We start from the raw sequence: 55806 nt of genomic DNA on the forward strand, positions 1-55806 counted from the left end.
CCTTAGCTTTCCTTCATTTCTTTAAAAAGTTATTCCTAAGCATAGTAAAATGACTTCTGTCATGGCTTCCTTTCGTTTTGATTGCAGTTTTGAAGACTAGATCACGTTCTTTCATTCGTCTGAAAATATCCTCATTTATCCAAGGGACAGTGTGTTTGTTATTTCTATGCTTGATTTTGCAGTTGAAGTTGTTAATAGTCCTCTCTAACGTTTTTGAGAACATTTTACTGTCTTCTTCATGGTCTATTCCAGGCAAAATATCTTCCCATTTAATCTGTTCAACAGCATTTGTAAAGGTCTCGTATGTTTTTGGGGATTCCACAAGATTCATATTTCCTGACGGAAGGGCTAAAACGCTTATTGGTTAGTTTCCTGGCGACTAAAGTTAAAACCCAGGACGTGAAAGGCTGCTGTGGGGGCGGACTCATGCTGTGGGGGCGGACTCATGCTGTGGGGGCGGACTCATGCTGTGGGGGCGGACTCATGAAGCCAGGTCTCGGATAAACACAAAAAGTCTAAATTGGAGTCCATTAAAAGATGATGGACTTGCTCACTTTTAGATTTGATGCTTCTTATGTTCAGATGTCCCCCTAAAAGGCCCGATGCCTTAGCTTTGGGATCCCAGACTGTTCTTGAGTTATTGACGGTCTGAAAGAAATTCCGGTTCCGGTTCTTTCTGATTGCCGGGTTTACCTGCTTCCTGTTTACATTTGGAGTGTTAATGTTTCCAAATGCACGTGGATTATTACAGCCAGAGAAAGTGTTGTATTGAGTGTCATGCGGTGGTACAGCAGCGTCCCCCTCGCCCCTCATGGTGGTCCATCGTTGTCGGTCAACCCCGAACAGCGCCGCTCCGCTCAGCCCACAGCCAGCCGCCTCGACCTCCGCTGCTCTCCCGACACCCGGGGTAAGCCAAACGTCACTCCGTAGGAAAGTTGTATTGAGTGTGCCGTCCGCGGTGATGTTGGCTTCAGCGTGGTTTGGACCAGGACACGGATGATCAGTGCGTTGCTTTGTTGAAGTCAAGTTGGTGGCTTTGTATTTCTTTCCAGTCGTTTGTACTGAGACGGGAGAATGAGAGACACTGCTAGAGTGTGCTTGTACTGAGACGGGAGAATGAGAGACACTGCTAGAGTGTGCTTGTACTGAGACGGGAGAATGAGAGACACTGCTAGAGTGTGCTTGTACTGAGACGGGAGAATGAGAGACACTGCTAGAGTGTGCTTGTACTGAGACGGGAGAATGAGAGACACTGCTAGAGTGTGCTTGTACTGAGACGGGAGAATGAGAGACACTGCTAGAGTGTGCTTGTACTGAGACGGGAGAATGAGAGACACTGCTAGAGTGTGCTTGTACTGAGACGGGAGAATGAGAGACACTGCTAGAGTGTGCTTGTACTGAGACGGGAGAATGAGAGACACTGCTAGAGTGTGCTTGTACTGAGACGGGAGAATGAGAGACACTGCTAGAGTGTGCTTGTTACTGAGACGGGAGAATGAGAGACACTGCTAGAGTGTGCTTGTACTGAGACGGGAGAATCAGAGACACTGCTAGAGTGTGCTTGTACTGAGACGGGAGAATCAGAGGACACTGCTAGAGTGTGCTGGTACTGAGACGGGAGAATGAGAGACACTTGCTAGAGTGTGCTTGTACTGAGACGGGAGAATGAGAGACACTGCTAGAGTGTGCTTGTACTGAGACGGGGAGAGAGGAGAGAATGAGAGACACTGCTAGAGTGTGGCTTGTACTGAGACGGGAGAATGAGAGACACTGCTAGAGTGTGCTGTACTGAGACGGGAGAATGAGAGACACGCTAGAGTGTGCTTGTACTGAGACGGGAGAATGAGAGACACTGCTAGAGTGTGCTTGTACTGAGACGGGAGAATGAGAGACACTGCTAGAGGTGTGCTTGTTACTGAGACGGGAGAATGAGAGACACTGCTAGAGGGTGCTTGTACTGAGACGGGAGAATGAGAGACACTGCTAGAGTGTGCTTGTACTGAGACGGGAGAATGAGAGACACTGCTAGAGTGTGCTTGTACTGAGACGGGAGAATGAGAGACACTGCTAGAGTGTGCTTGTACTGAGACGGGAGAATGAGAGACACTGCTAGTGTGCTTGTATTGAGACGGGAGAGTGAGAGACACTGATAGTGTGCTTGTACTGAGACGGGAGAATGAGAGACACTGCTAGAGTGTGCTTGTACTGAGACGGGAGAATGAGAGACACTGCTAGAGTGTGCTTGTACTGAGACGGGAGAATGAGAGACACTGCTAGAGTGTGCTTGTACTGAGACGGGAGAATGAGAGACACTGCTAGAGTGTGCTTGTACTGAGACGGGAGAATGAGAGACACTGCTAGAGTGTGCTTGTACTGAGACGGGAGAATGAGAGACACTGCTAGTGTGCTTGTACTGAGACGGGAGAATGAGAGACACTGCTAGAGTGTGCTTGTACTGAGACGGGAGAATGAGAGACACTGCTAGAGTGTGCTTGTACTGAGACGGGAGAATGAGAGACACTGCTAGAGTGTGCTTGTACTGAGACGGGAGAATGAGAGACACTGCTAGTGTGCTTGTACTGAGACGGGAGAATGAGAGACACTGCTAGAGTGTGCTTGTACTGAGACGGGAGAATGAGAGACACTGCTAGAGTGTGCTTCCCATGTCCAACGTTTCCATGATTTTGGTTAGTTTGCTGGTGCAGCAGATCAGCATTGTTTGCATATGTTTTGTAGCAGGTTGATGTCAACAGGTCTTAAGAAATTCGAAAGTAATACATATATTAAGAGAGCCGTGAATACACCTGCCTCACCTGCCGACGCCATTTTCCAGGGGAGTCTGCACACTCACAATACTCCATTCTGATGGGGCATTTCAGAGGTTGTTAAAGGGGACACATGGTGATGTAGAGAAGACATCACTTAGTGAGTCTCCAGACACACCGAGGACACATGGTGATGTAGAGAAGACATCACTTAGTGAGTCTCCAGACACACCGAGGACACATGGTGATGTAGAGAAGACATCACTTTGAGAGTCTCCTGACACACCGGGGACACATGGTGATGTAGAGAAGACATCACTTAGTGAGTCTCCAGACACACCGAGGACACATGGTGATGTAGAGAAGACATCACTTAGTGAGTCTCCAGACACACCGAGGACACATGGTGATGTAGAGAAGACATCACTTAGTGAGTCTCCAGACACACCGAGGACACATGGTGATGTAGAGAAGACATCACTTTGTGAGTCTCCTGACACACCGGGGACACATGGTGATGTAGAGAAGACATCACTTAGTGAGTCTCCAGACACACCGAGGACACATGGTGATGTAGAGAAGACATCACTTAGTGAGTCTCCAGACACACCGAGGACACATGGTGATGTAGAGAAGACATCACTTAGTGAGTCTCCAGACACACCGAGGACACATGGTGACACACGGTGATGTGGAGAAGACATCACAAAGAGAATTTTGCATAATATGAGACCTTTAATACTCGACAACACACCGCTACTAAGCATTTACAGAAAACCTTGTTCAGTGCTGCCGTTGTTTTTAACTTACGTTTTTGTTGTCTCAGTTCAGCAGAAGGTACGCAGTGGGTCTTTTTTTCTTAGTGGAAGCAATACGATCATTTAGAAGCCAGTAAAATAATAAGTCAAGTCGTTGGTTTGTTTAGTATATGGCCGTGCAGCGAGGAGTCACTATCGCCCTAAAGACATGAGTGATTCTGGAAGTCAGAGACGATGACCCGATGTTCCTGATGTTCTAGATGTTCCAGATGTTCTAGATGTTCCTGATGTTCTAGATGTTCCCGATGTTCCCGATGTTCCCGATGTTCCAGATGTTCTAGATGTTCCCGATGTTCCCGATGTTCCCGATGTTCTAGATGTTCCCGATGTTCTAGATGTTCCCGATGTTCTAGATGTTCCTGATGTTCCTGATGTTCTAGATGTTCCCGATGTTCTAGATGTTCCTGATGTTCCCGATGTTCTAGATGTTCCTGATGTTCCCGATGTTCCCGATGTTCTAGATGTTCCCGATGTTCTTGATGTTCCTGATGTTCTAGATGTTCCAGATGTTCTAGATGTTCCTGATGTTCTAGATGTTCCCGATGTTCTAGATGTTCCCGATGTTCCCGATGTTCTAGATGTTCCCGATGTTCCCGATGTTCTAGATGTTCCCGATGTTCCCGATGTTCTTGATGTTCCTGATGTTCTAGATGTTCCCGATGTTCTAGATGTTCCCGATGTTCCCGATGTTCTAGATGTTCCCGATGTTCTAGATGTTCCTGATGTTCCAGATGTTCCTGATGTTCTAGATGTATAGACCTTAGCTGACTGAGTGTGTTCGTTTCTCAGAGGAAGCTGACGATGACGACGACCCAGAGTACAACGTCCTGGAGGACCTGGACGAACCGGACCTGGAGGACTACAGGACGGACCGGGCCGTGCAGATCACCAGTAGGTGTTGTGGACCGGGTTTGGGTTTAGGTCCGGGTCTGGACTACATGTTATCCCTGCCTCACCCTCAGAGTTAACCCATCTTCTCCTCTTACAGAAAAGGAGGTGAATGAGCTGCTGGAGGAACTCTTTGATACGGTGAGTTCAGGGACATCAGACCCGTCTGGTTCTGAGTTCAGGGAGAACGGACCCGTCTGGTTCTGAGTTCAGGGAGAACTGACCGTCTGGTTCTCAGTTCAGGGACATCAGACCCGTCTGGTTCTGAGTTCAGGGAGAACTGACCGTCTGTTTCTGAGTTCAGGGAGAACTGACCGTCTGGTTCTGAGTTCAGGGAGAATTGACCGTCTGGTTCTGAGTTCAGGGAGAACTGACCGTCTGGTTCTGAGTTCAGTTCAGGGAGAACTGACCGTCTGGTTCTGAGTTCAGGAAGAACTGACCGTCTGGTTTTGCGTTCAGGGAGAACTGACCGTCTGGTTTTGCGTTCAGGCAGAATGGACCCGTCTGGTTCTGAGTTCAGGGAGAACTGACCGTCTGGTTCTGAGTTCAGTTCAGGGAGAACTGACCGTCTGGTTCTGAGTTCAGGAAGAACTGACCGTCTGGTTTTGCGTTCAGGGAGAATGGACCCGTCTGGTTCTGAGTTCAGGGAGAACTGACCGTCTGGTTCTGAGTTAGGGGGGAACTGACCGTCTGGTTCTGAGTTAGGGGGGAAGTGATCGTCTGGTTCTGAGTTAGGGGGGAACTGACCGTCTGGTTCTGAGTTAGGGGGGAACTGACCATCTGGTTCTGAGTTCAGGGAGAAAGGACCCGTCTGGTTCTGAGTTCAGGGAGAACGGACCCGTCTGGTTCTGAGTTCAGGGAGAACGGACCCGTCTGGTTCTGAGTTCAGGGAGAACGGACCCGTCTGGTTCTGAGTTCAGGGAGAACGGACCCGTCTGGTTCTCAGTTCAGGGAGAACGGACCCGTCTGGTTCTCAGTTCAGGGAGAACGGACCCGTCTGGTTCTGAGTTAGGGGGGGAACTGACCGTCTGGTTCTGAGTTAGGGGGGAACTGACCGTCTGGTTCTGAGTTCAGGGAGAACGGACCCGTCTGGTTCTCAGTTCAGGGAGAACGGACCCGTCTGGTTCTCAGTTCAGGGAGAACGGACCCGTCTGGTTCTGAGTTCAGGGAGAACGGACCCGTCTGGTTCTCAGTTCAGGGAGAACGGACCCGTCTGGTTCTCAGTTCAGGGAGAACGGACCCGTCTGGTTCTCAGTTCAGGGAGAACGGACCTGTCTGGTTCTGAGTTCAGGGAGAACGGACCTGTCTGGTTCTGAGGTCAAGGACATCAGACCCATCTGGTTCTGAGTGTCTGGTTCTGAGGTCCGTCTGTTTCTCTCCACAGCTTCAGGAGGAAGTGGCCGCTGAGGAGCAGGAAGAGGAGGAACCGTCACAGACTGGAGCCAAGTTCAACGTCCCTGCAGCTCTACGGTAACACCTTCAGTCCTCACACCTCTACATTATATAAACAAATGTACATCACACAGACACATGTACATCACACAGACACATGTACGTCACACAGACACATGTACATCACACAGACACATGTACATCACACAGACACATGTACACAGACACATGTACATCACACAGACACATGTACATCACACAGACACATGTACATCACTCAGACACATGTACGCGACCCCAGGGTCTGCAGGCCCTCCTCTCGGGGCGGTGCAGCAGAGAAGTGCTGTTACTGTTTGGGTGAGGAGGGAGAGAAAGCTCCCCTGCTGGAGTCTCTCCACTGAGCTCATGGAGAGCACTCCAGCTGAGGGGAAACATGTTGATCCATCAGATCTCCATCCAGAGAGCACTAAAGCATTCTGCTACCACAGAAGCACAGTCAGATGTGCTCATGTTGTTCTTCCTGCTGGAGATGATGATGATGATGATGATGATGATGATGATGCAGAGTGATGTGGATCTCCTCTTCACGCAGCTTCACAGGAAGTGGTTTTCCTCTCTGTTGCAGGTTCGAGGCCCCGTTAGCCAGCATGCTGACGGAGCGGCGCAGGACCGTCAGGAAGCAGTATGAGGCCCTGCAGCAGAGGAGGGCCCTGCAGGACTCCACCAACCAGCACCGGGACCTGAAGGGCCCGCCCAGCCCACAGCCCAGCCCACAGCCCACCACCTCTATCATAGTCCTGCAGAGAGGCGTCTGCCCCCCCCTCCACCTGGACCACACCCAGAAACTGCAGCTGCAGCAGCAGATCCAGCAGGTACTGAGACCTGACCAGGCCTGGTCCTGAACACACTCCTCATATATAAACACCTCGTCTTTTTCACAATATGTTTATTGGTATTTTCTTATTGAACAACAACCAAAAACTGAGGTTACCTAAGGCTATCGCTATTGGGTTTACCCTTCTGCGCCCCGGCCAGTACTGAAAACACTTGTAGTCCACGCCCACCCGCTAGGTGGGCCCCACCCTCGGGCCTCCTTCCGGTATAAATAGGGAGGTTGCCCGGCGATCTGCTCCCATACAATATAACTTTTCTTCAGCTATTCGTAGAGCCAGTGGGGCCCAGCGCTTAGAGGGCTGCGCCATTACTCATAGAAGCTGGGTTACAGTTAGGTAACCTCAGTTCTATTTCGTATATGGCTTCGCCCTCTAAGGCTATCGCTATTGGGTTAAGGGCGAAGCATGATGTAGTCTGCGCCCCACTGGGTCCGTCCAGCACTAGAAGCACAGACATACCTGCTTAATAACACCCCCCTGCCTGTTGTGCCATGCGTAATGGCACATCCCCGTCCCTGGAGAAAACATACCTGTTTTCCTGACGGGGTGAAGGCTGGGAACAATACATACCGACTGCTGTGAGAAAGTAGAGACGAAGGTCCCACCTTGTCCTGCGATCATAGAGGGGGAACAGCCGTTCTCTCCGTGTCAGCCAGGTAGGAGAGCTCTCAGCTGGATCCCTGACGTCACTCACTCTGACCAGGCACTCCCTACGAAGTGTGTCAGAGGAAGGGGAACGTCCCTCTCCTACGAGGGGAAAAAGGGCCGCTCTCTGTGTGCCGCGAGGCAGGAGAGAGGCGCACAGCTGGATCCCTGACGTCACTCACTCTGACAGGACACCCAGTACAGGGCGTGTCAGAGAGGAAAGGGAGACATCCCTCAAATACAATTGAATAAATGAACAGGGGGAAGACCAAGATGCAGCCGTGCAAATATCTTCCACTGACATTCCTCCGCGCAACACCGAGGAGGAGGAAATTCCTAAAAGAGTTGTGATGACCTTATAGGCATGAAGCCGGGTTAGGGCGTAAAACAGCTGAACTGCATCTCCATGGATCCGGAGACATGACGGAGCCACCGGGAGAGCAGACAGATCACCCTTTCCTCTGATAGAGCCAAAAGTAGTACTACTTTGGCTGAATACAGTTAAGGGGAACCTGATCAGGTTCAAATGGGGTTTTTCTTTAGTGCGCGTAACACCAAAGCCAAATCCCACTGAGGCGCCAGTGTGCGTGACACCGGTCTAAGTCTCCATACTCCTCGCATAGCACGGCTGCTGCGTTCTGCGAGCCCCTCGGTTAAATTCGCCGGAAATAACACTGTTCCTGGGATAACGGGAGTGTTTCTTGCATCCCATGGAACTGCTGGGGGGAGAGGCTTCTCTGTGATGTGCCGTAATGGTCGTCATGGTGACGTGCCACGCCCTCGCCGCTGCTGCCCGTGAAGCAAAAAAGCTGCGAGGGAGTTTCCACACGCTGCATTCCACTCGGTCTCTCATCATGAGGCGCGTACACGCCCAGAGGACCAAGGACTTTAGTTAATATTTTATAATCACAGCAAAGAAGGCTGATTGGTCTATAGGAACTACACTGTGAGGGATCCTTGTCTTTTTTCAATATCACTGAAATTGTTGCTTGAGAGAGTGTTGGTGGCAATTTACCATTAACCAGTGATTCTTCATAAACCGATTTTAAAACCGGCACAAGTTTTGAGGAATATTCCTTATAAAACTCGATGGGAAACCCATCCGGACCTGGTGCCTTCCCTGTACTAGACAGTCTGATTGCGCCTTCTATTTCTCCAACCGTTAATGGCTGCTCTAAGGAGCACTGGGAGTCTGGTGAGAGTTTTGGAATATGTAAGGAATCCAGAAACGACTGAATTTCAGACGAGTTAACATCTACCTCTGATTGATATAAAGTAGAATAGTATTGCTTAAACTGGTCATTAATTATTTGGGGATTATGCGAAGTCGAATCGGCACCTGTATTGATCCTTGGGATCGTTTGTCCAGCCGCCTGCTGCTTGAGCTGAAGTGCGAGGAGTCTCCCTGCTCTGTCCCCATGTTCATAGTAAACCTGTTTAGTTTTTAAAATATGTTTTTCAGCTCTCCACGTCGAAAGTGTGTTAAATTCAGATTGAAGCAGTATTTTTTCTTTAAAAAGATCTGCCGTGGGCAAGAGAGCATACCGTCTATCAACATCTGCAATGCTGTGTGTCAGTTCTTTAAGTTTCTTAGATCGCTCTTTATTTTTATGTGCAGTGTATGAAATAGCCTGTCCCCTGATGTAAGCTTTTAGGGATTCCCATAGAACACTCCTCGAAATATCCCTGGTGTCATTAATTTCTAGAAAAAAGTCAATCTGGCCACTGAGGTAAGTTTTAAAGTGTTCATATGAAAGCAAATGGGGGTCTAGACGCCAGGTGCGTTGGGGTGCTATATTACCAGGAAACATCATATCCATTTGTACTGGACAAATGCTGATAACACAATGCTGGACAATGCTGATAACACAATGCTGTGGTACTGGCTCCTGGGGATTAAGGGAAGTAATTGGTCATCTACAATGAAATAATCAATCCTGGAATAGCTATGGTGGACAGGGGAGAAAAACGAAAATTGTTTAGTATTAGGATGTTTTGCCCATGAAGGAGTTTATAGCTATCGCAGATGTTGACAGGGTACTATCAGGTCTAGGGTTGGATCTGTCAAGGCGGGCATGGAGAACGCAGTTAAAATCACCACCCAATACCAATTTATAGGTATTGAGGTCAGGGAGGGCTGAGAAGAAGTTTATGAAAAACTTTGAGTCATCCCAATTCGGTCCATAGATGTTAGCCAATATTAAAGGAGTATTAAACAACCTGCTAACTGCAACAATATATCTACCATTGGGATCAGATACTATTTCAGGGAGTTCAAAAGGTATCCCCTTTCTAATTAAAATTGCTGTGCCCCTGGTTTTGTAATCAAAACGCGAGTGATACACTTGTCCAATCCAACTGCATCTTAGTCTCTTTTGGGAGTTAATATTCAGATGTGTTTCCTGCAAAAACATCACATCAGGCTTCAATGATTTTAAATGGGCAAATATTTTACTCTGTTTAACCATATTATTTAGGCCTTTGACATTCCAGCTGATGAAAGAGAGTGCACCTTGTTGTTTATCTACAGCATCAGGAGCCATAACTCTGCCACTGGATACATGGTCTGGACTTGAAAGTTGGCAAAATCTGAACACATATGTGCAATCTTGGGTTAAGGCATGAAACAATAGAAAAACAAAAAAGTACCATAAAACAGACAAAAGTTAAGAAAGTAACAAAAAATAAACTCTTACCATCCTGGATCCCCGGGTTGGTCTTCTTAAAGCCTGAGACTGCCCTACAAACACTCGTCCTACTCTTAGGCATATAACACGTCAAGACTAACCTAAACACTCGACTGAACTGTGCAAGGTCAGAACAATATGAATTTAAATGAAACATGGCCCTTCTCATAGCACCGACATTGCTGCACTTATGTGGTCATAACTTAAAACAGCCTTAAACACCTACAGTTGGGAGATATAAACAGCTATAACTTGAGAAAATCTGCATTGTTGTAATTTCCCTGACTCATTGTCCATAGTCCACACATAAAGTGCAACCAACTGTAGTGTAATTAACAGTCAAAAATGTAGTCATTGTGACACAGGCTGTGACATTATCCTGCAGCTCCAACAGTACCTGTCATGGCCCCAATATTGATTATCACTCTCCCTCCGGGTCCCGCGGGTGCAAATCTGTCTCAATGTAGTGCTTTGCCTTGGTTGGGTCTTCAAATGACTTTTGCTCTCCAGCTGAGGTTGTGATTTTAAGTGTGGCTGGATACACAAGTCCATACTTCACACCAGGGCATCTGCGCAGCAGCCCCCGGACCTCAGTAAATGCTGCCCTCCTTTTCCTCACCGAGAGCGTGTAGTCCGGGTAGATGTAGAAACGCTTGCCGTTGTGGAAGATGGGCCCCGCTCCCATGGCTTTCCGTATAATATCTGCTTTCTCCTGAAAGTAGTGGAATTTAATGATGATCGGCCTCGGGGCATCCCCATCAGCTGGTTTCGGCTGCAAGCCCCTATGTGCACGGTCAAGCGTCGGTGTGTAGTCCAGGCTCAGAGCATCCTGCAGTAGTTGAGCTATGGCTTTCTCTGGTCGAATATTCCCAGTCCCTTCCGCCACACCGACTAGTCGACAATTATCTCTCCGTTGTCGAGACTCTAGATCTTCGGTTTTGTCCACCAACTTGTTTACTTGTGAGGACAGCGTAGTAACTTTAGCCTCGAGTTCCACTACCCGGTTAGCATAGCAATTAGCCCCCTCCTCAAGGCCTTCAATACGCGTTACGAAAGTTACGTTCTCCTTCCTAACATCTTCAACAACCTTAGTAAACTCTGTGCGCACATTGAAGATTTCTGATCTTAAGTCCCTCGACAGGTTGTCTATTTTGGTGTGCAATTCACCTACAGCCGCCGTCACTGTTGAGTCGATCTTAGTTAGCACACACTGCTCAGTCCGCTTTAGGGCGGCCATGATTGCCTGTGTATCCGACAGCGGCTCCGCCGACCCGGCCTCGTCTTCCTCAGGCGAGTCCGCGGCGTTTGGGCCTGGTTTCGGTCTTTGACTCCTCTGCATTTTTTTAGAGTTTTATGTACAACCAAATCAAAACACGGTCACTTTTAGATAGCTGAGCACTTTAGAGACACATTTGCCCCACGGGAATGAGAAAAGAGGCGAAAATAACTTTTTAAATGTTCCTTCCAAGCAGAGCTCAGAAAACTGCGTCCTCACATGTCGCTGCTCCTACGTCCCCCCCAAGGTTGTGCTTTTGAAGAAGCGGTTTTATCACTGCTACTTTGAATGATTGTGGAACATAGCCTGATAATAAAGACATATTCATAATATTTAATAAAGAAGTGCTAATTAATGGAAAAACTTCCTTCAACAGCTTAGTTGGAATTGGGTCTAACATACACGTTGATGGTTTAGAAGAGAGAATCATTGAATTTAATTGTTCAAGGTTTATGGCTGAAAAGCATTCTAGTTTACTATCTAGTGTAATATTAGAACTTACGTTTCCGGGAGCTGTTGATAACACTATACTGGTCAAAGGCAAGAGGTCATCAATTTTGTTTCTAAGAGTAACAATTTTATCGTTAAAAAAGCACATCAAATCATTCCTACTGAGTGCTATGGGAATAGAAGGCTCAATCGAGCTGTGGCTTTCTGTCAGCCTGGCTACAGTGCTGAAAAGAAATCTTGCATTATTCTTATTCTCATCTATTAATGAAGAGTAGTAGGCTGCTCTCGCTTTACGCAGTGCTTTCTTATATTCATTGAGAGTAATATGCCAAATTAAACGAGATTCTTCAAGTTTAGTGGAACGCCATATCCTTTCAAGTTGTCTCGACTTTTGCTTTATTGTGCGGGTTTGGGCATTATGCCATGGAGCTAATCTATGTTGTTTTATTTTCTTCTTTTTCAAAGGAGCAACAGAGTCTAACTTTATTCGCAGCGCATCTGTAGCACTATCAACAACATGATCAATTTGGGGTGGTGTACATTTTGTATAAGTTTCCTCCCTTACATGCAGACATGCTATCGAGTTAAGTATTGGTGGAATCTCTTCCTTAAATTTGGCTATAGCACTAACAGATAGGTTTCTGCTGCAGGAGCTTTTGACTAATGCTTTGTAGTCTCGTAACAGTACTTCAAAAGTTACTAAGAAATGGTCGGATAAAGCAGGATTATGCGGTTCGACTAATAGTTGCTCAATTTCAATACCATAAGTCAGAACAAGGTCGAGAGTGTGATTATAGCAGTGGGTTGGTTTATTTACCAACCCACTGCTATAATCGGAAACCAACAGAATCTAATCTAATCTAATCTAATATACCTCCATAACCTTGCACACCGTGAGTCCCCGCGCCCCCAGACTTAAGCACTTCCCCACGGACTAAACCCAGATGATCACACCCTACAGAACCTCATGCCCCTGGTAACCCTAAGAAGGGGGTGGATTTTGCGGTGCTTTACCGTCCGCCCATCGGCATCCATATTCGGCCTTATTAACGGCACCACCACCCCTTCTGTGGAGGATATTCTCATGCTCCTGGTAACCCTTTAAATAGTCTGATACTACCAGGGCTCATCACTGCACTTTACAAGCCAGAAATAATGTTTAAATGGTCCGGAAAAGTGTTTTTAAACGTCTGGAAGAGAGTTTTAGCCTCATTTTGCACGATATCATTTAACATTGAACCTCTCCTGGAAATGCACAGAATATGTGCATTTACAGGAGAGGTTCAATGTTAAATCATATCGTGCAAAATGACAGGCTAAAACCCAGAAATAAGTGTTTCAAAGGCGGGAAAAGTTGTTTAAAATAGTCTGATACCTCCAGGGCGCATCATCGCATTTTACAAGCCAGGGAAGGTGTCTGAATCCTGGGTAAACTTTGTTTAAATAGTCTGATACCTGGCACTGTATCAACCCCTGGGAACCTTCAAGGTTATATTCATGTTTTATTATTTATTTAATTATCACATGATTTTTACAAAAACAGTATAAACAGTATACACAATATACATAATAATAACATGATAAAAACATGATTATCAGGGGCCGGGGGGCCATATTAGCCGTCTAGCTTGTACGGTGCACCGGGGAAAACAGGTTGAGTCCACGACCCCTGCCCCCTCAGGAGTATCAACCGGCCCTGAAGAAGAGGTATCGCTGCTCTCCGCCCCTGAGCCCTCTTCGGAGGTATCTGACGGCGGTAGAACTCCTTCCGATGATGCTGCTGCTGCTGCTGCCGCCCTGAACATGGAGCGGATCTTCAATCCCTCCTTTATTCCAGGCGTATTCGCGTAGAACCGGTCTGCAGTGCTTACGTCGCGACACATAAACCTGGCGAGAATCGACCTGCTTTCTGGATCTTGGTGATGCTTGATATTGTCAGCCAGGACAGTGCGCAGGATTGTGAAGGTGACGGCTGTTTCTAGCCCAGCATCAGCCCAAGCCCTCTTCAAGTGAGCGTTCAGGTTCCTGGAGGCATGCTTCCCCGTTGTGAAAAGGATGAATTCATTCTGAGGACCCGACAAGCCCTCTTTTTTCCCCATCCACCGCATGACCCAGCTGAACTCCTTTACTGTAAGCACCAGCTGTGCTTCGCCAAATGTCTTGGCAGTCTTGTGATCCTGCACATGGATGATGTAGCCCTCAGCAGTGCCCCTTCTGTCCGCCTCCAAGACCTCAGTGTTGGTCATGTTTGCGTACACACCCGGACGGTGGCCATACAGGAGGCTCCAATGGAGGGTTAGATAGCCATATAGCAGGTACTGGGTGATTGAGGTCGGGTTGCAAGACATCAGGTCAAGGAGATCAGGGATGCGCTTCTCAGCGGCCGCCATGGCGGCGAGAAGCTCCGCCTGGCTCGGCAGACGATCCAGCTTGTTTCTCTTCACCTTAAACTCGTGGACAGTGAAAGACTTTTTCAAGTCGTTCATGTTGGCTTTCACCTCTCTGATGATGTGGGTCATATCAGACTGGGTGAGCCTTTCCCCCGGAGCTTTGACTCAGACAAGTACCTCAGGAAATGGTTCACATTCTTCAGGAACAACAGCGATGTTGTGACTGCCCTGGCCCGACTTTACAATATACTCGCTCCAGCCACGGACCCTCTCCGTGTCTTTTAGGAACAGCCAGTCTGACAGCCGGTTAACACCATGGGCCATGAATACGAGGAAGTTCTTTATCCGGCTGACCTTGGACAGACAATTTTCTTTCCGTTTTACTGTCGGTGTGACACCCTCACAATGATGCCTGTATGTCTGAATGTACGTCTCCATGCTTTGAGGCAACGTGATTTCACGCATGGTATTCCCCCGTCCCCTCCCAGTGGACCAGTGAGGAGAGGGCCAGTCCTCATTACAGGAGGCTGCTGGGGGCCGCATGACAGTCTTGACCGGGGTATTGAGAGGGGTCTGACTACCAGTGGCTGCTGGGGACCGCATGACAGTCTTGACCGGGATCCTGAGAGGGGTCTGACTACCAGAGGCTGCTGGAGACCGCATGACAGTCTTGACCGGGGTCCTGAGAGGGGTCTGACTACCGGAGGCTGCTGTGTTTATGCCGGAGGTACTTGAGATTGCCAGGCCCTTAAATCGTATACATTCTTCCTCTTCCTCAAGCACAGCAGCAGTGGCACTCTGCTGCCTGGGTTTTAGCCCCTTTTTCAGCCTGGAGCGCAGGGTCTTCACCTCATCAATGAGGGCATCCTTCTGAGCCCTTAATGCCACATTTTTCAGCATCACCTGCCTGCAGTCCTCTTCGTCACACTCAGTATGTGGGGAGAAGGGTGGAGGGTGCACCGGGTATTCCTCCTCATTGTCTATATCCAATGATGTAGCCATTCCAATGATGGGATTAGTCTCTCGGAGGTCATGGAGCAACTGCAGGGCCACACTATGCTTCAGCCTTGCCAGGACCTGATGTGCTTCATCTCGGGATAACTCCTCCTTCCTATTATACACACATGCATTTCCAAACATTTGGACTACCAAATGTATTATCTTTTCAATTTACACACGGCATCTATTGCACGTCTGTCCGTCCTGGGAGAGGGATCCCTCCTCTGTTGCTCTCCCTGAGGTTTCTCCCATTTTTCCCTTTAAACTGTGGGTTTTCTCCGGAAGTTTTTCCTTGTACGATGTGAGGGTCTGAGGACAGAGGGTCTGAGGACAGAGGGTCTGAGGACAGAGGGTCTGAGGACAGAGGGTCTAAGGACAGAGGGTGTCGTATTGTCATACTGATATTCTGCACAAACTGTAAAGTCCACTGAGACAAATGTAACATTTGTGATATTGGGCTATACATAAACATTGATTGATTGAACTCAGGGTGGTCATGGTACACGGACCAAGGGAGGACTTGGGTTACCACCGGGTTAAATGGTCCCACCTCCGCGGCGCTGGTGATGGCAACTGTGACCCGCTCCGTCACTGACAGCCGACACACACACACCAAACATTTCCTGCTCTCTTCTGTCAAATGAACCATACAATTTCTTATTTATTTTAAGTTTATTTAAATATGGGGAATGATTGTGTTAAGAGGTGGTTAACCTGTTTAGGTTTGGGTCGGATTCTTTTGTTGAAATGTGGTTTTGAGTTGATTGTGTCACCTGTTGACGGTGAGCCTGTGGGAGGGGCTATGGGGTCAAAAGGGACGGTGTTGGTTCCTTGTTTGTTTTGGACTGTGTCACTCGGAAGAATGTTGCAATGAAGGCAACAGTTGGGACATGTTTGGGAGTTGGTTGCAGAGAAGGCAACCCAGAGCATGTTTACTCTAATGAGTGAGGGACGGCCTGCTTGTGGATTTTATTTTGTTGTCTAACTTGTGCTGGTTCGCTATTTTTTTATTTGTTGCTGTTATAAATAAAGTTTTGGAGCGTAACCAAACCGACTAGGCCAGTGTTTGTGAACGGACAATTAGAGCCCCGTCACAGCAACATTGTGTCCGATGCATCAATTAATGGTGCCCCGACCGAGAGGGTTTGGGGTGCCCCGGAACCAGGCAGTACCCCAGCAGGAAACACGTTTTATGGTTAAAGGAGGAAAGAGTGATAGAACCGGGGTAAAGCAAAGAAAGTGTCCGACAATAGGGACTTGTGAGGCGGCCAGAGAGTCTGTCATCTTTCGGTCCTATCCTCCAGGCAATGCGGTACCAGAACTGGGTCAAATTGACCAAAATGTTAAAAAAAAAAGTTTCAATTCATCCATCGAAAAGGGCTGAAAATGAAAAAAAGTATCCGAAAATAGTGCATCATGAGCCTGCAAGAATCCCCTGTCAACTCCCCTTGCATTCCTCCACAGTCAGAACAAGTCTGTGTTAACTTTTGGAAGAACCATAGAAAAGGGGTGAAAATGGAAAAATGTATCCGAAAAATAATGTCTCATAAGGCGGATAGAGTCCCCTGACAACTCCCCTTACATTCCTCCAGAGACCAGTTCAAAAACTTAAGTTTGGTAAGAACCATGCTAGGGGGTCTCCATGCAACAATTGTATCCGAGCCAGAGTGCCCATGGAGCGTATACATTCCTCCATGAAGTGAAACAGCCGTTTTTTTTCCGAGTCCTCTCCAAAACCGGGTTTCCTATTTCGTGCGGATAGTAGTCTGAAATGGATGAATGCATTTTTTTGATGGAGAATGGGAGGCTTGGATTCCCCTCTCCGTTGTAAGTTGCAACGGGGGAGTGGAAAAGTATCCGGGGCTTCGGCCTGAAGCGCCGAAGGGTTGAGCTTTTTTGAGCCCCTTCTCTGTTGGCACTCAGTCGTTTTTTCGAGAATTGTTTAAAACTTCATTTTTGACTATTTTAAGATATAATTGACCGTTTCCTTTACTTTTTTCTTCTTTCCACGGGTGGGGGCGCATGGCAGGTCACCTATGAGCTCCCAAATTAGGCCTGGAACCTCCAGGAATTGTGGGCTAAGCTCCATAAACTGACAAAGTCACCCAGAAATATCACTTTTATAGCCCAAAAATATATAATACAAATACATTTAAATAGTAAAAGGTACAATTGTGCTCCGAATTACCCGGAATTTGATTTATATAGCCCCATGATAGTGAATAAAAACAATTTTCATGGAAAAAAGTGTTAAAACGCCTGATTAATATGTTCGTAATGCTGGCAGCAGGTTCACTGCTGTTAGCAGCAGAGGTCGCGTTAACCGAATATTTTCCGTCTATGACCATTTTCTTTTAACAATGACGGAAAAATCTGAAAGCAGTCCGTCATTTTGACAGATTAGAACAAACTCAGAACAGCGCCAAAGCTTCCCCGCAGCGAGGCTCCAGTGTTATGCCGTGTTATTATGCATGCCCTCCAAAAATGAGATGATATCGTTTCCAAACCTAACTTTGTCGTACAGATCATTGAAATGTCTGTGAGTTGATACTATGGGCACTTGTAAATGTCTATAACTATGTAAATGTATCCTGTAAATATAATGTATAATGTCCTTTATTGTTTTATGTTTCATGTGGAACATATATGCTGCAGGTCTCCCTTGAAAAAGAGATCTATGATCTCAATGGGACCAATCTGGTTAAATAAAGGTTTGAAATTAAATGAAATTTACGCTGTGGTGCGCTCCCGCGAGGTGCAGTGGGCATGCATGACACCAGCGCTAACAGTGCACGAGCGCCACCCCCCTGTCCCTGTCACCCGTTGACAGTTCACGAGCGTGCTTCCCCCCCCCCCCCCCCCCCCATAATGGATTGTGACGGAAATGTTACGATCCTGTCCGAGGAAATCTCTAGCGTAACCTCTGGTTAGCAGGGTCTCACGCTCACAGGCACCTAGGCAGAGCTCCAGGGTGATGCACAAGGCTTTCATACCCAGCAATGAGTGTTTGAAAGCTGGGGAAAAGTGCTGTGAATACAGGGAGAGAGCAGTCAGAGAGAAGCGGGGTGTGGGACACAGAGAGCTCCTTGCAGCACATGGCTCTCCCACCCAGACTGCACCCAGAGGACAGGCTGCTTCACAGCACTTTGTAACCCAGGAAAGCAGCTTGAATCGTGGGTACCTGAGTGTTAAAAGTGCATTAAACTGTTTTAATTCCAATGCGCATTTGACTGCATAAACAGCCGGTCATATGGACAGGAAACTGTCCATTTCGTCCACATTTGACTCATGAAATGTACAAGAAGATAAGTACAGCAGAGTCACTGCTGTTAGCAGGGTCTCACACTCACAGGCACATAGACAGAGATCCAGGGTGATGCACAAGGCTTTTCTACCCTGTAATAAGTCTCTGAAAGGCGGGGGAAAGTGCTGTGAATACAGGGAGAGAGCAGCCAGAGAGAAGCGGGCTGTGAGAGCCACAGAGCGCACCCAGAGATCTCCTTGCAGCGCATGGCTCTTGCACCCAGACTGCACCCAGAGAACAGGCTGCTTCACAGCACTTTACAAGCCAGGAACAGTGATTGAATCCTGGGTATACATGTTTTAAATAGTCTGATACCTCCAGGGCGCATCACCACATTTTACAAGCCAGGGAAGGTGCCTGAATCCTGGGTAAACATTGTTTAATTGTTTAAGTGTTTTTAAATGTGTGAAACAGTGTTTTGTCACTTTCAAAACTCTCCCGTCATTGACCGGAGAAATTGGGTCGATGTTGTATTCAATCTGACCGTTAATATTCCAGTGAGACGAAGTACGTACAATGACCGGAGTGATCCCATGTTAATTTTGTCCCAAAACCGGAGCATTCCCTCACCAAGTCCTCAGTGATGGTTAACCCTAACCAAGTCCTCAGTGATGGTTAACCCTAACCAAGTCCTCAGTGATGGTTAACCCTACCCAAGTCCTCAGTGATGGTTAACCCTAACCAAGTCCTCAGTGATGGTTAACCCTAACCAAGTCCTCAGTGATGGTTAACCCTAACCAAGTCCTCAGTGATGGTTAACCCTAACCAAGTCCTCAGTGATGGTTAACCCTAACCAAGTCCTCAGTGATGGTTAACCCTAACCAAGTCCTCAGTGATGGTTAACCCTACCCAAGTCCTCAGTGATGGTTAACCCTAACCAAGTCCTCAGTGATGGTTAACCCTACCCAAGTCCTCAGTGATGGTTAACCACCAAGTCCTCAGTGATGGTTAACCCTACCAAGTCCTCAGTGATGGTTAACCCTAACCAGTCCTCAGTGGATGGTTAACCCTCAACCAAGTCCTCCGTGATGGCTTAACCCCTAACCAAGTCCATCAGTTATGGTTACCCTAACCATGTCTCAGTATGGTTAACCCTAAGCAAGTCCTCTAGTTGATGGTTAACCCTAACCAAGTCCTCAGTGATGGTTAACCCTAACCAAGTCCTCCAGTGATGGTTAACCCTAACCAAGTCCTCAGTGATGGTTAACCCTAACCAATGTCCTCAGTGACTGGTTAACCCTAACCAAGTCACCTCAGTGATCGGTTAACCTCTAACCAAGTCCTCAGTGATGGTTAACCCTCACCAAGTCCCTTCTAGTGATGGTTAACCCTAACCAAGTCCTCAGTGATGGTTAACCCTAACCAAGTCCTCAGTGATGGTAACCCTAACCAAGTCCTCAGTGTATGGTTAACCCTAACCAAGTCCTCAGTGATGGGTTAACCCTAACCAAGTCCTCAGTGATGGTTAACCCTAACCAAGTCCTCAGTGATGGTTAACCCTAACCAATGTCCTCAGTGATGGTTAACCCTAACCAAGTCCTCAGTGATGGTTTAACCCTAACCAAGTCCTCAGTGATGGTTAACCCTAACCAAGTCCTCAGTGATGGTTAACCCTAACCAAGTCCTCAGTGATGGTTAACCCTAACCAAGTCCTCAGTGATGGTTAACCCTAACCAAGTCCTCAGTGATGGTTAACCCTAACCATGTCCTCAGTGATGGTTAACCCTAACCAAGTCCTCAGTGATGGTTAACCCTAACCAAGTCCTCAGTGATGGTTAACCCTAACCAAGTCCTCAGTGATGGTTAACCCTAACCAAGTCCTCAGTGATGGTTAACCCTAACCCAAGTCCTCAGTGATGGTTAACCCTAACCAATGTCCTCAGTGATGGTTAACCCTAACCAAGTCCTCAGTGATGGTTAACCCTAACCAAGTCCTCAGTGATGGTTAACCCTAACCATGTCCTCAGTGATGGTTAACCCTAACCATGTCCTCAGTGATGGTTAACCCTAACCAAGTCCTCAGTGATGGTTAACCCTAACCAAGTCCTCAGTGATGGTTAACCCTAACCAAGTCCTCAGTGATGGTTAATCCTAACCAAGTCCTCAGTGATGGGGCATCGTACTCTTCCAACATAAAGCGATTATAAAAACCTCATTAATAAACATGCTTTTCTCTTCCAGCATGTGCAGCTGCTGACTCAGGTCCACCTGCTGACTCGCCGCGTGGACGCCCTGAACCACGAGAACTGCATCACTAAACACTACCTGGTGAGCACACACACTCACTCACTCACTCACTCACTCACTCACTCACTCACTCACTCCAGTGTTTCCCCTACCATTGTCTTGGCGGGGTGCTGCGCCCTGCCAACGGAGCCCCGCGCCCCGCCTGAGATTCAAGGTGTTTATTTTATTGAAAAAAATATATAGATATAGCACCAAATTTCAACTGAAGTAACCTATCTACGGTCACTTTTCACATTGAACATGTGCTCTTTTATTAAAGAAACTAAACGCCTATGTTATTTATCCAATGTGTGCATGTTTCAGTGTCCACTGCTCTGCGTATTCACATTCTCCCTCCGTTCCGTTTCTGAAGGGCGGGGCTCTGCTCCCCTCCCCCTAGGGGAAACACTGCATTCACTCACTCGGGAGCAACTCAGTTGTGTTACGCAGCGTCCACACGGCGGCGTGCGTTGAAGCTTGCCGGCGGGCGTGTCTGAAACTCGACCAACAACCAATCACATGAATCTCCCGCCCCGGACACACTTGAGCAGTGGTTCTCTACCTGTGGTACGCGGAGGAATCACATAACACAGACATAAAAAATACAGAAAACACAACTAAGTAAACAAAAAGACGAAAAGCTGTCACTACATTGTGCACATTTGGGACAGTAAGAAAGGTGCACTACTTATTACTGCAAGAGCAGCTGGTGGTAAGTGTGAAGATAAACTTCTGTTGTTGCAATGTTGAGGTAGAATGAAGGAGTCTGGAACCGTCGTTAGCCAAAGCACTGAGAGTTTTATTGATCACAGTACATTAATTACATACGGCCGGGAGATCATCTTAGTTTCACACTGTCCTGTGCTCCACCAAGATAATCTCTGCCCCAGAATAGACCCAACACGCATCAACATGAGGAAAGGCGGGCTCACAGAAACCCGCGTATACCTAATTAGCTATTAAATGCGAGACAATAATCTCCTTGTGTCAAAGAGATGCAGCTAGGTCTCAACCCTCCCCCACGGATATAGGAGAAGCGTTTGACCTGTGACCTCAACTTACAGAGGAGTCCTTGAGTGACTACAAGCAGATGTTTGCAGTATCACAGATTCTAAGAAACAATAAGAAGCTCTATAAACAGATCAGATTAAAATATTCTCTTACAGTAAGGACCTTCCTTAACAACTTCCATTTAAAACAGGCTATAGATGAGAGTAACAAATACGTCACTTCCGGGCAAAAATAATGGCTCCGCCCACTTTCCGGGGAAAACAACGCTGTCAGTTGAACAGTGGTCAATACAAATTCTGAAGTTCTTGCCAATCCGATCAGAAATGTACCAAAGATTTTTGGATCTTCAAAGAGCCCGATTCCAATGGCCAGACAGGCAAACAATTGCATTAAGCCATTCGAAATCGACAATCGGGCTCGATATATGGTTAAATATAGCAGTAGGCTATCGATTTTCATAGATGAGAGTAACATCTACGTGACTTTACGGCCCCGCCCACTTTTCGGGGAAACAACGCTGTCATTTGAATGGCGATCGAGCCTGAAGCCACAGAGCTCTTCTGTTACTGTCCTTTCTTCTTAGAGGAAGTAAAGAAACACTGAACTCTGGATTATTTTTTATGTTTGAGGTGCAATAAACGACACAGCAGCTTTTTGGCATGATAAAACTAATATGTTCTGCCTCGCTCATGAGAGTAACAGCTGGAGAAATTATAGCCTCGCCGACTGATTTCAATTTAACCATATATCAAGACCGATTGTCGATTACCAATGATCAAATATAATTGTTTGCCTGACTGGCCATCGTAATCGAGCTCTTTGAAGATCCAAAAATCCACGGTTTTCAAATATTTTTTATCGGGTCTTCAGTAACTCCCCCCCTCCCCCCTCCCCCCTCCCCCTCCCCCCCCCCTCCCCCCTCCCCCTCCCCCCAGGAGGAGCTGCAGCAGTTTGCCAGGCGTCGGGAGGAGCTTCTCCTCAGCAGCAGCTTCAGAGGGTGTAACCTTCAGGGGGCTCTGGACCTCCTGCGGGAGCAGACAGCGGGTCCTGGTCCTGGTCCTCCTGCCTCCTCCAGACGCTGGCTCCCCACCATGAGCCCTGCCACCAGGAGTAAGGACAGGAGTCAGAACAATCAGAACACCTTCGTCCCACAGAGAGGACCTTCACATTGTTACAGCAGAAAAGAGCCACAGACAGCTTAATGTTAACTAAGAAGCATGCATACACAAATATGAAAGATACAACAATTATAATTTAAAAAAGTTACACAATTTACAAAATACACATCTTGGTTCTGAGGATTTAGCAGCCAGGTATATATTACACAGGTATTAACGGCACATATATTGTATGTAGTTTGTTGGTATTTAACAACGTGTGTGTTCTAGTAGGGGCCGTGCTGGTTATATAGTCTGAAGTGACCTGCTGCTGTGTGTGGTTGTTTCAGCTGGTTCTGATCCTGGTTCTGTTCAGGTCTGGCCTTCCCTCTGATGCCTGCAGACGAGGCCTGGCTGTTCGCCACGCGGCCCGTCTTCCTGTACCCAGAACTACTTCCTGTCTGCAGCCTGGACCCGCCGGCCCAGACCCGACGGCGCCGCAGCGTGTACACCGCCGGAGAGGACGGGTACACCTCTTTCTCAGAACTCTGACTCTTTCTCAAAACTCTGACTCTTTCTCAGTCACACACAGTTACAGTCACACAAAGTTACAGTCACACACAGTTACAGTCACACAAAATTACAGTCACACAAAGTTACAGTCACACACAGTTACAGTCACACACAGTTACAGTCAGCGTGACAGTCACACACAGTTACAGTCACACAAAGTTACAGTCACACACAGTTACAGTCACACAAAATTACAGTCACACAAAGTTACAGTCACACACAGTTACAGTCACACACAGTTACAGTCAGCGTGACAGTCACACACAGTTACAGTCACACAAAGTTACAGTCACACACAGTTCACACACAGTTACAGTCACACACAGTTACAGTCACACAAAGTTACAGTCACACACAGTTACAGTCACACACAGTTACAGTCAGTGTGACAGTCACACACAGTTACAGTCACACACAGTTACAGTCACACACAGTTACAGTCACACAAAGTTACAGTCACACACAGTTACAGTCACACACAGTTACAGTCACACAAAGTTACAGTCACACACAGTTACGGTCACACACAGTTACGGTCACACAAAGTTACGGTCACACACAGTTACGGTCACACACAGTTACGGTCACACATCGTTACAGTCACACACCGTTACAGTCACACACAGTTACAGTCACACACCGTTACAGTCACACACAGTTACAGTCACACAAAGTTACAGTCACACAAAGTTAGTCACACAAAGTTACAGTCACACACAGTTACAGTCACACACAGTTACAGTCACACACAGTTACAGTCACACAGTTACAGTCACACACAGTTACAGTCACACACAGTTACAGTCACACAGTTACAGTCACACACAGTTACAGTCACACAAAGTTACAGTCACACACAGTTACAGTCACACACAGTTACAGTCACACACAGTTACAGTCACACACAGTTACAGTCACACACAGTTACAGTCACACACAGTTACAGTCACACACAGTTACAGTCACACAAAGTTACAGTCACACTCAGTCACACTCAGTCACACTCAGTCACACACAGTCACACTCAGTCACACTCAGTCACACACAGTCACACACAGTCACACACAGTCACACACATTCACACACATTCACACAGTCACACACATTCACACACAGTCACACTCAGTCACACTCAGTCACACTCAGTCACACACAGTCACACTCAGTCACACACAGTCACACACAGTCACACTCAGTCACACTCAGTCACACAGTCACACTCAGTCACACACAGTCACACACAGTCACACACATTCACACACATTCACACATATTCACACATTCACACTCAGTCCCACTCAGTCACACACACACACACACACACACACACACACACACACACACACACACACACACACACACACACACACACACACACACACACACACACACACACACACACACAGGGAACCCAACACACGGTGTATCATACAAATATATCTCCCATGATGCCTCTGTGCAGGTTGATGGTGCTGGCTCTGAAGCACTTTGAGGGGGGGGTGCAGCCGGATCAGCTGATCAGCTCCTACCTGCTGTGCAAGTCCCGCTGGAATCTGAGGAAACACATCCGAGAGATGAGTGGCACCAGAGCCCCCCCCCCACAGCGTCATCAAGGTGTGTGTGTGTGTGTGTGTGTGTGTGTGTGTGTGTGTGTGTGTGTGTGTGTGTGTGTGTGTGTGTGTGTGTGTGTGTGTGTGTGTGTGTGTGTGTGTGTGTGTGTGTGTGTGTGTGTGTGTGTGTGTGTGTGTGTGTGTGTGTGTGTGTGTGTGTGTGTGTGTGTGTGTGTGTGTGTGTGTGTGTGTGTGTGTGTGTGTGTGTGTGTGTGTGTGTGTGTGTGTGTGTGTGTGTGTTGTGTGTGTGTGTGTGTGTGTGTGTGTGTGTGTGTGTGTGTGTGTGTGTGTGTGTGTGTGTGTGTGTGTTGCTTTGAGGGGTCGTAAAGTCTTAATTGTATAATATATACTCTGTCCTCCAGGCGTTCCTGAGTCAGAGAGTGGTGCCCCCCCTCCCCCTCGCCTGCAGCAGGGTTCAGCCTGGAGAGCAGCGCCCCCCCGTGGAGAGGGACACCTCCATCCTGACTAACTGGTTGAAGGTGACACAGATGTTTCATTCATACTTTACACTGTTTATTAATTAAAAAGTAATGAAAACAGTTAGTTCACACATTGACACAGACGTTAGGCTCGTTTGAGACAGCGAGACGCAGACCTGCGCAATTGCAACAGCCGTCTTGCTAGTGCGTTGCATGATGGTTAGTCATTGTGTCCGACTTGCTCTGGAGCTCGCCTACATGAGACGTTGAAATCTCGCGGGACAAAGACATTACTTTTCACTTCACTGCTTGTTGCTCCTGGTTAGAAGCTAAACTGCATTTCGTTGTCTCCTGTAATCTGTGCAATATCTATAAAGTTGAATCTAAGCAGGAACAAATGTATTCACTTCGTACATATCTGACATTAACGATTAAACACATGTGTGCATTCTTTATAAATGCAAACCGAGTCAAGCCGACTCCGGAGGTGGCGGTATGCACCTTCAAGCTGTTTGCAATCCGCCAAAAAACCGAGAGAAGAATAAGCCAAAGCCGACTCGGAGCTGTCCGACTTCAGGCGAGCTTTTTGAGAACTCCCCCGGCTGCGATCGGCTATTCTCGTCTACTTTCGAGGCGAGCCGCAGCTCGTCTCAAACAAGCCTATTAGCTGTTCAGCTAGCAGACGTTAGCTGTTCAGCTAGCATACGTTAGCTGTTCAGCTATTAGACGTTAGCTGTTCAGCTATTAGACGTTAGCTGTTCAGCTAGCAGATGTTAGCTGTTCAGCTAGCAGACGTTAGCTGTTCAGCTATTAGACGTTAGCTGTTCAGCTAGCAGACGTTAGCTGTTCAGCTAGCAGACGTTAGCTGCTTAAGGTGAATATGCTTACACTGTGTTCCTCTGCTCCTCCAGAACAGTCAGCTGATCATCCAGAAGACCCGCCTCCCCTCCGGCTGTTACCCCCCCTCCCTCCCCCCCAGCTGCAGCCTCAGGCTCCACCCCCATTGGCTCAACAAGTCAGGCCACGCCCCTCCCCCCCCCCAAAGGCGTCTCTTCGCCTTAGCCCACAATGCATCTCTGCTGCCGTTGGCCAAAGCCCCGGCAGCCCGACAGCCAATCAGCTCACAGCTACGCCCTCCTGCGGTTGGACCCCCGCCTCCTTCCAGCACAGCGCTCTCATTGGCTGCTGCGCACACACTCCCTGCCCCCACCATCCCGCCCTGCCTTCCTATTGGTCAGACGACACAGCAGAGCATCCTCCTCCCCCTCCCCTCCCTCACCAGCCCGGAAACTACAAATCCCAGAATGCCTTGCTCTGCTGCCAATTCTGGGTACCTCCTACTCCAGATGGTGTGGACTCCTCCAACCAAAACCTCCCAGAATACACCTGGGCCAATCAGAGAGGACAGACAGGATGGGGGGGAGTCGGGAGAGAGTTCAGCCTCCACACTGAGCCCGGTGTCTTCCTGTTCAGAGAAGGGGGAGGAGGAGGGGGGAGGAGAGGATGAGGAGGAGAGACAGAGGGAAAATGGGGGAGGAGAGGAAGAGGAGGGTACAGGGGGAGGATGAAGCTGGTGGGGGAGGAAACGAGGAAGAGGAGGGACAGAGGGAAGATGGGGGAGGAGAGGAGGGACAGTGTGGGGGAGGAAAGAACAGAAAGAAGATGGGGGAGGAGAGGAAGAGGAGGGACAGGGGGGGGAGGAAGAGGGAGGAACAAAAAGAAGATGGGGGAGGAGAGAAGAAGATGGAGACAAAGATGAAGATCAGGACCGACAGGGGGACGAGAGGAGAGAGGAGGAGGATTTTGATGATCCTCACTCAGATGAAGACGAGGAGGAAGTGATGTCATCGGCGTCCGAGGAGTCTGTGCTTTCTGTTCCAGAAGCTAACAGGTAAACAGAGCTACAGGGTAAACAGGAAGTAGTTAGTTTCAGAGCTACAGGTAAACAGAGCTACAGGTAAACAGGAAGTAGTTAGTTTCAGAGCTACAGGTAAACAGATCTACAGGTAAACAGAGCTACAGGTAAACAGGAAGTAGTTAGTTTCAGAGCTACAGGTAAACAGAGCTACAGGTAAACAGGAAGTAGTTAGTTTCAGAGCTACAGGTAAACAGATCTACAGGGAAACAGGAAGTAGTTAGTTTCAGAGCTACAGGTAAACAGATCTACAGGTAAACAGAGCTACAGGTAAACAGGAAGTAGTTAGTTTCAGACCTACAGGTAAACAGATCTACAGGTAAACAGAGCTACAGGTAAACAGGAAGTAGTTAGTTTCAGACCTACAGGTAAACAGATCTACAGGTAAACAGAGCTACAGGTAAACAGGAAGTAGTTAGTTTCAGAGCTACAGGTAAACAGGAAGTAGTTAGTTTCAGACCTACAGGTAAACAGGAAGTAGTTAGTTTCAGATCTACAGGTAAACAGAGCTACAGGTAAACAGATCTACAGGTAAACAGGAAGTAGTTAGTTTCAGACCTACAGGTAAACAGGAAGTAGTTAGTTTCTCACCTACAGGTAGTTTCAGATCTACAGGTAAACAGGAAGTAGTTAGTTTCAGAGCTACAGGTAAACAGGAAGTAGTTAGTTTCAGACCTACAGGTAAACAGAGCTACAGGTAAACAGGAAGTAGTTAGTTTCAGACCTACAGGTAAACAGAGCTACAGGTAAACAGGAAGTAGTTCGTTTCAGAACTACAGGTAAACAGAGCTACAGGTAAGCAGGAAGTAGTTAGTTTCAGAGCTACAGGTAAACAGAAAGTAGTTAGTTTCAGACCTACAGGTAAACAGAGCTACAGGTAAACAGGAAGTAGTTAGTTTCAGAACTATAGGTAAACAGAGCTACAGGTAAGCAGGAAGTAGTTAGTTTCAGAGCTACAGGTAAACAGGAAGTAGTTAGTTTCAGAGCTACAGGTAAACAGAGCTACAGGTAAACAGGAAGTAGTTACTTTCAGACCTACAGGTAAACAGAGCTGCAGGTAAACAGGAAGTAGTTAGTTTCAGACCTACAGGTAAACAGGAAGTAGTTAGTTTCAGACCTACAGGTAAACAGAGCTACAGGTAAACAGGAAGTAGTTTGTTTCAGACCTACAGGTAAACAGAGCTATAGGTAAACAGACCTACAGGTAAACAGGAAGTAGTTAGTTTCAGAACTACAGGTAAACAGAGCTACAGGTAAGCAGGAAGTAGTTCGTTTCAGAGCTACAGGTAAACAGAGCTACAGGTAAGCAGGAAGTAGTTAGTTTCAGACCTACAGGTAAGCAGGAAGTAGTTAGTTTCAGAGCTACAGGTAAACAGAGCTACAGGTAAACAGGAAGTAGTTAGTTTCAGAGCTACAGGTAAACTGAGCTACAGGTAAGCAGGAAGTAGTTAGTTTCAGAGCTACAGGTAAACAGGAAGTAGTTAGTTTCAGACCTACAGGTAAACAGAGCTACAGGTAAGCAGGAAGTAGTTATTTTCAGAGCTACAGGTAAACAGATCTATAGGTAAACAGAGCTACAGGTAAGCAGGAAGTAGTTAGTTTCAGAGCTACAGGTAAACAGAGCTACAGGTAAACAGGAAGTAGTTAGTTTCAGACCTACAGGTAAACAGCTACAGGTAAAGAGGAAGTAGTTAGTTTCAGACCTACAGGTAAACAGGAAGTAGTTAGTTTCAGATCTACAGGTAAACAGAGCTACAGGTAAACAGGAAGTAGTTAGTTTCAGACCTACAGGTAAACAGATCTACAGGTAAACAGAGCTACAGGTAAACAGGAAGTAGTTAGTTTCAGAGCTACAGGTAAACAGGAAGTAGTTAGTTTCAGACCTACAGGTAAACAGGAAGTAGTTAGTTTCAGATCTACAGGTAAACAGAGCTACAGGTAAACAGATCTACAGGTAAACAGGAAGTAGTTAGTTTCAGACCTACAGGTAAACAGGAAGTAGTTAGTTTCTCAACTACAGGTAGTTTCAGATCTACAGGTAAACAGGAAGTAGTTAGTTTCAGACCTACAGGTAAACAGAGCTACAGGTAAACAGGAAGTAGTTAGTTTCAGACCTACAGGTAAACAGAGCTACAGGTAAACAGGAAGTAGTTCGTTTCAGAACTACAGGTAAACAGAGCTACAGGTAAGCAGGAAGTAGTTAGTTTCAGAGCTACAGGTAAACAGATCTACAGGGAAACAGGAAGTAGTTAGTTTCAGAGCTACAGGTAAACAGATCTACAGGTAAACAGAGCTACAGGTAAACAGGAAGTAGTTAGTTTCAGACCTACAGGTAAACAGATCTACAGGTAAACAGAGCTACAGGTAAACAGGAAGTAGTTAGTTTCAGAGCTACAGGTAAACAGGAAGTAGTTAGTTTCAGACCTACAGGTAAACAGGAAGTAGTTAGTTTCAGATCTACAGGTAAACAGAGCTACAGGTAAACAGATCTACAGGTAAACAGGAAGTAGTTAGTTTCAGACCTACAGGTAAACAGGAAGTAGTTAGTTTCTCACCTACAGGTAGTTTCAGATCTACAGGTAAACAGGAAGTAGTTAGTTTCAGAGCTACAGGTAAACAGAGCTACAGATAAAAAGGAAGTAGTTAGTTTCAGACCTACAGGTAAACAGAGCTACAGGTAAACAGGAAGTAGTTCGTTTCAGAACTACAGGTAAACAGAGCTACAGGTAAGCAGGAAGTAGTTAGTTTCAGAGCTACAGGTAAACAGAAAGTAGTTAGTTTCAGACCTACAGGTAAACAGAGCTACAGGTAAACAGGAAGTAGTTAGTTTCAGAACTACAGGTAAACAGAGCTACAGGTAAGCAGGAAGTAGTTCGTTTCAGAGCTACAGGTAAACAGGAAGTAGTTCGTTTCAGACCTACAGGTAAACAGAGCTACAGGTAAGCAGGAAGTAGTTAGTTTCAGAGCTACAGGTAAACAGAGCTACAGATAAACAGGAAGTAGTTCGTTTCAGAGCTACAGGTAAACAGAGCTACAGGTAAACAGGAAGTAGTTACTTTCAGACCTACAGGTAAACAGAGCTGCAGGTAAACAGGAAGTAGTTAGTTTCAGACCTACAGGTAAACAGGAAGTAGTTAGTTTCAGACCTACAGGTAAACAGAGCTACAGGTAAACAGGAAGTAGTTCGTTTCAGACCTACAGGTAAACAGAGCTATAGGTAAACAGAGCTACAGGTAAACAGGAAGTAGTTAGTTTCAGAACTACAGGTAAACAGAGCTACAGGTAAGCAGGAAGTAGTTAGTTTCAGAGCTACAGGTAAACAGGAAGTAGTTCGTTTCAGACCTACAGGTAAACAGAGCTATAGGTAAACAGGAAGTAGTTCGTTTCAGAGCTACAGGTAAACAGAGCTACAGGTAAGCAGGAAGTAGTTAGTTTCAGACCTACAGGTAAGCAGGAAGTAGTTAGTTTCAGAGCTACAGGCAAACTGAGCTACAGGTAAGCAGGAAGTAGTTAGTTTCAGAGCTACAGGTAAACAGATCTATAGGTAAACAGAGCTACAGGTAAGCAGGAAGTAGTTAGTTTCAGAGCTACAGGTAAACAGAGCTACAGGTAAACAGGAAGTAGTTAGTTTCAGACCTACAGGTAAACAGAGCTACAGGTAAAGAGGAAGTAGTTAGTTTCAGACCTACAGGTAAACAGGAAGTAGTTAGTTTCAGATCTACAGGTAAACAGAGCTACAGGTAAACAGGAAGTAGTTAGTTTCAGACCTACAGGTAAACAGATCTACAGGTAAACAGAGCTACAGGTAAACAGGAAGTAGTTAGTTTCAGAGCTACAGGTAAACAGGAAGTAGTTAGTTTCAGACCTACAGGTAAACAGGAAGTAGTTAGTTTCAGATCTACAGGTAAACAGCTACAGGTAAACAGATCTACAGGTAAACAGGAAGTAGTTAGTTTCAGACCTACAGGTAAACAGGAAGTAGTTAGTTTCTCACCTACAGGTAGTTTCAGATCTACAGGTAAACAGGAAGTAGTTAGTTTCAGAGCTACAGGTAAACAGGAAGTAGTTAGTTTCAGACCTACAGGTAAACAGAGCTACAGGTAAACAGGAAGTAGTTAGTTTCATACCTACAGGTAAACAGAGCTACAGGTAAACAGGAAGTAGTTAGTTTCAGAACTACAGGTAAACAGAGCTACAGGTAAGCAGGAAGTAGTTCGTTTCAGAGCTACAGGTAAACAGGAAGTAGTTCGTTTCAGACCTACAGGTAAACAGAGCTACAGGTAAGCAGGAAGTAGTTAGTTTCAGAGCTACAGGTAAACAGAGCTACAGGTAAACAGGAAGTAGTTAGTTTCAGAGCTACAGGTAAACAGAGCTATAGGTAAACAGAGCTACAGGTAAGCAGGAAGTAGTTCGTTTCAGAGCTACAGGTAAACAGGAAGTAGTTTGTTTCAGAACTACAGGTAAACAGAGCTACAGGTAAGCAGGAAGTAGTTAGTTTCAGAGCTACAGGTAAACAGGAAGTAGTTCGTTTCAGACCTACAGGTAAACAGAGCTACAGGTAAGCAGGAAGTAGTTCGTTTCAGAGCTACAGGTAAACAGAGCTGCAGGTAAACAGGAAGTAGTTAGTTTCAGACCTACAGGTAAACAGGAAGTAGTTAGTTTCAGACCTACAGGTAAACAGAGCTACAGGTAAACAGGAAGTAGTTAGTTTCAGACCTACAGGTAAACAGAGCTACAGGTAAAGAGGAAGTAGTTAGTTTCAGACCTACAGGTAAACAGGAAGTAGTTAGTTTCAGATCTACAGGTAAACAGAGCTACAGGTAAATAGAAAGTAGTTAGTTTCAGACCTACAGGTAAACAGAGCTACAGGTAAACAGGAAGTAGTTAGTTTCAGACCTACAGGTAAACAGGAAGTAGTTCGTTTCAGACCTTCAGGTAAACAGAGCTACAGGTAAACAGGAAGTAGTTCGTTTCAGACCTACAGGTAAACAGACCTACAGGTAAACAGAGCTACAGGTAAGCAGGAAGTAGTTAGTTTCAGAGCTACAGGTAAACAGGAAGTAGTTAGTTTCAGACCTACAGGTAAACAGAGCTACAGGTATGCAGGAAGTAGTTAGTTTCAGAGCTACAGGTAAACAGGAAGTAGTTAGTTTCAGACCTACAGGTAAACAGAGCTACAGGTAAGCAGGAAGTAGTTAGTTTCAGAGCTACAGGTAAACAGAGCTACATGACCTCTGACCTCTCTCTGCAGGAGACTATGACCTCTGACCTCTCTCTGCAGGAGACCATGAAGCAGCTCACCTGGCTGGCGTCTGAACGGAGACTTTGTGCCGACGGAGACTCGGAGGAGGAAAACTCTCCGACCTCCGCCGGCTCTCAGGAGGAAGAGGAGGAGGAAGAGGAGGAAGAGGAGGAGGGGCCTAAAGGGGAGGAGTCTGGAGAGGGGGGTGGCAGTAAGGGGGGAGTAGATGAAGAGACGGCGGGGGGGGAGGGGAGGCCCAGAGGAGGGGGGGGGTCGGGGAGGTCGGGGGAGAGGTCAGACTCTCCGGCTCAGGGGGAGTCGGCAGGTCAGCAAAGACTCCAAGAAGCTGCTGCTGCTGTACGACGAGAACCTGCTGAGCCTCGACCCGCAGAGAGAGAGCAAAGACATGGCCTTCGCTCAGGGGTACCTGCAGCGGGTGAGAAGCACCACTCAGCATGACTCAGCACAACACGACTCAGCACACAGAACACAGAACACGACTCAGCACACGACTCAGCACACAGAACACGACTCAGCACAACACGACTCAGCACAACACGACTCAGCACAACACGACTCAGCACACAGAACACGACTCAGCACAACACGACTCAGCACAACACGACTCAGCACAACACGACTCAGCACAACACGACTCAGCACAACACGACTCAGCACACAGAACACGACTCATCACAACACGACTCAGCACAACACGACTCTGCACACAGAACACGACTCACGACTCAGCACACAGAACTCAGCACAACACGACTCAGCACAACACGACTCGGCACAACACGACTCAGCACACAGAACACGACTCAGCACAACACGACTCAGCACAACACGACTCAGCACACAGAACATGACTCATCACACAGAACATGACTCATCACACAGAACATGACTCATCACACAGAACACGACTCATCACACAGAACATGACTCATCACACAGAACACGACTCAGCGCAACACGACTCAGCACAACACGACTCAGCACACAGAACATGACTGAGCACACAGAACATGACTCATCACACAGAAGACGACTCAGCACAACACGACTCAGCACACAGAACATTACATTACATTGCATTTAGCTGACGCTTTTATCCAAAGCGACTTACAATAAGTACATTCGACCAGGAAGACACAACCTTGAAGAAAACAGAATCATAAAGTACATCAGGTTTCATAGAGCCAAAACATTTCAAGTGCTACTCAACTGGCTTTAGATAAGCCAGTCCTTTATTAGTATATAAGTGCTTTGTTAATAGTTCTATCGCTCGAAGTGGAGTCGACATGACTCAGCACAACACGACTCAGCACACAGAACATGACTCAGCACAACACGACTCAGCACACAGAACATGACTCGGCACACAGAACACGACTCAGCACACAGAACACGACTCAGCACACAGAACATGACTCATCACAAAGAACATGACTCATCACAACACGACTCAGCACACAGATCATGACTCATCACAACACGACTCAGCACACAGAATATGACTCAGCACAACATGACTCAGCACACAGAACACGACTCAGCACAACACGACTCAGCACACAGAATATGACTCATCACAACATGACTCATCAAACAGAACATGACTCATCACACAGAACATGACTCATCACACAGAACATGACTCATCACACAGAACATGACTCATCACACAGAACATGACTCGTCAAACACAGAACATGACTCATCACACAGAACATGACTCATCAAACACAGAACATGACTCATCACACAGAACATGACTCATCACACAGAACATGACTCATCAAACACAGAACATGACTCATCAAACACAGAACATGACTCATCACACAGAACATGACTCATCACACAGAACATGACTCATCACACAGAACATGACTCATCACACAGAACACGACTCATCACACAGAACATGACTCATCAGAACATGACTCATCACACAGAACATGACTCATCACAACACGACTCAGCACACAGAACATGACTCAGCACAACACGACTCAGCACACAGAACACGACTCAGCACACAGAACACGACTCAGCACACGACTCAGCACACAGAACATGACTCATCACACACAGAACATGACTCATCAAACAGAACATGACTCATCACACAGAACATGACTCATCACACAGAACATGACTCATCACACAGAACATGACTCATCACACAGAACATGACTCATCAAACACAGAACATGACTCAGCACACAGAACATGACTCATCAAACAGAACATGACTCATCAAACACAGAACATGACTCATCAAACACAGAACATGACTCATCAGAACATGACTCATCACACAGAACATGACTCATCAGAACATGACTCATCAGAACATGACTCATCACACAGAACATGACTCATCAGAACATGACTCATCACACAGAACATGACTCATCAGAACATGACTCATCACACAGAACATGACTCATCACACAGAACATGACTCATCACACAAAACACGACTCATCACACAGAACACGACTCATCACACAGAACACGACTCATCACACAGAACATGACTCATCACACAGAACATGACTCATCACACAGAACATGACTCATCAGAACATGACTCATCAGAACATGACTCATCAGAACATGACTCAACAGAACATGACTCATCAGAACATGACTCATCAGAACATGACTCATCAAACATAGAACACGACTCATCAGAACATGACTCATCAGAACATGACTCATCACACAGAACACGACTCATCACACAGAACATGACTCATCACACAGAACATGACTCATCAAACACAGAACACGACTCATCAAACACAGAACACGACTCATCACACAGAACATGACTCATCAGAACATGACTCATCAGAACATGACTCATCAGAACATGACTCATCACACAGAACATGACTCATCAGAACATGACTCATCAGAACACGACTCATCACACAGAACATGACTCATCACACAGAACATGACTCATCAGAACATGACTCATCAGAACATGACTCATCAGAACATGACTCATCAAACACAGAACACGACTCATCAAACACAGAACACGACTCATCAGAACATGACTCATCAGAACATGACTCATCAGAACATGACTCATCACACAGAACATGACTCATCACACAGAACATGACTCATCACACAGAACATGACTCATCAGAACACGACTCATCAAACACAGAACATGACTCATCAGAACATGACTCATCACACAGAACACGACTCATCAGAACATGACTCATCACACAGAACATGACTCATCACACAGAACAGGACTCATCACACAGAACATGACTCATCAGAACATGACTCATCAGACAGAACATGACTCATCACACAGAACATGACTCATCACACAGAGCATGACTCATCAGAACACGACTCATCAAACACAGAACATGACTCATCAGAACATGACTCATCACACAGAACACGACTCATCAGAACATGACTCATCACACAGAACATGACTCATCACACAGAACATGACTCATCAGAACACGACTCATCAAACACAGAACATGACTCATCACACAGAACATGACTCATCAGAACATGACTCATCACACAGAACACGACTCATCACACAGAACATGACTCATCAGAACATGACTCATCACACAGAACACGACTCATCAGAACATGACTCATCACACAGAACATGACTCATCACACAGAACATGACTCATCACACAGAACATGACTCATCAGAACATGACTCATCACACAGAACATGACTCATCACACAGAACATGACTCATCACACAGAACATGAATCATCACACAGAACATGACTCATCAAACACAGAACATGACTCATCAAACACAGAACATGACTCATCACACAGAACATGACTCATCACACAGAACATGACTCATCAAACACAGAACATGACTCATCAGAACACGACTCATCACACAGAACACGACTCATCAGAACATGACTCATCACACAGAACATGACTCATCACACAGAACATGACTCATCACACAGAACATGACTCATCAGAACACGACTCATCAAACACAGAACATGACTCATCACACAGAACATGACTCATCACACAGAACATGACTCATCAGAACACGACTCATCAAACAGAACATGACTCATCAGAACATGACTCATCACACAGAACATGACTCATCACACAGAACATGACTCATCACACAGAACACGACTCATCAGAACATGACTCATCACACAGAACACGACTCATCAGAACATGACTCATCACACAGAACATGACTCATCACACAGAACACGACTCATCACACAGAACACGACTCATCACACAGAACACGACTCATCACACAGAACATGACTCATCACACAGAACATGACTCATCAGAACATGACTCATCACACAGAACATGACTCATCACACAGAACATGACTCATCACACAGAACACGACTCATCAGAACATGACTCATCACACAGAACACGACTCATCAGAACATGACTCATCACACAGAACATGACTCATCACACAGAACACGACTCATCACACAGAACACGACTCATCACACAGAACATGACTCATCACACAGAACATGACTCATCACACAGAACATGACTCATCAGAACACGACTCATCAAACACAGAACATGACTCATCACACAGAACATGACTCATCACACAGAACATGACTCATCAGAACACCGACTCATCAAACAGAACATGACTCATCAGAACATGACTCATCACACAGAACATGACTCATCACACAGAACATGACTCATCACACAGAACACGACTCATCAGAACATGACTCATCACACAGAACACGACTCATCACAACATGACTCATCACATCCACAGAACATGACTCATCACACAGAACACGACTCATCACACAGAACACGAATCCTCACATCACCAGAACACGACTCATCACACAGAACACGACTCATCACACAGAACATGACTCATCAGAACATGACTCATCACACAGAACATGACTCATCACACAGAACATGACTCATCACACAGAACATGACTCATCACACAGAACACGACTCATCAGAACATGACTCATCACACAGAACACGACTCATCAGAACATGACTCATCACACAGAACACGACTCATCAGAACATGACTCATCACACAGAACATGACTCATCACACAGAACACGACTCATCACACAGAACACGACTCATCACACAGAACATGACTCATCACACAGAACATGACCCATCAGAACATGACTCATCACACAGAACATGACTCATCACACAGAACATGACTCATCACACAGAACATGACTCATCACACAGAACATGACTCATCAGAACATGACTCATCACACAGAACATGACTCATCGCACAGAACATGACTCATCACACAGAACATGACTCATCACACAGAACATGACTCATCAGAACACGACTCATCAAACAGAACATGACTCACGGCTTGTATGTAGCATGTAGCTTCAGGTAACTGTATGTGACCGTTCTGTGTGTCCAGGTGCGTGAAGCGCTGCAGGACTTACCTGGACAGGTGGAGGAGTTTGTGTCTCTCCTGAACGACTTCGAGCAGGTGGGCGAAGGACAGGAAGTTATGCTGTTGTTCAGGAAGCTGCGCTGCATCCTGGGAGATCGGACAGACCTCCTCCGAGACTTCGCTGCATTCCTGCATCCTGAGCAGGCGCTGCAGTGTGGACTGGTAAGCACAGGTGTATTACCTCAGGTGTATTACCTCAGTGTATTACCTCAGTGTATTACCTCAGGTGTATTACCTCAGGTGTATTACCTCAGGTGTATTACCTCAGGTGTATTACCTCAGGTGTATTATCTCAGGTGTATTACCTCAGTGTATTATCTCAGGTGTATTACCTCAGGTGTATTACCTCAGTGTATTATCTCAGGTGTATTACCTCAGGTGTATTATCTCAGGTGTATTACCTCAGTGTATTATCTCAGGTGTATTACCTCAGGTGTATTACCTCAGTGTATTACCTCAGTGTATTACCTCAGGTGTATTACCTCAGTGTATTACCTCAGGTGTATTATCTCAGGTGTATTACCTCAGGTGTATTATCTCAGGTGTATTACCTCAGTGTATTACCTCAGGTGTATTACCTCAGGTGTATTACCTCAGGTGTATTACCTCAGTGTATTATCTCAGGTGTATTACCTCAGGTGTATTACCTCAGTGTATTACCTCAGGTGTATTACCTCAGTGTATTATCTCAGGTGTATTACCTCAGGTGTATTACCTCAGGTGTATTACCTCAGTGTATTACCTCAGGTGTATTACCTCAGGTGTATTACCTCAGTGTATTACCTCAGGTGTATTACCTCAGTGTATTACCTCAGTGTATTACCTCAGGTGTATTACCTCAGTGTATTATCTCAGTGTATTACCTCAGGTGTATTACCTCAGTGTATTATCTCAGGTGTATTACCTCAGGTGTATTACCTCAGTGTATTAACCTCAGTGTATTAACCTCAGTGTATTACCTCAGTGTATTACCTCAGGTGTATTACCTCAGTGTATTACCTCAGGTGTATTACCTCAGTGTATTACCTCAGTGTATTACCTCAGGTGTATTACCTCAGTGTATTACCTCAGTGTATTACCTCAGTGTATTACCTCAGGTGTATTACCTCAGTGTATTATCTCAGGTGTATTACCTCAGGTGTATTACCTCAGTGTATTACCTCAGGTGTATTACCTCAGTGTATTACCTCAGTGTATTACCTCAGGTGTATTACCTCAGTGTATTACCTCATGGTAGTTACTCTCAGTGTTACCTCAGGTGTATTACCTCAGGTGTATTACCTCAGTGTATTACCTCAGGTGTATTACCTCAGTGTATTACCTCAGTGTATTATCTCAGGTGTATTACCTCAGGTGTATTACCTCAGGTGTATTACCTCAGTGTATTACCTCAGTGTATTACCTCAGTGTATTACCTCAGGTGTATTACCTCAGTGTATTATCCTCAGTGTATTACCTCAGTGTATTACCTCAGTGTATTACCTCAGGTGTATTACCTCAGTGTATTATCTCAGGTGTATTACCTCAGTGTATTACCTCAGTGTATTACCTCAGGTGTATTATCTCAGGTGTATTACCTCAGGTGTATTATCTCAGGTGTATTACCTCAGTGTATTACCTCAGGTGTATTACCTCAGGTGTATTACCTCAGTGTATTATCTAGGTGTATTACCTCAGGTGTATCCTTACCTCAGGTGTATTACCTCAGTGTATTACCTCAGGTGTATTACTCAAGTGTATTACCTCAGTGTATTACCTCAGGTGTATTACCTCAGGTGTATTACCTCAGTGTATTATCTCAGGTGTATTACCTCAGGTGATTATCCTCAGGTTATTACCTCAGGTATTACCTCAGGTGTATTATCTCAGGTGTATTACCTCAGGTGGTATTATCTGCAGGTGTATTACCTCAGGTGTATACCTCAGGGTGTATTACCTCAGGTGTATTACCTCAGGTGTATTACCTCAGGTGTATTACCTCAGGTGTATTACCTCAGGGTATGTACTCAGGTGTATTACCTCAGTGTATATCCTCAGGATATGTATTACCCTCAGGTGTATTACCTCAGGTGTATTACCTCAGGTGAATTACCTCAGGTGTATTACCTCAGGTGTATTACCTCAGTGTATTATCTCAGGTGTATTACCTCAGGTGTATTACCTCAGGTGTATTATCTCAGGTGTATTACCTCAGGTGTATTAACCTCAGGTGTATTACCTCAGTGTATTATCTCAGGTGTATTACCTCAGGTGTATTACCTCAGTGTATTATCTCAGGTGTATTACCTCAGGTGTATTACCTCAGTGTATTACCTCAGGTGTATTACCTCAGTGTATTACCTCAGGTGTATTACCTCAGGTGTATTACCTCAGTGTATTATCTCAGGTGTATTACCTCAGTGTATTATCTCAGGTGTATTACCTCAGTGTATTATCTCAGGTGTATTACCTCAGTGTATTACCTCAGGTGTATTACCTCAGTGTATTACCTCAGGTGTATTACCTCAGGTGTATTACCTCAGGTGTATTACCTCAGGTGTATTACCTCAGTGTATTATCTCAGGTGTATTACCTCAGGTGTATTACCTCAGGTGTATTACCTCAGGTGTATTACCTCAGTGTATTATCTCAGGTGTATTATCTCAGGTGTATTACCTCAGGTGTATTATCTCAGGTGTATTACCTCAGGTGTATTACCTCAGTGTATTATCTCAGGTGTATTACCTCAGGTGTATTATCTCAGGTGTATTATCTCAGGTGTATTACCTCAGGTGTATTACCTCAGGTGTATTACCTCAGGTGTATTATTTCAGGTGTATTATCCAGACCCGGCGTCATGGGCGGGCCCCCGGCCCATCCAGGATTTGGGCCCGCTGTTTTAATCAGGGCTGAATACCACATTTTAATTGTTTTATTATTATATTTATTATTGTTATTTGTAGGGCTTTGTCCTAATATTTATTTTAGTTTTAAACTATGTTGAAAGATTAGTTTAATATCATGTTTTTATTTTTCTATGAAATTCTGAATGAAAGGCTGCGCGCGAGACTGGTTTTTCGCTGGGTTGAGTCGTGTGGGTTTTTGAGTGAGATGCGGCACAGCAGCCTGTCAGTTTACTCTTGCTAGGTTAGTTTGGCTATTATCATTTATATTTATCTGCAAAAGAATATGGCAACTCAGCGCCAGATGCAGGCACATTAGAAGACATCAGTTACGTTACCAACGAGCAAGCAAGTCAGCTGGCAATCAATTATATATTAATATATAAACTCCGGCTCTGTGCGCAAGCAGACCGCTGCACATGCTCTCTGCCTCGCTCAATATCGCTCTCTCTCTCCCTTTCTCTCCATGGCTCAACCTCACTCCACCTCTCCACCCTGTGTGCGCTCCTCAGGTTTGCCTGCGTGCTTTCCCAAGTTGGCACAGCGTTACAAATGTGCCACAAAACCAACCAATAGATGTAGCCTATAATAAGACCGTCAACAGCCTTATGGCAACCTAAAATCTATGACCTAAAACCCCTCTGTTACCGTAACAACAATTCACGAGCGCCTCCCTCACCCCCCCCCCCCCCCCCCCCCCCCCCCCCCCCCCCCCCCCCCCGTTGACAATACAGATTTCCCGGGATATGTGAGTTTCGGGGTGGGCCCCGCCCTGGTGAATCAAATGCACGCCCAGAGACGTATGTCTGCCGCCGGGTCTGGTATTATCTCAGGTACACCTAGAAATAACAGTCACACCTGAGAGATCACACGTGGATATTATCTCAAGTATTTTTAGGTAATGTTTTTTTGCAGGTCTCCCTTGAAAAAGAGATCTATGATCTCAATGGGACAAATCTGGTTAAATAAAGGTTTGAAATGAAAAAAAAAAAAAATGTCTTTCTCATATATTTTGTAAATGTTTTGCATTTTTAGGACTTTTTTTGCATATTTTAAAAAGTATTCTAAGGAATGTTTAATTCCCACGTTTTTAACATATTTTCGTCACACTTTTTGTTTGTGACAAGGTGTTGGTAACGTATAACTAATTATTGATGTGACTGTCCTCCTGCAGTTTGAGGAGCAGCAGGCGTTTGAGCGCAGCCGGCGTTTCCTGCGACAGTTAGAGATCAGTTTTGGAGATAATCCATCACATTATCAGAAGATCATCAAAGCTCTGCAGACCGGCCCAGACCTGAGTCCCAGCAGTATCCACGAGGTACACCACCCAACACTAGCTCTACACCACCCAACACTAGCTCTACACCACCCCAACACTAGCTCTACACCACCCAACACTAGCTCTACACCACCCAACACTAGCTCTACACCACCCAACACTAGCTCTACACCACCCCAACACTAGCTCTACACCACCCAACACTAGCTCTACACCACCCAACACTAGCTCTACACCACCCAACACTAGCTCTACACCACCCAACACTAGCTCTACACCACCCAACACTAGCTCTACACCACCCAACACTAGCTCTACACCACCCAACACTAGCTCTACACCACCCAACACTAGCTCTACACCACCAAACACTAGCTCTACACCACCCAACACTAGCTCTACACCACCAAACACTAGCTCTACACCACCAAACACCAGCTCTACACCACCCAACACCAGCTCTACACCACCAAACACCAGCTCTACACCACCCAACACAAGCTCTACACCACCAAACACCAGCTCGCGAGTCCGGATCACTCAGTGATGATACTATATACCTACATAATCTGTGGAGTCTCAGCTTTAATCGGATATATTGTATGTGCAGCTACGATAAGTAATAAGGGTACTTTTATCTTGAGTTCTGTGCCAATGTCCGTTAGCATTTTTCGCTCAGGGGTCATTTAGATGCTTCTTATGAGACTTGTGTTTTGTTTTGGTAAACATGGTTTGTATAGTCAGTTAGCTGAGATTATTTCCGTTAATCTGGTATAACACATTAATAGGTTCTTAAATAATAAGATCCCCTGAGACACAGTATCGTGAAAACATTTTTTTTTACATTACGTTTTTTTTACATTACGTTTTTTATGAATTGGACAACAGAAAAATAATCGTTAGATTAGTCGACTAATCGATCAAATAATCGCCCGATTAATCGTTTTCAAAATAATCGTTTCCCCCCAGCACTAGTGTATAGGCAGAAGAGGAGGGGACCAAGAACAGAGCCCTGAGGGACCCCCGTAGTTAATTGACAAGGGTCGGACTCAGACCCTCTCCAAGTCACCCTGTAGGTACGGTCTTTCAGGTATGAGGTGATGAGGGAAAGTGCAGAGCCTGAAACTCCAAGTTTTTGGAGAGTGCGAAGGAGGATCTGATGATTCACCGTGTCGAATGCAGCAGACAGGTCCAACAGGATGATGACAGAGGAGAGGGATGCAGTTTTGGCAGTGTGCAGTTCCTCAGTGACAGCAATGAGAGCAGTTTCTGTGGAGTGACCTGCCTTGAAACCAGACTGGTGCGGATCCAGAAGGTTGTTCTGATTGAGATAACAGGAGAGTTGTTTAAAGACAGCGCGTTCAAGTGATTTAGACAGGAACGGGAGGAGAGAGACAGGCCTGTAGTTTATAACATCAGACGGGTTGAGAGTGGGTTTCTTTAGGAGAGGGTTTACTCTTGCCTCCTTGAGACTGTTTGGAAAGTGACCAGAAGTTAGAGAAGTGTTGATGAAATGGGAGAGAAACGGTAGAATATCAGGAGCGATAGTCTGAAGGAGGTTTGAAGGGATAGGGTCCAGAGGACAGGTGGTAGGGCGGGCAGAGGTCGCTTGACAGAAGTGAGGAGGGGGGAGGGGCTTTGGGGGGGTCCAAGAGGGTGGAGAAGATGGAAAATAGTTTTTTAGGATTGGAATAGGAAGATTGGATCTTATCTTGAAAGAAAGTGCTTTTTGCCTGAGAGATCGAAGCAGAGAAAGAGGAGAGGAGAGCTTGATAGGTTAGGAGGTCGTCACGGTGTTTGGATTTCCACCATTTCCGCTCTGCTGCCCTAAGGACGGTTCTATTAGCACGCAGTGCATCATTTAGCCAGGGAGCAGGAGGGGACTGACGAGCCTGCCGAGATGTGAGAGGACAGAGCGAGTCCAGAGTGGATGAGAGAGTAGAGAGGAGAGTTTCTGCAGCAGAGTTTGGAGGCAGGAGTTGGAACGAGTCAGAGGGAGGGAGGGCTGAGAGCACCGACGAGGCAAAGGTAGAGGGGGAGAGGGAGCGAAGGTTACGGCGGACAAGTGCAGGATGAGAAGAGATTAGTTTGTTATGTTTGGAAAGAGGTACAGAGAGGTTAGAAGTAGCGCAGTTCCTTGAGAATATGAGATCAAGGACATTGCCAGCTTTATGAGTTGGTGGGGACGGAGACAGTGAGAAAGCAAAGGCGGTTAACAGAGATGTTAGTTCGTCTATCTTCCCCGTCTGGAGGTTGAAGTCTCCGAGAAGTACAGCGGGAGGGCCAGTTTCAGGGATGTGTGAGAGGAGATGATCTAATTCCTCCAAGAAGTCCCCCAAGGCGCCTGGTGGACGGTAGAGAACAACAATGGTTAACTGTATAGGATGGGTTACTGTGACGGCATGGAATTCAAAGGTGGAAGGAGTGAAGTTAGGTAGCTTGAAGAGGGAAAAGCTCCATTTGGGAGAGAGCAGGAGACCAGTGCCACCTCCTCTGCCAGTTGGTCTGGGTGTATGGGAGAAGGAATATGCTGTGGAGAGAGCTGCTGGGGTGGATGTGTTGGATGGAGTAATCCAGGTCTCAGTGAGAGCAAGGAAATCCAGAGACTGCAGGGAGGCGTAGCCAGAGATGAAGTCAGCCTTAGGAACAGCTGACTGGCAGTTCCACATGCCACCTGAAACTAGATGTTGGATCTCAGTGGAGCATGTGGGATAGATGAGAGCAGGCCGGTTATATCGATGACGAGATACACGGGGCCAGTGATAATTGCGAGAAGACACATGAACAGGAATGGAGAAAATACACATGATTATAGCATGAGGGGCTAAACAACCAAATAAAATGAAACAAAATTAAAAAAACACCAGCGATACTTAGCTCAATCAAAGTAGGATTTGCCTCCTCTTTGCCTCCCTCGTGACTCCCGCAGGACTCTAATGTCTTTGCCAGTCTTACTCCCGCAGGACTCTAATGTCTTTGCCAGTCTTAGCCTGTCTGACGCTGAAGCTGACGCTCCAGGAAAGTGCTACCTAAAATGGACACCTGATTGCTGAGTTCTCACAGCTGTGGGGCAACGTCCCTTTAATTAGTTAACTCTGCAGCTGGTGGCCCTCAAAAGGAAATCTAGACTGGCTTCGTCCTGATGTGTTATTGTCTTTTAAGTCAATTACATTAAACCCTAAGTTATAAAGTTCTGAGTTTAACCCTACACCACCAAACACCAGCTCTACACCACCAAACACTAGCTCTACCCCACCAAACACTAGCTCTACACCACCAAACACCAGCTCTACCCCACCAAACACTAGCTCTACACCACCAAACACTAGCTCTACACCACCAAACACTAGCTCTACACCACCCAACACTAGCTCTACACCACCAAACACCAGCTCTACACCACCAAACACTAGCTCTACACCACCAAACACCAGCTCTACACCACCAAACACCAGCTCTACACCACCAAACACTAGCTCTACACCACCAAACACTAGCTCTACACCACCCAACACTAGCTCTACACCACCAAACACCAGCTCTACACCACCCGACACCAGCTCTACACCACCAAACACTAGCTCTACACCACCAAACACCAGCTCTACACCACCAAACACTAGCTCTACACCACCAAACACCAGCTCTACACCACCAAACACTAGCTCTACACCACCCAACACTAGCTCTACACCACCAAACACCAGCTCTACACCACCAAACACTAGCTCTACCCCACCAAACACTAGCTCTACACCACCCAACACCAGCTCTACCCCACCAAACACTAGCTCTACACCACCCAACACCAGCTCTACACCACCCAACACCAGCTCTACACCACCAAACACTAGCTCTACACCACCAAACACTAGCTCTACCCCACCAAACACTAGCTCTACACCACCAAACACTAGCTCTACACCACCAAACACTAGCTCTACACCACCAAACACTAGCTCTACCCACCAAACACTAGCTCTACCCCACCAAACACTAGCTCTACCCCACCAAACACTAGCTCTACACCACCAAACACTAGCTCTACACCACCAAACACTAGCTCTACACCACCAAACACTAGCTCTACACCACCAAACACTCAAAAGCTCATCTTTATTTGTTTTCCAGCTGAAGGCTCAGATGGCCGCGCTGCTGAAAGGCCACACCCATCTCCAAGCTGAATTCTGGGTATTTTTCGACGAGCTCCGCCCCCCTCCAGCACGCCCGGGACAGTTTGAGGAAGCTTATTGGCCGGAGGAAGGAGGGGGCGGGCCAGACTGTGGAGAGGGCGTCGGCATCTTGTTAGGAGGCGGGGCCAGCAGCGGCTTCGAGGAAGTGACGCTCCCGGAGCTGGAAGAAGAAGAGGAGGGGCTTAAGATCCAGCCAATGACGAGCCGGCGCCAGAGGAGGAAGATGGACGCCCACAGGAACTACAAGGTGTGAAAACATTGAGGCTAGCTTCAGTGATGAGGCCCCTCTGGACATAAACCCACTAACTTCACTCATCCCAGTAATGTCTCTTCTAAGTAATAATTAAATCAGTTGATATCATTTAATACACGCAAGTTAATACGCTCTGCTCATAGCAACCAGAGTCTAGTCACTAACCAAAGTTAAAATAACTCTGATGTTCCAGGACTGTGATTGGTCGGACAACCGCAGACACCACAGGAAAGGATGCTTGCATTGCCACGGCAACAAGGCACCAGGGGGCGTGTCCCGAGCGATGAAGAGGCTGGACCCTCTGTATGCTCAGATAAGCCCCGCCCACCTCCATCCAGGTGATAAGGACCTGAAGGGGGATGACAGCCCGCCACCAGGTAACTGGGTTCAACTGGACCTGTGCTGGGGGGACATGTTGGGAACTGGACCTGTGTTGGGGGGACATGTTGGGAACTGGACCTGTGTTGGGGGGAAATGTTGGGAACTGGACCTGTGTTGAGGGGACATGTTGGGAACTGGACCTGTGCTGGGGGGACATATTGGGAACTGGACCTGTGCTGGGGGGACATGTTGGGAACTGGACCTGTGCTGGGGGGACATGTTGGGAACTGGACCTGTGCTGGGGGGACATGTTGGGAACTGGACCTGTGCTGGGGGGACATGTTGGGAACTGGACCTGTGCTTTGGGGACATGTTGGGAACTGGACCTGTGCTGCGGGGACATGTTGGGAACTGGACCTGTGCTGGGGGGACATGTTGGCAACTGGACCTGTGCTGGGGGGACATGTTGGGAACTGGACCTGTGCTGGGGGGACATGTTGGGAACATGTTGGGAACTGGACCTGTGCTGGGGGGACATGTTGGGAACTGGACCCTGAGGGTTCTGGGTCAGTAGAGGACGTACCCCCAATGTCCTGTCTCGTCCTCAGGTCACAGCAGTGCATCATGGGAAGGCTCATTCCCTCTGATTGATGAGAAGGAGGAAGAGGAGGACGAGGAAGAGGAGGAGCTGGAGGATGAGGAAGAAGAAGAAGAAGAGGAGGAGAGGAAGACCAGTGAGGAGTCCAGTCCAACGGTGAAGAGGAGCAGGATGGAGGAGGTGGGAGGGGGCTCACCTGTTATCTCCCCCTCTTTATCCTCCCCCTCTTTATCCCCCTCCCTCCCCTCCTCTAACCAGCCACTATCCCCCTCCCTCCCCTCCTCTAACCAGCCATTATCCCCCTCCTCTAACCAGCCATTATCCCCCTCCTCTAACCAGCGACTATCCCCCTCCTCTAACCAGCCACTATCCCCCTCCTCTAACCAGCCACTATCCCCCTCCTCTAACCAGCCACTATCCACCTCCTCTAACCAGCCACTATCCCTCACCTCCTCCCTCACCTCCTCCCTCACCTCCTCCATCACCTCCTCTGACCAGCCATTATCCCCCTCCCTCACCTCCTCTAACCAGCTATTACCCCCCTCCTCTGACCAGCCACTATCCCCCTCCCTCACCTCCTCTAACCAGCCATTATCCCCCTTCTCTAACCAGCCATTATCCCCATCCCCCTCCTCCTCTAACCAGCCACTATCCCCCTCCCTCACCTCCTCTAACCAGCCATTATCCCCCTCCCTCACCTCCTCTAACCAGCCACTATCCCCCTCCTCTAACCAGCCATTATCCCCCTCCCTCACCTCCTCTAACCAGCCATTATCCCCCTCCCTCACCTCCTCTAACCAGCCACTATCCCCCTCCTCTAACCAGCCATTATCCCCCTCCCTCACCTCCTCTAACCAGCCATTATCCCCCTCCCTCACCTCCTCTACCAGCCACTATCCCCCTCCTCTAACCAGCCATTATCCCCCCTCTCTCACCTCCTCTAACCAGCCATTATCCCCCTCCCTCACCTCCTCTAACCAGCCACTATCCCCCTCTCTCACCTCCTCTAACCAGCCACTATCCCCCTCCTCTAACCAGCCATTATTCCCATCCCCCTCCTCCTCTAACCAGCCATTATCCCCATCCCCCTCCTCCTCTAACCAGCCATTATCCCCCTCCCCCCCCTCCTCTAACCAGCCATTATCCCCCTCCCTCACCTCCTCTAACCAGCCATTATCCCCCCTCCCTCACCTCCTCTAACCAGCCATTATCCCCATCCCCCTCCTCCTCTAACCAGCCATTATCCCCCTCCTCTAACCAGCCATTATCCCCATCCCCCTCCTCCTCTAACCAGCCATTATCCCCCTCCCTCACCTCCTCTAACCAGCCATTATCCCCCTCCCTCACCTCCTCTAACCAGCCATTATCCCCCTCCCTCACCTCCTTTAACCAGCCATTATCCCCCTCCCTCACCTCCTCTAACCAGCCTGCCAAGAACATTTCTCTGACAGCGAGCGGAGAGAAGGTCATCCTGTGGACCAGGTAATAATAACAACAACTACAATAACAACAATAACAACAATAACAACAATATAATAAAAGCGTTGTCGATGGCTGTTGTTTTTCAGAGAGGCAGACCGGGTCATTTTGACGACGTGTCAGCAGGAAGGAGCCAATCAGAGCACTTTTCAGGCCGTCTCTTCTCTGCTTGGCAACAAGTCTCCGAGCGAGGTGATTGGCTGTTCTGTTTTGTGTCTGCGCTGTGATTGGTCGACAGTGTGAGTAACTCTTCTCGTGTCTCCAGGTGTCGCGGCGGTTTCAGGATTTGATGCGTTTGTTTCGGACAGCCCGGCAGACAGAGGACGAGGCTCCACCCCCTGAGCTGGCAGCAGCCAATGAGGAAGCAGACAGGGATGACAGCCAATCAGAAGAGCCGAAGCTTGTTTGACATTTGCAGGACTTCAAATATGTGTTTAGTGTAAATATGAAAATATCAGATTATTTAATGTTTTTGTAAAATTTCTTTTAAAATAAAACATGTTTTTTTCATCAAAGTGTGGATTTATTATTATTTTTCATTTTTTTACATGTTATTGTTATCGTGGGAAACGTATCCTCCTCTTTAGAGAAGAGTTGGTCTGTTTGAGCCACGATGAACGAGGTTCAGGCGTTTGGTTTTAAAGCTTTCCGATCAAACAAAATGCACTCTCTGATGTATTTTCTACATCACTGTTACGTGCCGTAGTGTTTGTGTGGTCGTGGGTGTGTGTTTCTCTCTCTCCCTCTGACTCCCCAGGTGCAGCCTCTCCCCAGGTGCTCCCAATCCTCAATCAGGGCCTCCATATAGGACCGGAGGAGGACGGCAGTGAGACGCCTTTTCTCGCCTTCTCATCTGGCTGCATGTGTGCAGCATGTCTCTGTGTGAGACCCAGCATAGTTGTGTGTTTATTGTAAGAGTGTTTTGTAATTTGGCTGGTGAGCCGCCTTACTTATTTACCAATTAAAACCTCACTTAAACTCCTTCAGCATTCAGTTTCCTCTCCTTTCTCTCTCGTCCGGCTATCTTGTCTGTCGCTACTTCCCTTGGTACCCCTAGATCAGGGGTGCCCAACCTTTTTTGAACCGAGAGCTACTTTTAAAGTTGCCAGTCTGCCGAGATCTACCAGTCCAATAGAGAGGCATTACTGGACAGCCTACTACCAGGTAAATACACACTTCTACTTGTATAAAACTGACCTTTGTACGATGAATACTTCATAAAATACTGCAGATCCTTTATCTTACCCTCTTTCTAATCTACACACATACAAGTATTTAACTGAAGTTACACAACAGTTGTTTGATACAGAGTTGGAGTTTATTCACACGTCACCACAGTGGGTAATGTTTTCAAGAAACATTGAACAGTGCTGCCACATATGACTCAGGGAGAAAAGAAAATACTCTGAACCCTTTCTTTGCCATTATATAAAAAATAGTGTTGCTACAAAAGTATAAATTAGGCTTACTAATAAGACAACTCAGATCTGAAGCTATCACAGGATCTGCTGCAACAGTGCAATAAAAAAGACAAAATTAATAGAATCAAAACCCTTTTTTATGCATTTTAGTAGAGTATAAAAAGAAATGCCTTTAAAATATGGAATGCAAGCACATCTAGTTTCTTAACCTGAATTGATAATAGACTATAATCAATTTAAAACAGAACAGATCTTAATGTTTGCATTCTTATATACCATTTTTGTAGCAATAATTATAATGAATAAGTTCAACAAACTAAACTTACAGCTAGATAATAACGGTATCTAACCTTGAGTTTTTATTATATCAAAAACCTGTTGAAATGCTTCTGTTATTTTTTACTTGTCCCCAAAAGCGCGTGGGCAGCCTCCATGAATGCTTCTTTCAACAAACTTCGCCGTCTTTGAAAGACTTCATGTGTTTCGCAAGAACGTGACTGACACGATAAGATGCTCTGGCACAGCCTTGCTCTTGTTGTGGGCCTGGTGAAAATGGACTGCTGTGCATTTAGCTGGTCCTTTCAGGCCCCTCCCCTTTTGGAGCGTAGGGCAGAATTAGGAGGGAATTCCGTCTCGTAGCGTTTGTGCACTGTTTTGAAATGCCGCTCCTAAATTACCCTTCTTCAATAAAGCCACCGCTCGCATTGCAGATGAGACGGATGGACTTTGAATTGGAATAGATACAAAATAATCATCCTCCCACTCGGAGTGAAAATTATATAATTTGGGCTTTTTTGCTTCTGCCATAATTGCGGTCTTGTGTGTGTGCGGACTGGCACTCCTGTTGACACGGACAACGTCAGCGAAATACTGCCCACTGCCCACCAGCCACGCCCCGACACATGGGGTCACGCCGGCCAATCACAAAGCTTTGATGCGTTCATGTACATTATTCTGCACAGGAAGATTATGTTACAGGACATTAACGATACAACAGAATGTTGTTGTTCTATTTTTAGACACATCTCGCGATCGACTGGGAATCTCCCCGCGATCGACCGGTCGATCGCGATCGACTGGTTGGGCACCCCTGCCCTAGATCTACAAGGGAACGTAACATTGGGGCTCGTCCGGGATCTTTGAGACAAAGAGTGAGTATTTGGTTGTTGGTTAGTGTTGATATGGTGTTTGGTGGTGAGCAGTAGTGTATATAAGTGTAGAATTGGCTGTGAAATTATTTACTGTTGAACATCTTCCTCAGTTTAGAGAGGGGAGTGTCTAGCTGGACTGAATCAGTCCTTCCTTCAGGCACTCATTTTTTATTTTGCCTTTTTTATTTTCGGGGTAATCCTGGGTGGGGATTTATTCCCTGGTGGGGGCAGGCGATTCAGGGTTTCGGCCGCTGATGTTTGCCTTTAAAGTCGCCTCTAGCCCGGCACGCCCCAGAAGATAGTTAGGTAAAGTTTGGTAGGCAGGATCTGGGGAAGTTTGTAAATAAATAAATAATATGTGTAAATAGCCGTTGCTAAGGATGGTTTTTTGTGTTGGAGCAGTTTGTGGCCAGTCCTACTGTGGGTCAGCTAGACGGGTGCAGGAAGGTTGATTTGCGGTTAGTTGCTGACCATTATCATGTTCTGTCTCCTCGGCTCTGGTAAAAAGTGAACTAAAGGCTACTTTGATAACTGGACTAGTTGAACAGGGGGTTTTGAGGCGGCCTGCTTTAGTGGAATCTCCTGGCACGGTGGTTCAGAGTGCTACGGAACAGGCAAACATTTTCACCACACCTCAGTTTGACTCGTTTTCGGGAGGATCCTAACCTACGGGGTCTAAATTAGATGCCAGGGTAAAAGTGCGTATGGCTCGTCTCCAGTGTGAGAGGGAGGAGCGTGAGCGAGAGTTTCAGCTCAGGAAGGAGATGGAGATCAGGAAGCAGGAGGCAGACACTGCTGTCCGGATGCGTCAGCTAGAGCTCCAAGCAGCTGTGGTGGGTGATTCTGCAGTTACACCTTCTGGTCCTGCTGCCTCCTTTGACGTGAGCAGGCATATTTCTTTGGTCCCTGTGTTTCGGGAATCAGAGGTCGATGTCTATTTTGGTGCCTTTGAGCGCATTGCTGCTGCCCTGCACTGGCCAGAAGACGTGTGGGCTATTCTGTTACAGTGCAAGCTAGTCGGCAAGGCTCAAGCGGCTTGCTCTTCTCTTTCTGTCGAGGACAGTTTGGTGTATGAGAAGGTGAAAGGTGCTATTCTCAGGGCATATGAGCTAGTGCCTGAGGCCTACAGGCAGCGTTTTCGCGGCATGAAGAAAGCTTCTGGCCAAACGTACGTGGACTTCGCGAGGGAGAAGAAAGCCCTCTTTGACAGGTGGTGTAGAGCGTGTAGAGCTGATGACATTGCTTCAGTGTGCGAGCTAATGATGTTAGAGGAGTTTAAACACTCTGCACCGGAGCGTACGGTTGTCTATCTGAATGAGCAGAAAGTGACTACTCTTCAGCAGGCTGCCACTCTGGCAGACAAGTTTGCGCTGATACACAAGAGCGTTTTTTTTCAGCGTGATCCTCCTCAGCGGGACACTTATCGTAGAGCTCCTGATAATTACGTTCCCTGTGCCAGAGTTCCATTGTTAGGTCCCAGGATAAACAGAGCTTGTCATTTTTGTCTTGACCCAGGTCATATGATAGCCGACTGTGCAGCTTGGAAGAGAAAGCAGACAGTGGATGGCAGGCGCCCAGAAGGGGTGGGTTTGGTTACAGCAGTGTGTCCTAGTGGACGGGCCACTGTTAACAAAGGGCCTGATGAGTGCTTGAAACCTAAAGTGTATCCTCAGGGCAGTTATCCTCACTGTAGGGCTCGTAACGGACGTGTCACACGTGCTCAGTCCGTTTCTCTCCAGGTCCTGACACTAAGAGATTGTGTTTATTTGTCTTGACCCTGGTCATTGGCGGCGGAGTGTGATGCTTGGAAGCAGCAGGTGGCAGCTTCCAAGCATCCAATGGTATGCTGGTGAACTGGGTGGTGGGTGTTGTTGGTTAACTGTGACCAAACACTTGTTTGGTTTTATGGGGGGAAGTGTTACGTGCCGTAGTGTTTGTGTGGTCGTGGGTGTGTGTTTCTCTCTCTCCCTCTGACTCCCCAGGTGCAGCCTGATTGTCCCCAGGTGCAGCCTCTCCCCAGGTGCTCCCAATCCTCAATCAGGGCTTCCATATAGGACCGGAGGAGGACGGCAGTGAGAGGCCTTTTCTCGCCTTCTCATCTGGCTGCATGTGTGCAGCATGTCTCTGTGTGAGGACCCAGCATAGTTGTGTGTTTATTGTAAGAGTGTTTTGTAATTTGGCTGGTGAGCCGCCTTACTTATTTACCAATTAAAACCTCACTTAAACTCCTTCAGCATTCAGTTTCCTCTCCTTTTTCTCTCGTCCGGCTATCTTGTGTGTCGCTACTTCCCTTGGTACCCCTAGATCTACAAGGGAACGTAACAATCACTATGTGTCCCGGTGTGTCAGGAGACTCACAAAGTGTGAGGAAATAAACCCCATCTCTAAAAACGGGGGAACAACGGAGCTGATCCAGATTTGCTGCGTCATGACGACATTACTAAAATGTGGGCGGGCTTTACCCCCACGGGCCAATCAGAAACGTTGCTGTCAGAAACAATGAGACGTGTTCTGGAAGTAATATGGTCTGTGTTTACATTAGCATGCTAACACTCAGAGCTAACCTGTGCTGGAGAGAGTCTGTTAAGAAGCAGGAAACCACCCAGGGGTCTGAACCTTGAGCTACCAAGTAGTCGAGCTGCTGCTGGGAGAAATAACCGAAAACCTCGGTACCTTGTCCCCCGGCCTCTGGAGCCTCTGTGGGGGGGGCGACGGTTAGGCACCGAAGGCTGAGGATGCCTGGGGGGCGAGTTAGCAGGACCGCGCTGGTAGCGGGCCGGCCTCCTCGTTGGATGCTGAGGCCCATGGTGGGCACCGGGGTGAGCCGGTGGATGGGAGCAGCCTCGGGAGGCAGACGCGGAACCTCTAGGCCTACCGGGGGGGGGGCATGTTTCTGCAAAGAGCTGAGAACTGTTGGCTGGTCTAACTAGCTTGGACAGTCCGTTCAAGCACCTGTAAGGCAGCTGAACCGAACAGCTCCCCCGGCTCCACTGGGACAGTACGTAGGGTCCTCCTACATGCCTCTGACAAGGGTGACTGTGCCAGCCAAACCTGGCGACGAGAGTGGACATCAGGCGCCTAAGCTCTCTAGACATCAGAGCGAACACTTGTAATGAGGCGTCACTGAGTCTGGTGGAGGAAGCGCTGAGAGCATCCTGCTGTAGGGAAGCTGAGAGGGCGAGCATGAGGTGAGAGAGGGAATTGCCTATACGGCCCATGTGTGCCGTTGTATCATAAGCCTTAGTGAGCAGGTCAACAGTGACCCGACATTGGGGTCGAGGGCACCTGGCATCCGACCTCAGAGCTTCGTCAGGGGAAACTATTAGGGAAACAATGGTAGGCTCAACAGCCGGCATGTGGTCAAGGCCAAATCTTGCCGCATCCTGCATGGCTGCCAGGGATCGGCCATTGGACGTAAGACGGGAAAGAGCCTTAGTGTCCCTCCAGCATGCATGTAACTCCCTGAGAGGGAGGAACGGTAAAGGTGGCGGGTGCCAGAGTGCGCCTGAAGAACGCACTGGAAGGCCCTGTTTCTGGCTGCCGTACATCCAGCTGCAGGCGAGCCAGTGCCATGCGAATGATGACACCCATGGAGCCGTCATCTGCCCCCTCCGAGGATCCACGAGCTGAAGGACAGGAGCCAGGCCCAGAAGCATGGGATAGGCCCTCCTCGTCATACTCATTAAAAGGAGTGGCTTAAGCTGCCATCGAGACCATAGGCGCATTCACACTGCGGTACTTTTCCCACAAAGGTTCATGTGAACTTAGTTCATGTGAACTCTTTAGTTCGCATGAACTAAGTACAGATCGCGTTCACACCGGAATAAGTCCCTGGGGATGGATTAGGCAAATGAAGCCGCTGACGTCACTTGTTCTTCTTCTGCTTTGGGTTACTGGCAGGCCGCAAACCACTTCACGGCGTATACTGCCGCCCAAAGTCCCCGGCCGGAAGTCCCCGGAGTTGGGGACTGGCTTCAGTAGAAGCTGCTGGGAGTCCCAGCAGCTTCTACTGAAGCCTTCCGAGTAAATCGCCAGAAGGCCGACACCTCCTCATCTCCACCGCTCCCATGTTTTATTTTGTGTTGCCATAATTAGTC

At 47.1% G+C, this 55806-nt stretch overlaps 1 protein-coding gene across 1 annotated transcript; it reads left to right on the forward strand.

Moving 5' to 3' along the window:
- Positions 1-4372: 4372 nt before the first annotated feature.
- LOC117537783 (GON-4-like protein) lies at positions 4373-49652 on the forward strand (the record flags this gene model as incomplete). Its single annotated transcript, XM_034203130.1, is given in 20 exon segments — positions 4373-4474; positions 4572-4612; positions 5856-5941; positions 6489-6735; positions 20689-20775; positions 22680-22854; positions 23218-23368; positions 24877-25028; positions 25387-25484; positions 26355-26900; positions 32304-32309; positions 32640-32854; positions 32856-33036; positions 38097-38294; positions 42189-42332; positions 46425-46733; positions 46933-47116; positions 47669-49140; positions 49227-49329; positions 49403-49652. Coding segments are annotated over 18 exon segments (4112 nt in total), but the record flags the coding sequence as incomplete, so codon positions are not given.
- Between the last annotated feature and the right edge of the window lie 6154 nt (positions 49653-55806).

The sequence above is a fragment of the Gymnodraco acuticeps genome, unplaced genomic scaffold (assembly GCF_902827175.1).
Source record: "Gymnodraco acuticeps unplaced genomic scaffold, fGymAcu1.1, whole genome shotgun sequence".
Taxonomy (NCBI): domain Eukaryota; kingdom Metazoa; phylum Chordata; class Actinopteri; order Perciformes; family Bathydraconidae; genus Gymnodraco; species Gymnodraco acuticeps.